This window comes from Bufo bufo, chromosome 1 (genome assembly GCF_905171765.1).
Source record: "Bufo bufo chromosome 1, aBufBuf1.1, whole genome shotgun sequence".
Classification (NCBI taxonomy): Eukaryota; Metazoa; Chordata; class Amphibia; order Anura; family Bufonidae; genus Bufo; species Bufo bufo.
Genome location: NC_053389.1, coordinates 738,777,926 through 738,831,303, shown reverse-complemented (window position 1 = coordinate 738,831,303; position 53,378 = coordinate 738,777,926). Strand labels below are relative to the sequence as shown.

Sequence of the window (53,378 nt, the reverse complement as noted above, 5' to 3'; positions counted from 1 at the left end):
TTATGGCTGACATGAGGGGCTAATGGGGGTTTATGGCTGACATGAGGGGCTAATGGGGGGCTTATGGCTGACATGAGGGGCTAATGGGGGGCTTATGGCTGACATGAGGGGCTAATGGGGGGCTTATGGCTGACATGAGGGGCTAATGGGGGGCTTATGGCTAACATGAGGGGCTTATGGCTGACATTGGGAGGGTTTATGGCTGACATTGGGGGGGTTTATGGCTGACATTGAGGGGGGTTTATGGCTGACATTGAGGGGGGTTTATGGCTGACATTGAGGGGGGTTTATGGCTGACATTGAGGGGGGTTTATGGCTGACATTGAGGGGGGTTTATGGCTGACATTGAGGGGGGTTTATGGCTGACATTGAGGGGGGTTTATGGCTGACATTGAGGGGGGTTTATGGCTGACATTGGGGGGGGGTTATGGTTGACATTGGAGGGGTTATGGCTGACATTGGGGGCTGATAGATGGCTAAAGGTTTGGGGGTTGATCTGAGGTCTGATTAACATTGCTGGTCTGATTGCTGGTCTGACCTGAAGTGTAATTAAAAATATTTTTTTCTTATTGTTCTCCTCTAAAACTAGGTGCATCTTATAGGGCGAAAAATACGGTACAGTGCAGCAGAGACCATAGTCAGTTTATATAGTCATTATATAGTGTTATATATTTTAATATGCACCTTGTGTTTTGTTATGCGTGTGAATCAGTCAACCCCGCCCCCCCCCCCCCCCCCCCCACCCGGTCCCTGGGAAAATTGTCTTGCATGAAACCGGTCCTTGGTGCAAAAAAGGTTGGGGACCACTGTGGTAGAGGACGTCCCCACTACAGTAATGCCTGACACTAGGTTTCTTGACTAGGCCCATATGCAGCACGAGGCCCCAAAACGTCCTCATCTTGGCTGCACAGACCGGAGTCCAGCCACCGGACCTAGCCAAAAAGGAGCCCGTGTGTTGAGCGACGAACTGTTGGGCGTACAGGTTCGTCTGCTCCAACATCAGATTCACAAAGTGGTCACTGAAAAAAAGACAAAAGTAGTCGTATTCAGTGAAGCCCACTGTGGAAATCTGGATTCCTGGTTGGCCTACGAAATCAGGAATCATGGGCTCAAAACGCTCTGGGGTATACCAGACAAGTTCACTGGTAGGGGGCTCCGGTGGACTTAACTGGTGGGCCAGAAAACTAGTACGAGCCCCAGAGCTTCTCGTACTAGTGTGGGCCACAGGGTCCCTAGAATGGCGGTCCCCTTGCTCCGCCTGGCGGTGTCTCCGCCGCCATGGGGTTTCATCATCATCGCTAAATGATGAGGAGGACGCGGATGACAAAAGGAAAGTGGGGTCATCCTCGTCCTCACTGGGGTTCTCGGACTCTGAGGCAAGCTGGGCGTATGCCTCCTCAGCCGAGAACATCCGGCGGGCCATAGGGGAGTGTGTGCGTGATAAACTTTATTTGGTGTGCGTGTGTGTGAGGGGACGGGTGTTCGCAAACCTATCCTAAACCTAACAGACAAAAAAAAAGCCCAAAAATTTGAATTTTTTTTTCAAACAAATTCGAACTCACTGATCAACCGTCCGAAGTTGATCAGCGGTGGGGTGTGCGATGCGCTAACAGACGCTAAGAGTCCCGGCCACAGTCAGTGGACGCAGAAAAAAAAAATAATAATATGCTTGTGCCCCAAAAAAAGTTGTGGGAGGGGGGCAAGCTGCAGCACACCTGGGGGGTCTAGGGTCAGGGTTAAAAACATGGGGTGGAAAGTGGGCGGGGTTTCAGAAAATCAAGCATGCAATATCTCGGAAACCAAAGCGGCGCAAACGTTAATTTTTGCAGCACAAACGCAGCACAAACAAATGGTGTATTTCCTTTTGAAATTTAAGAACATGGGGTGGAAAGTGGGTGGGGTTTCAGCAAATCAAGCGCGCAATATCTCGGAAACCAAAGCGGCGCAAAAGTTCATTTTTGCGGCACAAACCAGCACAAACGAATGGTGTATTTCCTTTTGAAATTTAACCACCTCAGCCCCCATAGCTTAAACACCCTTAAAGACCAGGCCACTTTTTACACTTCTGACCTACCCTACTTTCATCGTTTATTGCTCGGTCATGCAACTTACCACCCAAATGAATTTTACCTCCTTTTCTTCTCACTAATAGAGCTTTCATTTGGTGGTATTTCATTGCTGCTGACATTTTTACTTTTTTTGTTATTAATCTAAATTTAACGATTTTTTTGCAAAAAAAATGACATTTTTCACTTTCAGTTGTAAAATTTTGCAAAAAAAAACGACATCCATATATAAATTTTGCTCTAAATTTATTGTTCTACATGTCTTTGATAAAAAAAAATGTTTGGTTAAAAAAAAAAATGGTTTGGGTAAAAGTTATAGCGTTTACAAACTATGGTACAAAAATGTGAATTTCCGCTTTTTGAAGCAGCTCTGACTTTCTGAGCACCTGTCATGTTTCCTGAGGTTCTACAATGGCCAGACAGTACAAACACCCCACAAATGACCCCATTTCGGAAAGTAGACACCCTAAGGTATTCGCTGATGGGCATAGTGAGTTCATAGAACTTTTTATTTTTTGTCACAAGTTAACGGAAAATGATGATATATTTTTTTGATTTTTTTTTCTTACAAAGTCTCATATTCCACTAACTTGTGACAAAAAATAAAAAGTTCTATGAACTCACTATGCCCATCAGCGAATACCTTTGGGTGTCTTCTTTCCAAAATGGGGTCACTTGTGGGGTAGTTATACTGCCCTGGCATTCTAGGGGCCCAAATGTGTGGTAAGGAGTTTGAAATCAAATTCTGTAAAAAACTGGCCTGTGAAATCCGAAAGGTGCTCTTTGGAATGTGGGCCCCTTTGCCCACCTAGGCTGTAAAAAAGTGTCACACATGTGGTATCTCCGTACTCAGGAGAAGTTGGGGAATGTGTTTTGGGGTGTCATTTTACATATACCCATGCTGGGTGAGATAAATATCTTGGTCAAATGCCAACTTTGTATAAAAAAAATGGGAAAAGTTGTCTTTTGCCAAGATATTTCTCTCACCCAGCATGGGTATATGTAAAATGACACCCCAAAACACATTCCCCCAACTTCTCCTGAATACGGAGATACCACATGTGTGACATATTTTTGCAGCCTAGGTGGGCAAAGGGGCCCACATTCCAAAGAGCACCTTTTTGATTTCACCGGCCATTTTTTACAGAATTTGATTTCAAACTCCTTACCACACATTTGGGCCCCTAGAATGCCAGGGCAGTATAACTACCCCACAAGTGACCCCATTTTGGAAAGAAGACACCCCAAGGTATTTTGTGATGGGCATAGTGAGTTCATGGAAGTTTTTATTTTTTGTCACAAGTTAGTGGAATATGAGACTTTGTAAGAAAAAAAAAATCATCATTTTCCACTAACTTGTGACAAAAAATAAAAAAATTCTAGGAACTCGCAATGCCCCTCACGGAATACCTTGGGGTGTCTTCTTTCCAAAATGGGGTCACTTGTGGGGTAGTTATACTGCCCTGGCATTCTAGGGGCCCAAATGTGTGGTAAGGAGTTTGAAATCAAATTCTGTAAAAAATGGCCGGTGAAAGCCGAAAGGTGCTCTTTGGAATGTGGGCCCCTTTGCCCACCTAGGCTGCAAAAAAGTGTCACACATGTGGTATCTCCGTATTCAGGAGAAGTTGGGGAATGTGTTTTGGGGTGTCATTTTACATATACCCATGCTGGGTGAGAGAAATATCTTGGCAAAAGACAACTTTTCCCATTTTTTTATACAAAGTTGGCATTTGACCAAGATATTTCTCTCACCCAGCATGGGTATATGTAAAATGACACCCCAAAACACATTCCCCAACTTCTCCTGAGTACGGCGATACCACATGTGTGACACTTTTTTGCAGCCTAGATGCGCAAAGGTGCCCAAATTCCTTTTAGGAGGGCATTTTTAGACATTTGGATACCAGACTTCTTCTCACGCTTTGGGGCCCCTAAAATGCCAGGGCAGTATAAATACCCCACATGTGACCCCATTTTGGAAAGAAGACACCCCAAGGTATTCAATGAGGAGCATGGCGAGTTCATAGAAAAAAAAATTTTTTGGCACAAGTTAGCGGAAATTGATTTTTTTCTCACAAAGTCTCCCTTTCCGCTAACTTGGGACAAAAATTTCAATCTTTCATGGACTCAATATGCCCCTCAGCGAATACCTTGGGGTGTCTTCTTTCCAAAATGGGGTCATTTGTGGGGTGTTTGTACTGCCCTGGCATTTAAGGGGCTCCGCAATCATTACATGTATGGCCAGCATTAGGAGTTTCTGCTATTCTCCTTATATTATGCATACGGGTAATGAGATTTTTTTTTTTTCCCGTTCAGCCTCTGGGCTGAAAGAAAAAAAATGAACGGCACAGATTTCTTCATTCGCATCGATCAATGTGGATGAAAAAAATCTCTGCCAAAAAAAGAAAATGAGGGGAAAGGCGTCTGCCAGGACATAGGAGCTCCGCCCAACATCCATACCCACTTAGCTCGTATGCCCTGGCAAACCAGATTTCTCCATTCACATCAATCGATGTGGATGAATAAATCATTGCCGGGATTTTTTTTTTTATATATACAAAGTGTTTGCCAAAGTATATGAACACCGCCACCTCCTCAGCTCATATGCCTCGGCAAACGTATCTTTTACTGCAGAGGAGAAATCTCGTCTTGCAGAGCCGCATACACCGACTTGCGTGTAATCTGACAGCAGCGCAATGCTTCTGTCAGAATGCACATCAGTGCTGCAGCTAGTCGATCGGTTGGTCCACCTGGAAGGTAAAAAAAACAAAAGAAAAAACCAGGCCGCAACGCAATAAATTTATTAACTTTTGAACAGAACATATAAACTTTTTTTTAACTTTTTTAACTGAACGTTAACTTTTTTACTTACCGGTAATTTTTTTTTTGTTTAGTTTTTTTTATCTTTATAGAACAAACCACACCTTCCCCATGGGACAATGTGCAAAGCGCAAATCGCCCAAAGATGTGGCGAAGTACATTATGCACTTTATCCCAGGTGAAAGGAGAGGTTTGCAGCAGCTGTGAGTAAAAGGGCCCTAATAGCCCTGTGTGCCTGTCCTGTGAGATGCAATCCCTATGCTAAGTGTACCTGTGTGTGGTACTTCCGGAAACACTCACCAAAGCATAGGGCAGGGTGGTCAGGACAGTCAGGACAGAAATAGCGGGTGTCACGCCTTATTCCACTCCTGCTACAGACACAACATCTTTTTCGGGGTGACGGTTGGGTTGAGGTACCAGGAACGACACTGGGGAAATGTCGCTCGTGTAGACGGCCAACTACACTGGTGGTTGGGGCCACGGAACCTTCTGGATACAGGAGGTTCTCGATGATCTCTTCCTGGAATTTGAGGAAGGATTGTGTTCTCCCAGCCTTACTGTAGAGAACAAAACTATTGTACAGCGCCAATTAAATTAAATATACAGACACCTTCTTATACCAGCGTCTGGTGCGTCGGGAAACTAGATACGGAGACAACATCTGGTCATTGAAGTCCACCCCTCCCATGAGCAAATTATAGTCGTGGACTGAGAGGGGCTTTTCAATGACACGGGTTGCTCGCTCAATTTGTATTGTCGTGTCTGTGTGAATGGAGGAGAGCATGTAAACGTCACGCTTGTCTCTCCATTTCACTGCGAGCAGTTCTTCGTTACACAAGGCAGCCCTCTCCCCCCTTGCAAGACGGGTTGTAACGAGCCGTTGGGGGAAGCCCACGCGACTAGTTCGCGTGGTGCCCCAGGCGCAAATCTGTTCTAGAAACAAATGCCTAAAGAGGGCCACACTTGTGTAGAAATTGTCCACATAAAGATGGTACCCCTTGCCAAATAAGGGTGACACCAAGTCCCAGACTGTCTTCCCACTGCTCCCCAGGTAGTCAGGGCAACCGACCGGCTCCAGGGTCTGATCTTTTCCCTCATAGATCCGAAATTTGTGGGTATAGCCTGTGGCCCTTTCACAGAGCTTATACAATTTGACCCCATACCGGGCACGCTTGCTTGGGATGTATTGTTTGAAGCCAAGGCGCCCGATAAAATGTATTAGGGACTCGTCTAGGCAGATGTTTTGCTCTGGGGTATACAAATCTGCAAATTTCTGGTTGAAGTGGTCTATGAGGGGCCGAATTTTGTGGAGCCGGTCAAAAGCTGGGTGGCCTCTGGGACGGGAGGTGGTGTTGTCGCTAAAATGCAGGAAACGGAGGATGGCCTCAAATCGTGCCCTGGACATAGCAGCAGAGAACATGGGCATGTGATGAATCGGGTTCGTGGACTAATATGACCGCAATTCATGCTTTTTAGTTAGACCCATGTTGAGGAGAAGGCCCAGAAAAATTTTAAATTCGGAAACTTGGACTGGTTTCCACCGGAAAGGCTGGGCATAAAAGCTTCCCGGGTTGGCGGATATAAATTGTGTGGCATACCGGTTTGTCTCTGCCACGACTAAGTCCAAGAGCTCCGCAGTCAAGAACAGCTCAAAAAATCCCAGGGCCGAACCGATCTGAGCCGTCTCAACCCGAACTCCAGACTGGGCGGTGAAAGGGGGAACTAATGGTGCGGCTGAAGTTGGTGACTGCCAATCAGGGTTTGCCAGCACCTCAGGGATTCTAGGGGCTCTACGGGCCTGTCTGTGCGGTGGCTGCGACGGGGTAACTACTGCACGTGCCACCGTACCAGCTTCAACTGCCCTTCTGGTGCTCGCCACGTCACCATGTTGTACGGCAGTGCTGGTACTAGGTCCAGGGAGGGCTGCGCTGCTGGTGTATGCCTCACCACGTGATCCGACAGCGCCAGCCCCACTCTGCTGCTCTTGAAGCGGATCCTGCGCAACCTGTGGTCTAGCGACACGGGGCCGGGTACGCCTGGTTCTATCAGGGACCTCCACCTCCTCGTCCGAACTTTGGGTCAGAGAGCCACTGCTTTCTACAGGTTCATATTCTGACCCGCTAGATTCGTCAGATGAGGGTTCCCACTCCTCATCCGACTGGGTCAGAATCCTGTAGGCCTCTTCAGAAGAATACCCCCTGTTTGACATTTGGACTACTAAATTTAGGGGTATTCCCTGAGACTAAGAAAAAAAGCAAACCTGTCTTACAAAGGGGAGGCTAGCGAAGTACCGGAGGCCGCTGCGGTTGATAAAAAATATCAAAACTGATTTTTTTTTTATCGCCGCAGAGCTTGTAAAGTGATTGTGCAGTGATCAAAAAAATATATATTTTTTGTCACTGCGGCGGGGCGGGCGTGGGTGAACGCACGTGTGGGCGACCGATCAGGCCTGATCGGGCAAACACTGCGTTTTGGGTGGAGGGCGAGCTAAGGTGACACTAATACAATTATAGATCTGACCATGATCAGTTTTGATCACTTACAGATACTATAAAAGTACAAATGCTGATTAGCGATACGCTAATCAGCGAATCAGTGACTGCGGTGCGGTGGGCTGGGCGCTAACCGATCGCTAACTACCTAACCAAGGGGCCTAAACTATCCTAAAAACCTATCAGCCAATACTAGTGGGAAAAAAAGTGTCAGTTTACACTGATCACTTTTTGTCTTTCACTAAGTGATTGACAGGGGGCGATCAAGGGGTTAATTTGGATGATGGGGGTGATGGAAGGTGATCTGGGGCTAAGGGTAGTGTTTGGTGCTACTCACTGTGATGTCTGCTCCTCTGCTGGATCCAACCGACGAAAAGGACCAGCACAGGAGCAGACAAGCCACATAACACATCATATTTACTAATATGATCTGTTATATGGCTTGTGATTCGTTTTTTTGAAAATCGCCAGCCTGCCAGCCAATGATCGTTGCTGGCAGGCTGGTGACGAACTTGTCCTGTAACTTTTGCCGGCCCCCGATGCGCATGCGTGGGCCGGCTTTGAGCGAAATCTCGCATCTCGCGAGATGACGCGTGTATGCGTGACTGTGCGCAGCGCTGCCGCCTCCGGAACGCGATCCTGCGTTAGGCGGTCCGGAGGCGGTTAAAAACATGGGGTGGAAAGTGGGCGGGGTTTCACATATCAAGCGCGCAATATCTCGGAAACCAAAGCGGCGCAAACGTTCATTTTTGCAGCACAAACGCAGCACAAACGAATGCTGTATTTATTTTTGAAATTTAAAAACATGGGGTGGAAAGTGGGCGGGGTTTCAGCAAATCAAGTGCGCAATATCTCGGAAACCAAAGCGGCGCAAACGTTCATTTTTGCAGCACAAACCAGCACAAACGCAGCACAAACGAATGGTGTATTTCTTTTTGAAATTTAAAAACATGGGGTGGAAAATGGGCGGGGCTTCATAAAAATCTAACGCGCAATATCTCAGGAACCGAACCGGCACAAACGTTCATTCTTGCGGCACAAACCAGCACAAACGCAGCACAAACGAATGGTGTATTTCTTTTTGAAATTTAAAAACATGGGGTGGAAAGTGGGCGGGGTTTCAGCATATCAACCGTGCAATATCTCGGAAACTAAAGCGGCGCAAACGTTCATTTTTGCGGCACAAACCAGCACAAACGAATGTTGTATTTCTTTTTGAAATTTAAAAACATGGGGTGCCAACTTCACACAGGTATAAACATGTGTCTTTGTGCATAAAGCAGTGTGCTGCTACTTGTAGTACTTGATTTTGCTTTGCAGCCATGGTAGCATGCACTTGAACTTCCTTCTTATATAGTTTGGAGGTGCTATATTTGGGGGAGCATTCCCATATTATATTATGCACTCTTGCCCATCTGCCTGGTGCTTTTAATCAGAGTATGAGCTCATTAATGCACACAAACATATTTATTTTGTCTGTGTCCGTTCCTTTTTTGTCCAGCCCCTATGCAGAACCATTTACTTCAACGGGGCCACAAAAAAAATAAAAATAAATTCACTCCATGTGCATTCTGTGTCTGTATGTCTACATGTCCCTTCCGCAGAAAAAAATTGAACATGTCCTGTTATTGTCCGCATTACACACAAGGATAGGACTGTTCTATTAGGGGCCGGCCATTCCATTGCGCAAAATGCACACTACTGGTATGTGTTTTTTGAGGATCCACAAATTGCTAACCACAAAACAACCACAGCCGTGTACAGCCCTATCACATAGCTGGATTCTACTTTTCCCTAAATTTTCTAGACCAAAAGCCCAAGAGATGTAAGACTCTTAGGCCTCTTTCACACGGGCGTCACGTGTGATGGCTGGACAAGATGCGGGTGCGTTGTGGGAAAATGCACGATTTTTCCGCGTTTTTTCCGCTAGACCAAAATGCATTTTGCACGCGCGTGAGAAAAATCGGCAAGTTTGCTACCCAGACCCGAACCCGGACTTCTTCACAGAAGTTTGGGTTAGGTGTTGTGTAGATTTTATTATTTTCCCTTATAACATGGTTATAATAATAATAGCATTCTTAATACAGAAAGTAAATTAGGGATGGAGGGGTTAAAAAATAATAATTAAACTCACCTCATCCACTTGTTCGCGCAGCCTGGCTTGTCTTCTTTCTTCTTCTTTGAGGACCTGGGAAGAAAAGGACCTTTGGTGACATCACTGCGCTCATCACATGGTCCATCACCATGGTGATGGACCATGTGATGAGCGCAGTGATATCACCAAAGGTCCTTTTCCTCCCACGTCTTCAAAGAAGAAAGAAGACAAGCCGGGCTGTGCAAACAAGTGGATGAGGTGAGTTTAAATTCTTTTTTTTTTTTTTAACCCCTCCATCCCAAAACCATGTTATAAGGGAAAATAATAAAGATTAGGTCCCTATCCCGATCGTCTCCTAGCAACCATGCATGAAAATCGAACCGCATCCGCACTTGCTTGTGATTTTCACGCAGCCCCATTCACTTCTATGGGGCTTGCGTTGCTTGAAAAATGCACAACATAGAGCTTGCTGCGATTTTCACGCAACGCACAAGTAATGCGTGAAAATCACTACTCATGTGCACAGCCCTATTGGAGTAAATGGGTCTGGATTCAGTGCGGGTACAATGCGTTCACCTCACGCATTGCACCCGCACTGAATTCTCGCCCGTGTGAAAGGGGCCTTAGTGTTGGTCCCATTTGATAGAAGCCACCTTGTCGCTGGTAGATGGGCCTGACCTATTCTCCTAGGAGCTTCTAATTTTCATGTAGTAAGTATAGCAGTAACACAGGTTACAGTTATTCATATTTTAATGTATCTTTGTGCATAAAGCAGTGTGCTGCTACTTGTAGTTCTTGTCAAATATCATAGTCATCCCAGAAAACCCCTTTAAAAGGGGTTGTCTGTGGTGTCAGCTGAAGCCTTGAAAAAGGACCCGTTGCTTCTCCTGACATGCCTGTTTTAACTACTAGAAGCTATAACTGAATTACCAGCAGTCTACAGTAAGGGTACAGAGGGGTGGTAACCAACTGGGGGGGGGGTCCTGCACAATCTAACTCAGTGGTGTTGCTAAAAGATCAACGGCCCTGGTGCAAGAGTTCAGCTTGGGCCTCCCTTTCCTCAGTGCTTTGTGGCCAGGGAAGCACATTGCCTTCGTGCTGCATGAGGCAAAAACTGAAACGGCGAAATTCTTGACCTAACCTCTTCCCTCCAGACAGAAGTGTAACTTGACCAGCATGCACTTTCTATAATACCAGTGTCTTGTTATGTGGCACAAGGGTCTTTGGGCCCCCTCAGGCTCCTGGGCCCAATAGTGACTGCTACCTCAGCACCCCCTATAGCTACGCCCCTAGTCTAACTCTCCCCAGTCAGTAATGCCATTGTCAGACTGTGCAGGGACACAACCCCAACTGGTTAACATCTAGTAGAAATAATAAAGGAACGGCACAACATACAGACCTAAGAATAGATGCTCCAGAATTGTTATTACATGGGGGATGCATATAGCTATTAACACAGGCCTGTCAGGAGTGGCGAGAGGTCCTCCTTACGTCCGACAAAGCAAAAGATACACCTCTATGATGTTCATGAGCCCGGATAGGACATAGGAACAGAGATTGTATTGATGTAAAGAGTCATTCAAGTGCTCCTTTAATGCGCAGAGATTACATTTATGCCGTAAAAACAACTCTAATCAGTCACACAAAAACTTAGAGTACAACATTTATTAGTCACCTGAATACATGACAGGCTGTTGATGGATCCTGGCATTCTAAAACAAAAACTGTATTTCACAAATTAGTTCCAAGTTGTTTAAAGGCATTGGTTTAAACAGCAGAATTTTACTGTATTTTCCCCTAAAATAAAAACTATACCCGGCAAACTCTGACTTATAACGGGATGCGCAGAAATTTCTGTCACCCGACAGCAAAAACAGCTCAGCATGCTGCAATATTCTTGGGACTGCCAACATAAACCCAAATGGTGGTGTGAACGTAGTGTTACCACTAGTGTTGAGCGAACTTGCATTTCAAGTCCGGCGTACAAGGTTCGGGTTATCTAAGAATTCCGTTATGGATTCCACTACCACGGACTATAAGTTATGGTCTGTGGTAGCGGAATCCATAATGGAATTCTTAGATAACCCGAACCTTGTCCTCCAAACTTGAAAACACAAGTTCGCTCACCACTAGTTATTACTCCAGGACTTGCGTGTCGTATTGCATATTAGCCCCATTCAAGCAAATAGAGCTAAGCTGCAGAAGTAGATACAGCCTTACTAGCCTCACCTAACTCGCCCTAAAGTCACGTGCAATAGCTTCATAGTGTTAAATCGGTCTTATACCTTTTTCCCACCAAAATGATGGATGCTGAGATAGAACCCGACAGACCCTAGTGTCAATCGATGGGATCCAGTCATACATTAGATCCAGCACTATGGCTTGGTTTCTAGAGGACCATTTACATGGCCTGATGTAACAAGCGTTCCTTCGTGACAATCGTGTGCTCGTCAGTGGAGGGAACCACAGCATTTACATGCAGCGATCTCCACCACAGTATGGGGAGGAGAGATCACTAATGCCATCACTCATCACCATACAGAATAATTGCTTACTGGCAATGGAGTTGCTGTTTAGACATCACAATCTTCTGCTGCCAGCAAATGATTTAGGTCAGGCATGCTCATCCTGCGGCCCTCCAGCTGTTGCAAAACTACAGCTATCATCCTACAGAAGGGCATCGTGGGAGTTGTAGTTTTACAACCGCTAGAGGGCCGCAGGTTGAGCATCCCTGATTTAGGTGACCGCACCAATGATCTATTACCCGATGATGCAGCGTTTCGCTTGTTCATTGGGTAATCAAGGGCACTTTTTGCACAGGCGATCATTGCTAATGAGCATCTGTAAAAAACGCTCATTAGCAATAATCTGCATGAACATCAGACAGTGCGGCCTTTGCGGTAGAAAGAGCTCATAGAGTACCAGCTAGACCACCGCCGCCTGGAGCTCCACCTCGACCCATGCTTGCAAGATTTCTTAATTGCAAAGATAGAGATAAATTATTGTCACTAGCCAGAAGACGACAAGAGATCAAATATGACAACACCAGAGTCTCCATATTTCCGCACTTTTCCATGGAGCTACAGAAACAATGCGCCACCTTCATGGATGTCAAGAAGCGGCTGAGAGAAGCCAACATACCCCATTCCATGGGTTATCCAGCGAAACTAAGAATAGTGGATGGGGATCGGGCAGTCTTCTATACCTCTCCTAGTGAAGTCAATGAGTGGCTAGCCCTACGAAGAAGGTCACCAAGATGATGAAACCCCTGTAAACACCAGCATTTAGAACACCAGATGGCGCCAACGGACTGGCTAGATAAGTTGATATACGTAACACATTCTTGTGTATGACTCTCGGGCTATGCAAGAGTCACTTAATTATTCAGGGCCACATTCACCATACTTATGTGCTTAGATAGAAATATCATAGCACTTGCTGTAGTCGGCATGCCTCTGTCAGAATAACATCAAAGACAGAGGCATCCCGGTTTACTGGCCTGGAGTCTGATGTAAGAGAAGTGACATCAGACATAACACCTCTCTTACAAATACTAGAATATTAAGGTTTATAGTTTATATATTGAGTTTCTACTGTTAGTATGTTTATAGCTAAATCAAACACACAAACTCCGTTCACCCGTAGCCATTGCGATAAGTCTAGCTCCTGATGACATACCTAAGTTTAGGACTCCATGGCTGAGTTGAAAATCCTCTCATGGAATGTAAGGGGGATTAGGCACTCCCCAAAAATGGTCAATAGTGCATTCTTATATCAGGAATTCCAGCCCACATATATTGCGTCTTCAAGAGACTCACTCCTAATACATCTCTGGTTCTGAAGAAGCCTTGGCTGCAGTGGTACGCACACTCTTACCATTCCTCTTCCTCAAGGGGCGCGTCGTTATTAATACATGAACAGCCAAGATGGGAGGCAAAGGAACTAGCTATTGCTACGGAAGGCAAAAATATCTTTGTACACGCTTTTATTGACAATGTACATTATGTTTTACTAAGTGTTTATAACCCTCCCCCTGGCTCCATGCAGACTTTACATCTAGCGGCCACATTCGCTGCAGCATATCCACACGCCAAAGTAATCTGCATGGGAGACTTAAACATGATGTTAGACCACTCATTGGATCGCCATAACGATGTAGTAGGCCCTCTTAGTATAGGGAACCCTTCGCAGCACAGTAGATTCTTAACAGAAATTAGATGGCACGATCTATGGAGGTATAGATATCCGAGGTCTAGAGTATACTCATGTCACAGTAGCAGCAACAATTCCCTAACCAGGATAGACTATATACTAGGCAATGACTCAACATTATAAAATTTGAGATCTATTACATACCTGATCATTCACCAGTATGCATATTGATACGAAGTGTCCCCTGAATAATGTATAGAAGAATGAACATTCACCTATTCTGGTTGAACCCCATGGGCGCAACAGATGGGATATCATATCAATTACAAGAATTCATTAAAACGCATGAAAACGAGTCCAATATTGGGCTGGTGTGGGATACATTAAAAGCTTTTCTATGTGGGGCGCTACACTCTAACATATCCTATATTAAAAAAGACACCAAAAAAAAAAAAAAATCGGAACTGGAAATGGAGTCTCTTTGCACCATGCTAGAGCAGCAATATATCAAGTCACCCGACTGATGCCAACAGAATTGAGTGGCTCCAAGCGGGAAGACAATATTTAGCAATTCTTAAAAATAAAGCTGACAGGAAGTTGTTCTTTATGAAACAAATTGCCTTTGAACTGGGAAACCAATCAGGTAAGCTACTGGCCCAACTGATCCGACATGACTCGCTCTCTACGGCGATCCTAGCAATCAGAGATCACATGGGACATGGGACAGGTACTTAGTACTCAAGAAACCATTCTCAGCGCTTTCATACACTTTTATCATGATTTATATACAGGGTGGGCCATTTATATGGATACACCTTAATAAAATGGGAATGGTTGGTGATATCAACTTCCTGTTTGTGGCACATTAGTATATGTGAGGGGGGAAACTTTTCAAGATGGGTGGTGACCATGGCGGCCATTTTGAAGTTGGCCATTTTGAATCCAACTTTAGTTTTTTCAATAGGAAGAGGGTCATGTGACACATCAAACTTATTGGGAATTTCACAAGAAAAACAATGGTGTGCTTGGTTTTAACGTAACTTTATTCTTTCATGAGTTATTTACAAGTTTTGGACCACTTATAAAATGTGTTCAATGTGCTGCCCATTGTGTTGGATTGTCAATGCAACCCTCTTCTCCCACTCTTCACACACTGATAGCAACACCGCAGGAGAAATGCTAGCACAGGCTTCCAGTATCCGTAGTTTCAGATGCTGCACATCTCGTATCATCTGAAGGCAATCGTCTATGCTGTGAAGATACAAGATGTGCAGCACCTGAAACTACGGATACTGGAAGCCTGTGCTAGCATTTCTCCTGCGGTGTTGCTATCAGTGTGTGAAGAGTGGGAGAAGAGGGTTGCATTGACAATCCAACACAATGGGCAGCACATTGAACACATTTTATAAGTGGTCAGAAACTTGTAAATAACTCATGAAAGAATAAAGTTATGTTAAAACCAAGCACACCATTGTTTTTCTAGTGAAATTCCCAATAAGTTTGATGTGTCACATGACCCTCTTCCTATTGAAAAAACTAAAGTTGGATTCAAAATGGCCGACTTCAAAATGGCCGCCATAGTCACCACCCATCTGGAAAAGTTTCCCCCCCTCACATATACTATTGTAGATCCAATATAACAGTATCCGAAACAGAGATAGCCACCTACGTAGAAGACATTTCTTTCCCCAAACTCACCACAGCACAAAGCACCCAATTGGATCAACCTATTTGCTTGGAGGAGGTACTACAAGAAATAGCAGATCTAAAAAATGGGAAATCAACAGGCCCAGATGGGCTTCCCAAAGAAGTATACGCTAGATATGCAGAGGTACTAGCCCCCCAACTATTGGTCACCTTTCACTCAGCCCTTGAAACAGGACGCTTACCGGAGTCATTTAGGGAAGCCACCATAGTACTCCTACTCAAACCTGACAACGATCCTCTTGACTGCGGATCGTATAGACCCATAGCACTACTAAATGTGGACTATAAAATCCTAACTAGAATATTAGCCTCTCGCCTCAACCGAGTAATACTATCATTAATCCATGAGGACCAAACAGGATTCATGCCAGGGAAATCCACCACAGAGAACATAAGAAGGGTACAGGTGGCTACACAGCTAGGGTATTCCATGAATGCAAATTGGGCACTAGCATCACTAGACGCAGCCAAAGCATTCGATTCCATAGAATGGTTATACCTAACTGGCTCTCCGAGGCTTTGGGTTTGGGCCTCAGTTCCTTAAATGGATCAGTATTCTGTATAGTAATCCGATAAGTAGGCTTCTGGTCAATGGAGAATTATCGGACAGTTTCCCCCTTCATAGGAGGGACGAGGCAGGGATGCCCCTTATCACTTTTATTTGCTCTGGCAATTGAAACCTTGGCCATTAAGGTGAGAAATAGCAATAACATATCCGGAGTAACCATGCGGGAGAAGAAGGTTCGAATAGGATTATATGCTGATGACATGATTTTTATATCTGTCATCACCTGACTCATCTCTCCGTGGTGCGGTGAACCTGATAGACGAATTTGGAGAATACTCGGGCCTGAGAATTAATTGGGGAAAATCGATGTACATGCCACTAGGCAGGGCGGAATGGAATGGACCCTCACATGTCTCCCAGTTGAAAGTGGTAGATAATTTTAAATATCTAGGGGTCAAAATTACCAAGCGATATTCCCAAGCTCTATCACTTAACATGTGTCCGCTAATTGAACATATGCGGAATAAATTTAACAACTAGAAACTATTGCCTATCTCGGTGGTGGGGCGGATAAATTTAGCCAAAATGATTTCTCTCTCAAAAGTGCTGTATACCGCTCAACACGCAGAGACGCATATACCCAAATCTCTGTTCAAAGGATTAGATTCCATGACCAGGGTGTTTATATGGGGCAGATACCAAGCCAAAGTTAGCCTAGATACGCTAAGGCCTCTTTCACACGGGCGTGTCCGGATTAGGTCCGGATGCGTCCCGATGCATTGTGGCAAACCCGCGCGAGTAGGATTGCAATCAGTTTTGACTGCGATTGCGTTCCGATGTTTTTATCGCGCGGGTGCAATGTGTTTTGCACGCGCGTGATAGAAAACCGACTCTGGTACCCAGACCCGAACTTCTTTACAGAAGTTCAGGTTTGGGTTAGTTGTAGTGTAGATTGTATTATTTCCCCTTATAACATGGTTATAAGGGAAAATAATAGCATTCTGAATACAGAATGCATAGTAAAACAGCGCTGGAGGGGTTAAAAAAAAATTCGAAATAAATTTAATTCCCCTTAATCCACTTGTTCGCGCAGCCCGCATCTCTTCTGTCTTCATCTGTGAGCAATAGGACCTTTGATGACGTCACTGCGTTCATCACATTGTCCATCACCATGGTGATGGATCATGTGATGAGCGTAGTGACGTCATCAAAAGGTCCTATTGTTCACAGATTAAGACAGAAGAGATGCCAGCTGCGCAAACAAGTGGATTAAGGCGAGTTAAATTATTATTATTATTTTTTTTAACCCCTCCAGCCCTATTGTACTATGCATTCTGTATTCAGAATGCTATTATTTTCCCTTATAACCATTTTATAAGGGGAAATAATAATGATCGGGTCCCCATCCCGATCGTCACCTAGCAACCGTGCGTGAAAAATCGCACCGCATCCGCACTTGCTTGCGACTTTCACGCAACCCCATTAATTTCTATGGGGCCTGCGTTACGTGAAAAACTCACAAAGAGGAGCATGCTGCGATTTTCACGCAACGGACAAGTGATGCGTGAAAATCACCGCTTATGTGCATAGCCCCAAAGAAATGAATGGGTCGGGATTCAGTGCGGGTGCAATGTGTTCACCTCCCGCATCGCATCCGCGCGGAATACTCGCCCGTGTGAAAGGGGCCTAAGACGTCCTAAACTAGAGGGAGGCATGGCCCTACCAGATTATTTTCTATATTATTTAGCTGGCCAATTAAGGCAACTTAACACATGGTTCACAACAGAGGATTTACCTACCTCAGAGGACTTCCTAAAAACCCTATCTTGAATGTAATATTTTATGGTCGGTTTTGGAAGGGCCGCCAAAATTCCAAAGGCCAATGCTACCACTACACAAATTAGCCCAAACGATCTGGAAAGAAGCTAAACTATTAGCTAAATTTACAGAGGTGGTCTCAGACATACCTCTATGGGGAAACCAGTCTATACCAAATATACAGGTAGTGATTGGGAGCGGATAAATGGAAATTGGTAGGAGCCAAAACCCTAGGGGATATATATGATCAAGGAATTATTATGACATTTGAGGCTTTGAGACAAAAGTACGATATACCGCGCACCCACTTCTTCTCATACCGAGTGTCTAAATACCCACTCATAGGAGTAGTCAGAACCCAGGGTCCCAGAGGATTAGTTTCGGCAATTTACTCACACCTAGTACGAGCAAAGATTAGCGCAGAGCCCCTCCCGGTAATAGACAAATGGAAAAGGATGATACCCACACTCAGATGAATTAATACCGGATTTATTGGAGTCACATCTACAAGTATCACCAGCAATAAACAATAAAATAATCCAACTCTCCATCATTCATCAGTCATATCTAACACCAGTTAGGATGTATAGAATGGGCAGAGCGTCATCTACTGCATGTCTGAGGTGTGGGGAACAAGAGGCGGACTTCTGGCACATGATCCGGAGAGCTATATTCTGGAAGGAGGCGACTGATCTTCTTGCCTCATTACTACTGGTTCGGGTGCCGTGTATTCCTGAGGTCTGCCTGTTAGGAATAATAAACGATGATAACTGGGACCATTATACGACGACATTCCTAAGGGAATCCCTATTTATGGCACGTAAATGTAAAGCACTCAGATGGTACAGCCCCAATACACCGAACCTGACCATGTAATAAAACGCAAACAAATCAGATTCTACCCTACATAGTATTGGTATATAAACACCGCAATAAACCACAGAAAGTTTGGGGCTTGTGTGGGGCAGCACAAACCATGTATTCAACCTCGAGACTGCGACAAGCAATAACAGCGGCTCGAGGAGACGTGGCTCAGTGGGTGTGCTGGGAATTCTGTGCACATTAAAAATTGCTATATTTTCAATGATGCAACATGGGGCGGATAGAATTGCAAGAGCGGTTCGGAGATAAGAATATGTTACTTTTCTGCTGTTTATATTGTTTTCTGTATTAGGAGAATTGGATCATACAAGTCTGAAACGTTCATGTCTACACTGTATTCGGCAGCTAATGTGTATAATGCGGTTGTACTTTTATTTCCGTTAATAAAACAGTTTAAAAAAATAAATTAAAAAAGGATCATGTCATTTCACTTGTTTATGGAGGAAAAAAGAAAAAGAAAAAAAGTAGTGTGTCGGTGGCCCTTCCAGCATCATTCGTGGCAGGCTTCAAGGTGAGAATTATAGTAGTGCAGAAAAAAAAAAAACTATAACTCAGACTTGAGACGTTCTGATAAATCTTCCTGGTCGATCTGTCCATCTTTTCCATACCATCGATGGTAAGACAAAAGGGCAATATTCTTTGCAGAGATGGCACTCATCTCCATGGCACTGGCTGCCTTCTCTATGCTGTTCACGTAATAAATGCCACGGTGCAGTATGATAGGGGGTAGCTTCTCCGGCGGGGTGTACTTGGGGTAAGCCAACCATTTCTTTACAATGACTGCGTGATACGACTCAAACAAGAAACGCAGCTGTTCATCTGTGAGGGGCTCCGGAGAGAAGATCTTATAGACTTTGATATCAGAGGCTTTGGAAATTTCTGATTTAGTCACTGGTTTTACTGGAGACACTGGGCTAATGCTATAGATGAAAAAATTGGGTTTATCAGTGGTTAGTATTTCTGAGACGGGGAAGTGGCATGGCTTTGGGCAACCAAAGAAAGACGTGTTGATCCGTCCATGGACAAAGGTGGCCACACACTGCTGGAAAGGCTTCGAGAGAGGCTCTATTGGTGGGTCAAAACCGAGGAATTTAATATTGCCAAGTTCCTTATTGAGTGGAGTGGCAATGACTACTATATCATACAAGTGTAGTGCGGACCCGCTGCCAGTCTCAGAATTCACTTCGTACAGTCTCACTGTATCTCCTGAAAAAATAATTAACAAAAGATTGATTTAGAAAGACTAACATAGGAAACTATGAATTATTCAGGACTCATACGTATGGGATGGAGCTACAGGTGGAAGCCTAACCAAACCTTCTGTCCTGCGCACACCAAAATACACCTTGAAATGAATGCCTAGCCTTTTAGAGGATTTTCTTCAAAAGATATCAATTTATCCCTTATCCACAAGATAGAGGATAAGCATCCAATGGGTGGAACATGGGCGCCATGCCCTGTATGAATGGAGATATAGGTTGTGTTCATTCTCTAGGTGACCGCTGGGGATTGCAAAACGCTGTACCCAGCGATAACCTTTTAAAGACTATGAACACCTTGGGGGGGCAATTTTGTACTTGAGCTAAAAGTATTTTTTTTCAATTGGTCTTTATTAACAATATAGAATCCTTTTGTGTGCATAGCTGAGATGCTCTACTAGCTGTCTGTGGAAAAAGCACTGGCATGTAATTTTTCCCTACCCTAACCACTGGTGAGGCTCCCAGCGCATGCGCAGTGTCGGCCGGTGTCCAGCTAAGGGCTCATGCACACGACAGTATTTTGCGTTATGCGGTACATATACTGAACCATTCATTTCAATGGTTCAGCAAAAAAAAACTGAAGTGTCTCAGTGTGCATTCCATTTCAGTATTTTAGTATTTCCGTACCGTGAAAAGATGTCCTATTCTTGTCCGCAAATCACGGTGCTTGGCTCCATTCAAGTCAATGGGTCCGCAAAAAAAACGAATCACATATGGAAATGCATCCGTATGTCTTCCGTATCCATTCCGTTTTTGCTGAACCATCTATTGAAAATGTTATACCCAGCCCAATTTTTTCTATGTAATTATTGTATACTGTACATGGCATACGGAAAAACTGAGCAACGGAAAGGAAACAAAAAACTGAACGGATCCGTAAAAAACGGACAGCAAAACACTGAAAAAACTAGATTTTTGTGAAACTCACCTGTAAAATCTCTTTCTCGCGTAGTTCATTGGGGGACACAGGACCGTGGGTATAGCTTGCTGCTGCCACTAGGAGGCGACACTAGGCTGAAAAGTGATAACTCCTCCCCTGCAGGCTATACCCCCTGCAGCCTGGAGAGAGCATATCAGTTTGTGCCCAAGCAATAGGAGTAGGAGAAAAAAACCAAACCAACCAACAACTGGTCAACGCCAGTCGGATCAAACCAGAACTGGGGCCATACTGGCTCCACAACCGCCAACAATCACGGCAAACAGAAATTACTGGGTGGGAGCTGTGTCCCCCAATGAACTACGCGAGAAAGAGATTTTACAGGTGAGTTTCACAAAAATCTCGTTTTCTCGCTGGTATCATTGGGGGACACAGGACCGTGGGACGTCCTAAAGCAGTCCACGGGGAGGGAACAAATCACATGCCCATGGAGTAAAACGCCCGAGGATGCGCAACTCGCTGCCGCCTGCAGACTTTGCTGCCTGGAACGGTATCCGCCGGTGCCTAGGAAGGCACCCGGTAACACTTGACGAACGTGTGCCCAGAAGATCAAGACATTGCCTTCCACACTGGGAAGCTACTGCATGAAGGAGATGGACCCGAGAAGCACCGACCGCTGGTCGGGTGGGCCAAGACTCAGCTGGGCGTTGCCTTACCCGGAGGGCGGAATGCCTGAGCAACTGTATAACAGATCTATCTGGAAAACATCCTTTGGAGGCCGTCAGCCTTGACAACGACCCCAGGATAAAAATTGGTAGAAGTCCGTACGGCTGTAAGCGCTAGTCAAGGACAAGCAAGCTAAGAGGCCAAATCACATGGCTGATGGAGAGCTCGGTCTGTGTAATGCGAGGGAGAAAGAAGAGAAGCCCATGTCTGTGAGGGCGTGGAAAGACAACCACCTTCTGCGAAAAAAAGAGGATCCTGGACGGAACACTGCCCTATGTTCATACTTAAAGAAAAAAAGTACGTACCAGAAGGGGTACCAACTCTGAGAAAAAAATAAAAATAAAAAATTAACGCCACAAAATAGCTGGCTCCTGGCCGCAGCTGTGGAAGTAGAACTAAAAGGCCAAGTCCGCAGGATTCACCTCTGGTCAAGAGAACGCCCCCTAGGGAGCAGAATATTGGTAGACCAACGCCCTTATAGCCGTAGAGGCTTGTGGAGAGATTTCTAGTGAGAGAGGCTGCCCGAGAATCACTAAGAAACAAACGCCTGAGCCAGGCGTGCCCCACTGCCGGCCAAAGCATCAACACCACGCGAGAAAGGTAAAGTAAAGCCAATGTGAGCACCGCTAGTGAGGGGAAGCCCCGTCAGTGACCATATTTTAACCAAGAGGCAACGCTGTCTGGAAGGGCAGATGAGTGGAACAAAGATGAGAGAAATACTCTTGCCGGGTGAAGTTTGATTACAACGTCCGACGCATCCAAAATAGCGTTGGGCTTCCAGAGCCGTACAACCCATGGCTACTGGTCAGCTAGACAGAAGGATAAGGAGATCAGTTATCCAACTCGAGGAGAGATCGGAAAGGAAAAGTGTGATCCATTCCAGGGACAAAACCCCTACTAGCGGGGGACGTCGTAACAGGCACCCGCTCTACCCGTCTTGGGAAGGCTCTCAGTCCACCCCTGGAATGAGCAGTGAAAGAACAACCACCATTGGCTTGCGGTGACGTAGACATTGATATCTGAAGAGAGGTAGCACCAATGGCGTTACAGTATGACTACTAGAATCCAAGTCCCGCTTCGAACGGCAATCTAGTGTTGACGAGTGCCGTAGGGACTGAGCTACCCAGTAGAACGCACTCAAAAGGTAGATGCTGATCAGCCATGGTAACTACACCATCGCCACGCCCGAGCCGACGACAGAAGGACAACCGTTGTCAGAGCCACGGACCCTTATAGGTAGTAAACCAGAAAGAGGCCAGAACTAAAGCCCATTCCCATGTGAGACTGGCGCTCTACAGAATCTAGTGGTAATGCGATACTCCGCCTGAAGGGAGGCCATACAAGCCCCAAGAGTAATGCTCACGCCATACTCCAGCTGAGGAGTAGGCCACACCGTAGAGGTCACTGAATTCTCGTGTTAGAGGAATCCGTTGCCTGACGAAAGAACTATGCAGTAGGAACCTTAGCATGTAATGGTGACTCAAACATCCCTCGTGCGGTAGGGGCTACCGCATGCTCCGCCAGCGTGGACATGAGGGGAAGGTCTGAGGACATCCGGTAGAAGTCCTGGTATCAAGCTGGCCCAGTTAGTAGAGCTAACCTTAAACCCTCCACCTGAAAAAGGCGCTGAACAGGAGCAACTGCCAAATTAGTACCAGGGTAGAACCCCTACCTGAGGGGGGCTGTCCCGCTACAGCGATTAGGAGCATCTAGCCCTAGCGTGAAGACTACCCTGCGAAGGAGAAGACTTGTAGTAGTCACTGCGGAGTGCCAGCATAACACCCTCACCTAGATAAGGATGAGTGGTGGATGAAGCATCCGGAGTCAGTGGAATATTCTGCTTGCTGGATCTTGATCACAGCACTCTGTGCAGTGTGACTGACCTGAACGGTGGAGGCTCATGGGGATGGGGAGTCTCTAGGACACATAAGGCTGGATGACTCCCCAGAGAGCACAAAGGCCGACATTTTTGTGTCTCCAATAAGTGCATGAAGAAAAGAGGGATACAATATGGGAGTATCCCTAGTATCCAGTGTCAGTATCCATATGCCACTAGATGAAGAATATCAGGCACCAGCGGTACCGACTGTTGCCAAGGACCACCTGTGAAGGCAGCCAAGTCATCTAGAGACATGGCGTAGTTGAAATACCGCATGCAAAGATGCATAGCGATTCCCCCGTTAATCGATCGTTTGTAGCGGGTAATGCCATAGGAAGTATGTGATGGCAAATGAGAGATGGAATAGCAACCAATGGTAGCGCAAACCCCCGGTTAGGGAAGGGGGTAGCACGATAGTCAGAACCGCAATCTACGGAAGTGTAATTACCCACTCAATGCAGTGGGAAAAACCTACGGTAAGCACTGCGCCCAGTGGCAGTGCAAACACTTTACCTATGGACGGGAGTAACATATCCAGTAAGTACTGTAACCCGAGGCAGTGCAAATACATCACACCTCGAAGGGGGTAACGCACCTAGCAGGAACTTGCATATGACGAGTTCTGTACTCTGTGGGAAGTGCCATTATCCCAGCCCAGTAAGGGGGTAATGCGTACGTAAAACTGCGACAGCAGTGAGAATGCCATAATGCCACCTATACAAAAGGTTAATGTATGCTGACGATACTGAGCCCAGTGGAACTTCAATTCCGCCACTCACAGAACGAGGGGCACCTATGGCTGGCATTGAGACCAATGCTAGTGCGGTCAGTCCACCTCAGGAAGGAGGTAATACCCAATTAAGCACTTAATGCATACACCAAAACCGGCTAGCACGGACGTAATCTTGGAAAAATGATCCGGATTCATGTCAGAGTCCGAATAACTGTCCTGCTTCGGCCCGCTCGTGCGCAGTTCCACCTCTCAGCCTCTAGCCCATGGCTGTTGCAGGCTGTGGCGGTGTTGACATAAGAACCAAACTACCCGTAGGTGGAATGGAACTAAAGGTCTGCTGACCGGATTGGACAGACGGTGCTCTATTAACCAAACGACCCAGGAGGGTGGATTGGGAACTTCCAGAGGTCCTCCGCTGTGTTGCGCAGGAGGAGAAACATCAAACAGATGCCCCCGAAGGGTGGATGGGAAGTTTCAGTTGTCCTCAACTGGATTTGCGCAGTTGGATATTTGTGCAGTTGTAGTATTATCAACCAACCGGCCTCAGAGGGCAGATTGGGATCCTTCAGATGAACCCCACTGGATTTACGCAAATGGAGCATTATCAACCAAACGGTTTCAGCAGGTGGAATGGGGACCCTTCGGATGTACTCCACTGGATTTACGCAGTTGGAGCATTATCAACCAAACAACCCAGAGGGCAGAATGGGAATCCTCAGATGTACTCCACTGGATTTGCACAGTTGGAGCCATGTCAACCAAACTGCCCGTAGGGTGGATTGGGAATCCTTCAGATGTACTCCCCTGGATTTTTCTCACCCAAACGGCCCCGGAGGGCCAATTGGGAACCCTTCAGATGTACTCCACTGGCTTTGCCCAGGTGGAGCACCATCAATCAAACTGCCCGTAAGGAGGATTGGGAATCCTTCAGATGTACTCCACTGGATTTTGCGCAGTTGGAGCATTATCAACCAAACGGCCCCGGAAGGCGGATTCGGAACTGTGAGAAACCCTCCACTATCCGGGACGGACACAGGCCCTGGGCATAGAGAGCTCGGTCTGTGAGGAGGGCAGGCCTGTATGGGCGCACTTATATATATATATATATATATATAATTATTATTTAACCGGGTGAGGACCTAACCTCAAATGGACAAGGGGCAGGAAAGGCTGCATACTGCAATATTAAGGCACATCGTGCCTGCAGATAGAGACCCAGGGTAAGGGTAATCTGGTCACTGGATTAGGAAGGGTTAAACTGTCCAAGGACCGGGGCGGAGCCAGCTGGCTCCAGAGGAGAATTCGCGCCAGAAAATGGACCCGCCCCTCCATACTTGAGGGTGAAAGTTGCGGCCTAGAAGGCCGCAAAGCCGGGAACTAAAGTTTTATGCAGGTCGACCGAAACGCACCGCCAGCCGAACACAACGGTACCTGGATCGGTGCAAGAATGAGGCCGCCTATGCCCACTGGCCGCGGAAGCCCGCCCCGTGGGCCGGGAGAAGAAAACAGCATGGCCGGAAGAAACCGGAAGGCCTGAATGAAGCCGGGGCCTAGATTTGTGGTGCCCGGCCGACTGGGATCTCCGCCCACCGCAAACCAGGTCCGCCGGATCCGGAACGGCACTAACAGGCGCCAAGATTATACCTGCCAAAAAGGTATGGTGTTTGACCGGCCGGGGAGCCCGCCCGGTCGGTCTGAGAACAAGGGGCACGAATGGAGCGCAGCGGCGCCAGATTCTGAGTGTCCCCTGCCCGATATGAGCCACGTTAGATCGGAGGGGGTGTAGAGGGAGAATCTAAAATGCCGCCGCCGGGTTTGGGATTAACCCCTTCATTACCTCAATGAGGTGATATGCGGCGACTGGTGGAGGATTCGCAGCCTTCTTAATAAAGGGCCATGGTGTGAGGGGGACAGTAATACTCACCTGTCTTCATCTGTGGTCTTCACCCTTAGTCTTGTACCAGCAGGGCCACCCCACGACCGCTGGCACCAGGCGTCAGGGGTCCGGGCAGAGAAGGGCTGGAGAGGAGGTGGCCCTCTTGCTGGCGGGAAGCAGGGGAGCGAGGCTGCCCTGGTCCGCTTTGTCTTCTTGGGGGAGGCAGGGCGGTGGAACAAGCAACACCAAGCGTGCCTGTGCCCCATCCATGAAATCTGTGAAAAATAACAAAATGATGAAAATCAAAAAAAGGCCACCCTGCTAAGCAGGGAGGTCTGCCTCCTACGACACTAAGCTAAAAACTGATATGCTCTCTCCAGGCTGGAGGGGGTATAGCCTGCAGGGGAGGAGTTATCACTTTTCAGCCTAGTGTCGCCTCCTAGTGGCAGCAGCAAGCTATACCCACGGTCCTGTGTCCCCCAATGATACCAGCGAGAAAGCCATACGGTCGTGTGCATGAGCCCTAACTCTGCTGTGAAATCTAACGGAACACCGGTCACAGAAAAAGTTCCTGCGGCAGTGGATTGGTAAGGAGAGTACTCACTGTATGCCATTTTTTTGCTCTATCCAACCCATTTCCATTTAATATTCCTTCACTGAATTACCCTGGATAAGAAGAAAAAATAAGCTCCAAAAACTATAGATATATTGACAATTAATCAGGAGCTAAAAAAAAATTACTATTGTGAATGTTTTATCAGGTGGAGATTCACTGCAAACCTAATGGACCTTATGACTGATAATTAGGGAGGGCTATACAGAACACTAATTTACCTGACTAGGCAATTAATACAGACACTTACCTGACTTTGCAGGACGAACCTTCTCTTGCACAGAGGTAACAGTGCCTTGAACAAGCTGGGCCTTTGAAGCGTAAAGAAGCCCAGTGCAGACTAGCTTGTTACCCCCTTCCACTGCCCAAAGGCCGGAATCTGTGCCAGCTAGAGACACTGCCCCTAGAAGATAAGATGTACAGATAAAATACAACAAAAATAGCAAAAATACAGCTAGAAGGTTGGACCAGCACCTATCAGACATTGGGGGCATGCCCTAGCAATATGCCCCCAATCTATGAGATGGCCCAACCTCTGCTCCTCTGACATGATGGCACAGGATTATACTGATTTATAATGCCATGCGTCCCCGAGGGTCCTGAAAACTATTGAACTGCTCTGACATAATGCTGCAGGACTCTTAGGCCTCTTTCACACGGGCGTTGCGGGAAAATGTGCGGGTGCGTTGCGGGAACACCCTCCGCGAGAGTGCAAAACATTGTAATGCGTTTTGCACTCGCGTGAGAAAAATCGCGCATGTTTGGTACCCAAACCCGAACTTCTTCACAGAAGTTCGGGCTTGGGTTAGGTGTTCTGTAGATTGTATTATTTTCCCTTATAACATGGTTATAAGGGAAAATAATAGCATTCTGAATACAGAATGCATAGTAAAATAGCGCTGGACGGGTTAAAAAAAATATAAAAAATTATTTAACTCGCCTTAGTCCACTTGATCGCGTAGCCCGGCATCTCCTTCTGTCTTCATCTTAGCTCTGTGGAGCAACAGGACCTGTGGTGACGTCACTCCGGTCATCACATGATCCATCACCATGGTAAAAGATCATGTGATGGACCATGTGATGACCGGAGTGACGTCACCACAGGTCCTGTTCCTGCACACAGCTAAGATGAAGACAGAAGGAGATGCCGGCTACGCGATCAAGTGGACTAAGGCGAGTTAAAAAAATATATATTTAACCCCTCCAGCGCTGTTTTACTATGCATTCTGTATTCAGAATGCTATTATTTTCCCTTATAACCATGTTATAAGGGAAAATAATAATGATCGGGTCTCCATCCCGATCGTCTCCTAGCAACCGTGCATGAAAAGTCGCACCGCATCCGCACTTGCTTGCGGATGGTTGCAATTTTCACGCAACCCCATTCATTTCTACGGGGCCTGTGTTACGTGAAAAACGCACAAAGAGGAGCATGCTGCAATTTTCACGCAATGCACAAGTGATGCGTGAAAATCACCGCTCATGTGAACAGCCCCATAGAAATGAATGGGTCGGTATTCAGTGCGGGTGCAGCGCGTTCAACTCACCCATCGCATCCGCGCGGAATACTCGCCCGTGTGAAAGGGGCCTTAGTGTTACACAGCATTATAAATCAGCATAATCCTGTGCGATCCTGTCAGAGGAGAAGATCGTAACTAGAGTTGAGCGAAGGGAGCTTCAGATGCTTTATCCAAAGTCACTTCGTTCAAAACTTCGGAATAATACTGTACGGAGATCCGTCTCTGTACAGTTTTAGAATGTATGGGCTCCGGTGAGCCGAAGTAAGTTATTTGCGAAGTCGCGCGTGACTTCATTGAATAACTTTGGTAGTGGATTTTTAAACGGAAAACCACCTTAAAACAGAATTCGGCTTTGGGTCCGACTAGTACCTCATCAGCAGGACAGACACTAACCACACCCCTTGTTGTTACCTATGAAAATTACAAATATGGGGTGAAATATGGGAGTGTCTGTTATTTTATTACAAATGCTGCCTTCCCTGACTTTTTCATAACTCAGACATGCCATTTCATTACATCTGATAATACAGGACAATAAAAAATAAAAAAAAAAAGGTCTTGGAGTGGGGGGGGGGGGGGGGGGTTTACTTGGCAAGAAGGGGGTTGCGTACTGCTATGAGCCATACAACTTATGCCTCGTGTTCAAACTTTTACCAACAAAGCCGTTGATGTCAGCTGCTTGTCCGTAGTTGACTCTCATAGCTGGAACCACTATGTCATCAATGAACTTCTGAGAGAAGCCAGATTTCTGCAGAGCTTCATCGATGGTCACATTGAGCTTTGTGAGGAAATCATCTCCACCCATAGCATGAAGCAAAGACTCTGTGCTGGAGAACGAATAGTCAAAAGTCTGGTACCGGTAAATCCTGCCAAAAATAAAAATAGATCTACTTATCTCCAAGACGCATGGACATCTTCAATCTGGGCAAAGAACGCCCAACCCCCAGATGTAAGTAATGTGAAGCTTCAGGCTCAACGTGAAAAGTAATATTCCCTCTACATCCCACGCAGAAAGCCAACTGGGACAAGGACGAGCTGGGCTATGGAAGGCCAGTTTACACAATAAGCTCATTTGCTCTGCTTGTTCCAGCCGTCCAGGTTTGTAAAAATATTAGCAATATTAACAAAAATGAGGTCATCTTCATGATCGGCCATAGGAGACGCACCTGTGGCCGTTTATGAAGGCAGAGAGCACTGCAGCCGCACCATGTAAAAAAAACTTGGTTTTACAATTGCAATCACTATAAGGTGATGCACACGACAGTTGTTTTTAATCGGTCTGCAAAACGGGGTTCCGTTGTTCCGTTTCCGTGTGTCTTCCTTTATTTTTGGAGGACCACCAGACATAAAGGAAAGTAAAAAAAAAGTTTAAAGACAGGTTTGCCATGCAAATGATAGAGAAAAAAAAAAACTGATGCGGACGACAATCTTGTGTGCCTCCGCGTTTAGCGGTCCCATTGACTTGAATGGGTCCGCGAACCGTTTTCCGCGAAAATAATAGGACAGGTTATATTTTTTTGATGGACTGGAACCACGGATCACGGATGGCAAACGGTGCATTAAATCAATGGGTGGCAAACGGTGCATGAAAATCAATGGGTCCGCAGAAAATCACGAAAAACGGCACAACGGACACGGAATAAAACAATGGTCGTGTGCATGAGGCCTAAAACTGCAGCAAAAACGCACAGCTTTAGGGCTCAAGCACATGACCGTATGTATTTTGCAGTCCGCAAAAAACAGATTCACAAAAAATACAGATGACGTCCGCGTGCATTCGGTATTTTGTGGAATGGAACAGCTGGCCCCTAATAGAACAGTACTATCCTTGTCCGACATGTTTCATTCCATACGGACATACGGAAACGGGATGCACACAGAGTAACTTCAGTTTTTATTGCGGACACATTAAAATGAATGGTTCTGCAGTTTTGCTGCAATTGTACAGCTCATGCCGCACCAGTCCACACCATTTAAAATACAATTTTAAAATTGCTGTGCTTCGCCACATTCTGACACTGAGTTGCAATTTTTATTGGTATTATTTTGGGGAACAGGCAGCTTCTGAAATTTTTTTATAAGAAATGATCAAAAGGTATTGATACCATGTGGATGAATTGCGAGGGGGGGGGGGGATTTGAATTTTTAATATTTATGGGATTTTCACATTTTTTTTTTTTTAAACATGTTTACACATTTTTTTTGTCCCCTTAGAGGAGCTGAAAATGCAATTGCTTCATTGTTCGTACCATACACTGCAACACTATTGTACTGCAGTCTATGGGGAATTTAAAGAGGACCTTTCACCAGTTTTTACTTTATAAAAGCAATACCTCACACTGTAGCCCATGTTCCCTAGATGTCTTATCGCTAATTTTTTTTCATGATATGCTCCTCCACTGCGCCGCTGTGCCTCTCGTTCTGTTTAGGCTCCCTGTATGCTAATTAATAGCATCGGAACAGGGAGGAGGAGACATCAGCTTTTCTCAGTGGGCGTCTCTTCTATCTGGCTGTGGCGCTGTCCATCACAGACAGGGAGAAGGTGAGCTGTTCGTTCTCAATGGCTGTGAACAGAACGAGGGGCACAGCGGTGCAACGGAGGAGCAGATCATGAAAAAAAATGAGCGATATGACATCTAGGGAACATGGGCTACAGTGTGAGGTATCACTTTTATAATGTAAAAACTGGTAAAAGGTCCTCTTTGAAAAAAAAAAAAAAAAACACATTTTGTTCCAGCGCTCACTGAGTAGCTATTAAGAGTCACAATTTACTGAAACATCATTAACACATAGGTGCATAACCCATAGAACAGCTTACACATTTCGAAAACTAAAGGTTTCTTAATCATAGCTTTATCAGAGGAAATGTGGAAACTGGAAATGTGGAAATGGTTTCCGTGCACCACTTCAAATAAGAAAAGAGGGGAATAAGGAATCAACACAAACAGATGAGCTGATCTCCGACGTTGTGAATGTGTTGGTTCCCCTTGGTGAATTTTCTGGCCCCGAGGCAGGGTGTAATAGAAGCCTTAGGCCCCTTTCACACGGGCGAGTATTCCGCGCGGATGCGATGAGTGACGTGAACGCATTGCACCCGCACTGAATACCGACCCATTCATTTCTATGGGGCTGTTCACATGAGCGGTGATTTTCACGCATCACTTATGCGTTGCGTGAAAATCGCAGCATGCTCTATATTCTGCGTTTTTCACGCAACGCAGGCCCCATAGAAGTGAATGGGGTTGCGTGAAAATCGCAAGCATCCGCAAGCAAGTGCGGATGCAGTGCGATTTTCACGCACTGTTGCTAGGAGCCGATCATTATTATTTTCCCTTATAACATGGTTATAAGGGAAAATAATAGCATTCTGAATACATAGTAAAATAGCGCTAGAGGGGTTAAAAAAAAATTAAAAAGCTTATTTAACTCACCTTAGTCCACTTGATCGCGAAGCCCGGCTTCTCGTCCGTCTCCTTTGCTGAACAGGACCTGTGGTGAGCATTAATTACAGGAACAGGACCTGTGGTGACGTCACTCGGTCATCACATGATCCATCACCATGGTGAAAGATCATGTGATGACCGGAGTGACGTCACCACAGGTCCTGTTCCTGTAATTAATGCTCACCACAGGTCCTGTTCAGCAAAGGAGACGGACGAGAAGCCGGGCTTCGCGATCAAGTGGACTAAGGTGAGTTAAATAATTTTTTTTTTTTTTTTTTTTAACCCCTCCAGCGCTATATTACTATGCATTCTGTATTCAGAATGCTATTATTTTCCCTTATAACCATGTTATAAGGGAAAATAATACAAGCTACAGAACACCGATCCCAAGCCCGAACTTCTGTGAAGAAGTTCGGGTTTGGGTACCAAACATGCGCGATTTTTCTCACGCGAGTGCAAAACGCATTACAATGTTTTGCACTCGCGCGGAAAAATCACGGGTGTTCCCGTAACGCACCCGCACATTTTCCCGCAACGCCCGTGTTACAATCTTTACAAGGCCCGGACTGCCATGCCATCTGCTCAGAAACCTGTGTTTGCATCATGGAGGGGTGATCGGGAACATAGGGCATGCTCTCTAAACATCTAGATCAGAGGTGGCCACATGCGGCCCTTGATACCATTCTGTGCGGCCCCCAACCATCTGGTAACAGACATGTATACCTATGTCTTGTGGCTGCTCACATGTATTTTTCATGTATTTCTCCCATTAGATGGGAGTCCTGGAAGTGTAACCAGACATTAATGGTATATAATGTGTGTTCAATATGCCATAAGTACAATATTTCAGTTGTTAATACACATTTAAATTTTAATTTCGGCCCTCGTCATTGGTTAAGTCTGGCAATGTGGCCCCCAACCAAGAAACGTTGTGCACCCCTGATCTAGATGCTGCAGTCGCTATTGCTCCCTGCATCTGAGGGGTTGAACATCAGGGATCAGAATTATCTTCCATTTCAGCCGCCGCAGCAGGTTTCAGCTGTGGCAGGTCCCGAGCTCGCTCCATACATTCCTCATTCACCTGTGACATCAAGGTGCATGGAGGGATGAAAGAGAAACCCCATCACATTACAGAATGGATACCACTATAGAGAAATACAATAATGCGGTACTAGAACTGCTTCATTTAGCTAAACTAGAGGGAATTAGAAATTCCCCAAAATGTTCAACGAGATTCTCACAAGAACACAAGGGAACATAATTCTAAAATATATGAGAACGGCTATTTAAATTGGTATTCCAGTAAGGCTCAATTCACATGTCCGTATAATGGGACCGCATCTGTTCCGCAAAATTGCGGAACGGGTGCGGACCCATTCATTCTCTATGGGGACGGAATGGATGCGGAGAGCACACTATGTGCTCACCGCATCCGCATTTCCGGAGCGCGCCCCCGATCTTCTGGTCCGTGGCTCCAGAAAAAAATAGAACATGTCCTATTCTTGTAAGCAATTGCAGACAAGAATAGGTAGATCTATGGGGGTGCCGGCCGGATGTATTGCAGATCCGCAATACACTACGGACGTGTGAATGGACCCTAACAAGAAGTTATCTGTTATCAACCGCAAAGGAAATAATTGTAAGATCAGTGGGGGTCTGACTGCCTGGACCTCACCAGTCATGACAACATAGGTCTTATGATCCCTGTTTCAATGAAGTAATGGTCGAGTATGTACACTGGCACTCAGTTTAAAGTGTGTGGGACCTCTCAACATAAGTGCTCAGCCCTCTACGGCAGCCCACAGAGAAGAAATGTAGTCACGTGCTCTACCACTGTTTAATTGAAATGAGGACATAGGACCCCTGTACTCATGATAGGTGGGAGTTTCAGCAATTTGACCCCCCACCGATCTGATAGTTGTCTTCTATCCAGTGCATAGGGTACAACTTCTTGTTACCGGCATACACTATTTTCTGATATATTTGGTGTACCTGAACAAGGGCAGGAGACAGAACCAGGCAAACTCTGGGCAGGTGCAAGTGGGTAAATATCCTCAATGCGTTTTAAGCTAGGGGTGGAGTAGACAGAGGCTCACCAAGACTGAGAGTGACCACCGACTATAAAGACCATCCATGCACCCATTTGGAAAAAACGAGAAGCGTCAGGAGACAAGTTGCACAGAGCTTTCTTAGCACATCTACCACTTGGTTCTAGCAACTCGAAGGTGATCATAACCATCAATTTCTGACCAGTCATTGGTGGCACATCCTAGCAAGATGCCACCAATGTTTAGGACAACCCCAATAAATTAGATATGATTTGCCACAAAGTGGAATTTTACATTTCTATCCACCTAAAGGACTATTACAGGCCAGGTTCATACCGCACAGTTCAGGCAGAATGCAACTTGCTGTGCCTTCAAGCAATGACATACAATGCATGGCATCACGTACAGATGTACAGATACAATTCACCTACCTCATGAACCTGTCCAAAACGTCTTCCACCCACATGTACAGCCGCAGGAAATTGAGACCATAGTTCCAGATCATTTTGATCACATTTATCAAAAACCATTCACTTTCTTGAAAAACAAACTCTTCTCCATTATAAATTCCAACCAGGTTTCCCCTCAGTGAGACAGCATTGAGACCTAGGAGCAAAAAACCATTCACAGGTTACATTTCTGTGCTCCAGATACAGTAGGTCTTCTGAGGATGCATTACATGGTATTTTTGGGTTGTAAGCCTGCACAAAAAATAATCTGCCAAGACCCATTACCTGATATCCAAATTTCCAAGTGCACCTGGACAAAATGCAGTATGAGTGTCCAGGTATAATCAAGCATTCATGCATGGGTGGAAAGTGGATGGTTACTGACCATCTAAGTGAGACGCACACAGGAAGACGTCCAAATTACCTGCAGAGCGGGACCCGTAAGGTTCAAGCTGCTGTTCATGGACTCAGAGGACTGCCGATACATAACCCAGCCGCCCAGCAGTCCCACCCTTACCCGGGATAATCTTTTCTACCAGGTGTAGATGAAACTCTGCTTGTCCTCATTTTAGAGTCTACTCACCCAGCTCCTTCACAAATGTCTTCATGTGCAGATTCAGAGGGTGTATAACTGACCCCCCAGCTTCATAATGGTTCCCTTCCATCTCTATGGTTGACAGACGCCCTCCTACATCTCCCTTTTCATATATGTCAATCTGGACATCCTTCCCAAACTTCTGGCGCAGGAAGTAAGCTGCTGATGTTCCTCCAATGCCAGCTCCTACCACAGCTACGAAGAGAAGAAAATGATTAGACCCTTCAGCACATCAACTAATAAGCCTTTACGTCAACCATTTTTGGGATTGGTGTTGGTCCTAGCGGTTGGACCCACAGCAATCATTTAGTTATCCCCTATCCTGTGGGTAGGGTTAACTTCTAAACTTGGTACAAACTACAATCCCTTTAAGGCTGGGTTTACACGGGTGTTGCGGGAAAATGTGCGGGTGCGTTGCGGGAACACCCGCGATTTTTCTGCGAAAGTGCAAAACATTGTAATGCGTTTTGCACTCGCGTGAGAAAAATCGCGCATGTTTGGTAATTTAACTCACCTTAGTCCACTTGATCGCGTAGCCCGGCATCTCCTTCTGTCTCCTTCGCTGAACAGGACCTGTGGTGAGCATTAATTACAGGTAAAGGACCTTTGGTGACGTCACTCCGGTCATCACATGATCCATCACCATGGTAAAAGATCATGTGATGGATCATGTGATGACCGGAGTGACGTCACCAAAGGTCCTTTACCTGTAATTAATGCTCACCACAGGTCCTGTTCAGCAAAGGAGACAGAAGGAGATGCCGAGCTACGCAATCAAGTGGACTAAGGGGAGTTAAATTTTTATTTATATTTTTTTTAACCCCTCCAGCGCTAGTTTGCTATGCATTCTGTATTCAGAATGCTATTATTTTCCCTTATAACCATGTTATAAGGGAAAATAATAATGATCGGGTCTCCATCCCGATCGTCTCCTAGCAACCGTGCGTGAAAATCGCACCGCATCCGCACTTGCTTGCGGATGCTTGCGATTTTCACGCAACCCCATTCACTTCTATGGGGACTGCGTTGCGTGAAAAACGCAGAATATAGAGCATGCTGCGATTTTCACGCAACGCACAAGTGATGCGTGAAAATCACCGCTCATCTGAACAGCCCCATTGAAATGAATGGGTCGGGATTCAGTGCGGGTGCAATACGTTCACCTCACGCATTGCACCCGCGCGGAAATCTCGCCCGTGTGAACGCAGCCTAAGACAGTACAGAACTGAGTCAGAATTTGTCAATTCCCATAACTATTAGCTCAGCTCACTCAGGTCCAGACATGCAGCATCACAGTACATGTATAATGAAAGGCCAATTTCAACTAAAATGCAGCACAACTTTCAAGAACCAACTTATTTTATTTTTCTTACATACATGGTATTTCATTCCCCCCCCCCAAATTTTTTTTTTCAAGATGCAGTGAATGTACAGTAGACCCATGGTCGGGCAGAGTTCGGTCCAGGAAACCCAACCACCATAGACATTTGTGTGATGTTAGCCCTAAGGGATGTTTATACAGGGTTTATGCCAGCAGAATTTTGGCGCAGTGTCTAATGCAAAATTTCAGCAGGGGGCGAGTGGTGTCTGCCTCCCACTGAGGCAGCGCTGCAGTTTGCATGGCCAGCAGTCTAAAGACATGACAAGAAGGGACAGATAGATAAGACCTTGACTGTCATTGTACTTTCATACAACACAGGAATAATGGCTGGCAGCATAAAAATCTAATTACAAAATCACGTGCAATACATAGGATAAAGTGCATAATACGGTTACGGCCGGCACACATTTGTGTACATGAGCCCTTAGGATAGTTTCAAACTATCAGAGATACGTCAGGAAATGGCACCGCCGGAAGGTACATGAATGCCCACCGGATCCATTTACCATAGTGGGGACTGGCAGAGATCCGGTCGCAAACTGGAAAGTATGCCGAAAATTGGCTGGACTAAAAACACTGTGTGCAGCAATTTTAGTGCCGCCAATACTCAGGATATTTGCAGAGTTGCAGCCGGATCTCTGCCAGTGCCTATCATAGTTAATGGGGCCAGCGGGCATTCAGGCAGCGTCCGGCAATGCCGGATCCAGAGAACTCCAGCAGGCTGTTCCCTGCCAGATCTCTGAACATTAGTGTGAAACCACCCATAAAGTGGATTTACACGGCCTGATATTCCGGCAGATTATTGGGAATTAAAGTTCTTGCAAACACTCAATCCCAACAATCTGCCCGTGTAAATCGGGCGATCCTGTCGTTCATGCAGGCACCTCAGTCATCGTTTCTGGGCAGCAGATCATCCTGTCTAAACAGCGATCCCAGAAACAATGCAGCTGTATGAGGAGCGATCCCTCCTTCTCATACCGTGGAGGTGATCGCTGCATGTAAATGTAGCTCTTCACCCCCACTGAACGAGCACTTCCTTCCCGACAATCGGCTGCTCCTCGGCCTGTGTAAACCCGCCTTTAGTCATAGCCACCTGACTGATCTCTGAGCACCCTCCCTGTAATGTAGTGCCGTCCGCAGACTTCACCTCACGTTACGTGGACAGGTAGCTTTACAGTCACGGGTAAACAATGTGAAAAGAGCAGGGCGCAGGACACATCTTGTGGAGTACCAGTAGATGGGACAGGTCCTGTCCTGGTGCGTTGTGTAGACAAACGCAGTTTGAAGCCTTGGCGAGTGTCCGCTTACGGTTTAGTCCCACTCAAGGGAGCAAAACCACGACCTGATGCCAAAGTGAACAACTGTGGAAGAAACTGGAATACGTGGTAGATTCTGACAGCATCAAATTCCGCCACATGAACATGCCCTTCCACAGAGTTTTCAGATTCTCGAAAAACCCTTTTAGGTCCATTCAAGTGAACAGAGCTTAGCCGCGCCCAGGCCATTGATACCAGTTGTGACGTCACTGGGCCTGCGGTAAACAGCGACAAGGCCGCGGCGCTACTGCCAGCTCCAGCGCCTTCTCAAACAGCTGATCGGCAGGGGGTCCCGGGTGTTTGACCCCTGCCAATCAGATGCTGATGATCTATATATACACGCATACAAAAAAAAAAAGTATACATCAGCCTACATGTTTTTTTGCTGGACTTTGCAAGATGGAAAAACGTGGTACACTACGCTTTCCCATCCTGCAGAGTCCTGAAAAAAAAGTATACAGTAAAACTCTACTGTGATGAAGGCCACAGTACGGCATCTGACTGAGGCATCCGTTATTGTATATGTTTTATGTGTATGTTTAACGTATGACAAAAACCCAGCCTTACGTGCCCGATCCAGCACTTCTGTATTTTTGTTGCTCTGCTCATCTAACAGAGCAGAATAACAGAAATAAATAGTGGTGGTGTGAACAGGGCCTAAGAGGTGGGTATTTATGCAGGGCAACCATTACTGGTCTAAATAACAGCAGGCAATTATAGAAAAGTACAGTCCAATATGGCGGATCCTCCCTGTACTTTACCAGTTGGCTATAATAGCCTGCCTGCATTCACTACGCTACATCCATCAATGTGAGATGTGTGAGGCGCGTGCGCGCGGTGCAGTGCGTGAGGCGCGTGCGCGCGGTGCAGTGCGCGAGGCGCGTGCGCGCGGTGCAGTGCGCGAGGCGCGCGCGCGGTGCAGGGCGCGAGGCGCGCGCGGTGCAGGGCGCGAGGCACGCGCGGTGCAGTGCGCGAGGCGCGGGGTGCAGTGCGCGAGGTGCAGTGCGCGAGGCGCGCGGGGTGCAGTGCGCGAGGCGCGCGGGGTGCAGTGCGCGAGGCGCGCGCGGTGCAGTGCGCGAGGCGCGCGCGCGGTGCAGTGCGCGAGGCGCGCGCGCGGTGCAGTGCGCGAGGCGCGCGCGCGGTGCAGTGCGTGAGGCGCGCGCGCGGTGCAGTGCGTGAGGCACGTGTGTGTGGTGCAGTGCGTGATGCGCGTGTGTGTGGCGCAGTGCGTGATGATCACACACTGCATTACACACTGCTGTCACCTTGATGTCCGGGGCTGTTTTTCACCACTGAGGAGTCCTCTCCAGCCCTCCGCCACCATGATTGCCGGGGTCTTTGTGCAGCACGCCCGCTCTCCTTACTATAGAAACCCCCGGAGCCGGCCCCTCCTCCTTCCAGCTCCCGCCAGCTTCCCCTGCTACAGGAGCCTTTATCGCTCCCGCCAAAACCAACCAATAACAAAGCTCCTTGCTGTACGAAGCTTTGCTATTGGTTATTTCAGGCACAGGCAGCATCACTGCGCTGATGAGTGTCAGGTAAAAGTCTAAGGCGTATTGGTATGCCTTAGACCTTTTTCCAGGGAGTAAAATGGCCTGAACAAGCATCTATCATGTTTGTAGAAGGATTCCAACTTCTCCCACTCTCCCATTACGGCAGCTCACTTAGGGGGTCATTTATCAAACTGGTGTAAAGCTCCTTTGAAATATTAAAGGTGGAATCTGATTGGTTGCTATGGGCAACTAAGCCAGTTCTACTTTACACCAGTTTGATAAATGTCCCCCATAGATAGTGTCTACAAGTCTAGGCCGGACACTGTGCCACCATATGTTGCCTCCCTAAAGCACCATATTCTTCACTAGATGCAGGAAGAATATCTCCATGTATGGGAAGAACAACACAGATCCACAAATCAGGTGGGACATTAAAGGACATCTGTCAGAAGACTTGTCCCTATGACACTGGCTGACCTGTTACATGTGCACTTGGCAGCTGAAGGCATCTGTGTTGGTCCCATGTACATATGTGTCTGCATTATATGCAAATGAGCCTCTAGGAGCAACGGGGGCGTTGTCATTACACCTAGAGCCTCTGCTCTCTCTGAAATTGCTGTGTCCTCTGCACTTTGATTGACAGGGCCAGGCAGTGACAAGTAATCACACCTGACCGGTCAAGCAAAGTACAGAGGGCGCGGCAGTTGCAGAAAGAGCTGAGCCTCTAGGAGTAAGGCCTCTTTCACACGGGCGTTGCGGGAACATGCGCGATTTTTCCGCGCGAGTGCAAAACATTGTAATACGTTTTGCACGCGCGTGAGAAAAATCGGCATGTTTGGTACTCAAACCCGAACTTCTTCACAGAAGTTCGGGCTTGGGATCGGTGTTCTGTAGATTGTATTATTTTCCATTATAACATGGTTATAAGGGAAAATAATAGCATTCTGAATACAGAATGCATAGTAAAACAGCGCTGGAGGGGTTAAAAAAATAATAATTTAACTCACCTTAATCCACTTGATCGCGCAGCCCAACTTCTCTTCTGTCTTCTTTGCTGTGTGCAGGAACAGGACCTGTGGTGACGTCACTCCGTTCATCACATGGTCCGTCACATGATCTTTTACCATGGTGATGGATCATGTGATGACTGGAGTGACGTCACCACAGGTCCTGTTCCTGCACACAGCAAAGACGACAGAAGCAGATGCCGGGCTGCGCGAACAAGTGGATTAAGGCGAGTTAAATTTTTTATTATTTTTTTTTTAACCCCTCCAGCGCGGTTTTACTATGCATTCTGTATTCAGAATGCTATTATTTTCCCTTATAACCTTGTTAAAAGGGAAAATAATAATGATCGGGTCTCCATCCAGATCGTCTCCTAGCAACCGTGCGTGAAAATCGCACCGCATCCGCACTTGCTTGCGGATGCTTGCGATTTTCACGCAACCCCATTCATTTCTATGGGGCCTGCGTTACGTGAAAAACGCACAAAGAGGAGCATGCTGCGATTTTCACGCAACGCACAAGCGATGCGTGAAAACCACCGCTCATGTGAACAGCCCCATAGAAATGATTGGGTCAGGATTCAGTGCGGGTGCAATGCGTTCAACTCACACATCGCATCCGCGCGGAATACTCGCCCGTGTGAAAGGGGCCTAAGGCCTCTTGCACACAAACATATTTTCTTTCTGTGTCCGTTCCGTTGTTTTTTTTGCGCACCATATACGGAAACATTCATTTCAATGGGTCCGAAAGGTACTCCATGTGCATTCCGTTTCCGTATTTCCGTTCTGCAAAAAAAATAGAACATGTCCTATTATTGTCTGCATTACGGACAAGGATAGGACTGTTCTATTGGGGCCAGCTGTTCCGTTCCGCAAAATAAGGAATGCACACATCCGTATTTTCTGCGGATCCGTTTTTTTGCGGACCGCAAAATACATACGGTTGTGTGCAAGGCTAGGGCTACACGACATGTGTCGGGCGACAATTTTTATAATGATAGTCCATGGTGTCGCGGTGCGACATGCTGCGACTGCGAAACAACAGTAGCAAAAAATCCATCCAAGATGGATTTTTCTGCAACTGTCACGTCGCAGTCGCAGCATATCGCAGTGCGACACCATGGACTATCATTATAAAAATTTTGAGCGACATTGGTGCGACTTCTTGTCACGTGACATGTTGTCGTGTGGCCCTAGCCTAATGGTAACGCCCCCGTTGCTCCTAGAGGCTCATTTGTATATAATAAAACATCATTTTCCTCAGCAATGTGGGCACATATGGACATGGGACCAACACAGATGCCAAGCGCACATGTAACAGGTCAGACAGTGTCCTAGGGACAAACCTGCTGACAGATGCCCTTTAAGCAGTTGTCTCACCACAAGAATTTTTCTCCTATCCACATGATAGAAATAAGGAGAAGTCCCGACCGATCACAAGACTAAGGTGCCACAGTCCGTGGAGGGAATACAGTCAGACGTGCGTGCTATTCAGTGGCATAGAGCATGCGTGCCCACCCCGCCATCCACTGGACCCTTACCGATCAGATATTTAGTCCCTATCCTGTGGATAAAGGATATACATTCTTACAGTGGGACAATCATACTTCCTTGTACCTGATCGGCTCGTGGCCTAGGAGGCAGGATCATCAGCAATAACCTGATGTCATGAATGCAGGGAGTCTGGTGTCTCCACGGCCTCAATCACTCCACATATTAGGCTACTTTCACACTTGCGTTCAGAGCGGGTCCGTCTGGGGTCTGCACAGACGGATCCGCTCCTATAATGCAGACGTTTGGATCCGTTCAGAAAAAATTCTAAGTGTGAAAGTAGCCTGAACGGATCCGTCCAGACTTTACATTGAAAGTCAATGGGGGACGGATCCGTTTGAAGATTGAGCCATACTGTGTCATCTTCAAGCGGATCCGTCCCCATTGACTTACATTGTAAGTCTGGACGGATCCGTTTGCCTCCGCACGGCCAGGCGGACACCTGAACGCTGCAAGCTGCGGAGCGGAGGCTGAACGCTGCCAGACAGATGCATTCTGAGCGGATCCGCGTCCACTCAGAATGCATTAGGGCTGGACGGATGCGTTTGGGGCCGCTTGTGAGACCCATCAAACGGAGCTCGCAAGCGGAGCCCCGAACGCAGGTGTGAAAGTAGCTTAAGAAACATACAAGTCATTGCCAGTAATAAAAGGTGCGGCCTCGCGTTAACCCTTCCACTCCTGTACTACTTGGCACACTGAGGATTTTCTCAGTGGCATGAGAATTAGTTCTAGGTCTGTTCAATCCCAGGACGCAGGTATGGGGCGGATTTCCTAAGCTTATGCGGTCCTAGACCTGCGGCGGACGTATCACAGACTGGACACCAACTGCTGTTGTGCAACAGAATTTTACACCGACGGCACAATGTTGGTGCAAAGTGTACGGTGGAATTACAGCTCCTTCAATAGGACGGGGGAGCTGTAGTTACACTCCATCCCACTGAATAGGACGGGGGAGCTGTACGGCCGCTGCCATGTCAATGGCGAGCAGGTAAACAGCGAAGAGAAGTCAGCGCTTGTACGAGCGTCGCAGTCTCTTCAAACAGCTGATCAGCGGGGGGCCGGGGGTCAGACCACTGCCAATCTGATCCTGAGGATAGGGCAACCCCTTTAACAAGTGCCCGCTGTCTCCTGACGGTGGGCACTGCGGGTCCTCAGACAAGGGGGGGGGGGGGGGGTTAAATGACTGCAGGAACACGCGAGCACCAAGAACCAGCTGTAACCAGCAGTCTGTGGTCTTAGCGCCGGCGTCAGACAAAGCTCCATACCATGGCATGATCAAACGGGATGCCCCCTCTGGGTTTCTCAGTGACCCAATCTTAGCCAGCCCCGAGGACCTACGAAGGACCCCGAAGCTGTCTGCGGTTAGGGCCTAGAGCTGAGGCCCTCCAGCTGTTGCAAAACTACAACTCCCAGCATGCCCGAACAGTCTACAGCTATCAGCCTACAGCAGGGCATGGTGGGAGTTGTAGTTTTACAACAGCTGGAGAGCCGCAGGTTGGCCATGCCTGGCCTAGAGCATACGCTAACACATTGTAGGTGTGAATAAAGTCAGAAAATAGTAAGCCCTCTTTCACACGACCGTTTTTTTTTCCTTTTACAGGCCGTTTTTTTTGCGTTCAGTATACGGTACCATTCATTTCAATGGGTCCGCAAAAAAAAAACTGAATGTACTCCGTATGCATTCCGTTTCCGTATTTCCGTTCCGTTGAAAGATAGAACATGTCCTATTATAGCCCGCAAATCACGCGCCGTGGCTCCATTCAAGTCAATGGGTCCGCAATAAAAAAAACGGAACACATACGGAAATGCATCCGTATGTCTTCTGTATACGTTCCGTTTTTGCGGAACAATCTATTGAAAATGTTATGCCCAGCCCAATTTTTTTCTATGTAATTACTGTATATGCCATACGGAAAAACGGAACAGAAACAAAAAAAAAACTAAAACAACGGATCCGTGAAAAACAGACCGCAAAACACTGAAAAAGCCATACGGTCTGTGAAAGAGGCCTAAAAAAGTGTTAGAAATAATGTTATAGGATAGGTCACCAGTGTCTGATCGGTGGGGGTCCGACTCCAGGCACCCCCACAGCGCCGTACATTGCATACTGGCTGTGATTGGTATTGCAGCCCTGACCCACAAGTTCTGTGATGTATGTACATGTATGACCCGATGTGTGGCTGGATGTCAGTGGGACACAAACACACCTGCAGGACCGCTGCGGTCCACACTCCCCTCCCCCCGCCGCACGGCCTCCATGCTCACCTATCCTGTTGGGCGGATGCCGCAGGTCCTGGAAGGCTGCAGCCCGCAGGCTGCACAGGATGAGGCCGGTCAGCATGCACGGGACGGCGGCTGAGAGCTGCATGGCGTCCCCTGAACGCTTCGCAGCCTAAAATCGAAGCGCGCATGCTCGACCCTCCTCCTCCTCCTCCTCTCAGCTGCTGTCACCTGGTGGCCTCCTCTGCACTTTGACCGACTGCACCGATACACAGGGAGCAGTAAGGGCCCCATCACACAGCTGGGCTCAGGGCTGGACGCCCTCTTATGAGTTACCCTGCTGCTGCCCCTGTGATTGGGATGCTAGGACTAGCCGAAAAGCTGTCCTCAACAGTAATAGTCCAGTGTGAAATATGGTTGTGGGTCCTACCACTGGAGAGCGGGTACCATACCTCTTCTGAACGGTGTATGCCCGCCGCTGTGCCATACACAGCAATCTCCAAGATAAGCTGATTTGTTTTAAGGGGGTTGTCTCCCTTCAGTGAAAGGCATTTACCATGTAGAGAAAGTTATTACAAGCCACTTACTAATGTATTGTGAGTGTCCATATTGCCTCCTTTACTGGCTGGATTCATTTTTCCATCACATTATACACTTGCTCGTATCCAGGGGTTAGGACCACCACTACAGCGCAGATACAGCGCCGGACAACGATTCTTATGACCACCACTACAGCGCAGATACGGGGTATGCGTGCCTGTGTGCGCGCCCATGGTGCCGGACAACGATTCTTCCTATAGTGTGTAAGCACGACCACTGCTGCTGGATTACGGGGTGGTCGTAACCGTGGAAACGAGAAGTGTATAATGTGATGGAAAATGGACAATCACAATACATTAGTAAGAGCCTTGTATTCACTTTATCTACCTGATAAATGCTATTTGCAGAAGGGAGACAATCCCTTTAAGGGCGTGGCCTATCATGGACTTTGGACTTTTTTTTCTTCATCTCCGCATTTCAAAAGCCATATCTGTTATACTTTTCACTCAGATGAGCTCAATGGTAACATTATGGGGTACATATCGCTTTATATTCCTTTTTTTTTTTTTTTTAACAAAAACTAGTTCTGGCAATTATTTTTAGGATTCACCATAATGTGATGATGTAGAAGCTGCAGTTTTCTATCATTTTTACCAGCGCTGAAAACCGCCTAGGAGTCACAGGAGGCCTCCAGCGCACATCCATTTTGCACAAATTTTCCACAAATTGCAGATCCGCAGAATACACATAATGTATTTTTCTCACTTGCATCACCAGGAATGCACTTTGTTGCATTTTTTATTTTTTTTGCAAAATGGACAAGAATAGGGCATGTTCTGTCATTTGCGTTACAGCCACACAGATGTAGACCGTATTCTGGTGACAGACGTGTGATGTCCCCATTTTTTGTGGACCCAAATGAATGGGTCTGCGTGTGAGCCACAAAAAATGCAGATCCATATAAGAAAAATGTACCCTAAGGGCTCTTGCATACGACCGTATGTATTTTGCGGTCCGCAAAAAATACGGATGACGTCCGTGTGCATTCTGTATTTTGCGGAACAGAACAGCTGGCCCCTGATAGAACAGTCCTATCCTTGTCCGTTATGCGGACAATAATAGGACAAGTTCTATCTTTTAGCGGAACGGAAACGGAATGCACACGGAGTACTTTCTGGGTTTTTTGCGGACCCATTGAAAAGAATGGTTCCGTATACGGTCCGCAGAAAAAACAGAACAGACACGGAAAGAAAATACATTTGTATGCAAGAGGCCTAAGGCCACCCATTCGGGACCGCAAATGCTGAGGCACCTTCCGTTTGGCCGGCACAGACTTGAATGGGTCCGCAATCTGTCCGCACCGCAAAGATAATAGAGCATGTTCTATTTTTTTGCGGTGCGAAGGCCACGGACTGAAATGCCACGGATGCATTCCATAGTGCTTCTGTGGCCTTCCACTCTGTATGTTCTGGATTGCGGACCCATTCATGTGAACGGGTCTGCATCCGTGATACAGTGTGCACACGGCCGGTGCCCGCATATATGTTTGTGGGCCGGGCACAGCCAGCATACATTCGTGTGCACGAGTCCTAACATTGTTTTCACACATAGGTTTTTCTAGCGTTTTTTCTGCACTTTTGTGTCTTCATTTTTGCCTTTTTTTTTGCACCTATTTTTTTTCATATTTTTCTTTTTACTGTAAAACACCAGCTGCAGATTTTAACGGAAAGCCTGTTAGCGTTTTTTGTCTTTCTGGCTTCTTTTAAAAAAAACTCAGCCCACTAGAGCCCTTGGCACTTTTTCAGGCGATGACTCCGCTCACACAACTCTCCCCACGCTACTCCCCCTGTTTAGAAAGTGTCGTGGGCGATGTAGAAACACCATTTGTGCCTGGATTTAGGCACAGTGGCATTTAACCACCTCCCGTCCGCCCATAGACTATAAACGTCCGGGAGGTGGTTCTCTATTTCTGAATGGACGTTCCAGAACGTCCGTTTAGAAACTGCAGCTGCACCGTCAGTGACAGCAGGGCAACCCCGAGAGAAGGCAGGGACAGTGCCCAGGTGTCCCTGCCTTCTGGATCGCTGCATACACAGCGCTATGCGCTTCCTGTTCCATCCCGCGGTCATGTGATCGCCAAGACTGGAGAGTGCAGAAGCTGTGAGGTCTTTCAGAGACCTCGATCAGCCCTGCACTGAGGCTGCACAGCGCAGTATTATGCTGTACAGCCTCTCTAGGGGTGCATTTCTCCTGTAACTGGGGCTACTATTTCAGCCCCAGTTACAGGAGAAATCAACTGTGAAAAAAATAAAGTAAAGTAAATGTCCCCCAGAGGTCTTGTATGACCTTATGGGGGACAAAAAGTGTAAAATTAAAAATAAAGTGTTAAAAAAAAAAAAAAAAAAAGGTTTCACCTGTAAAAAAAGAAATTCCCCAAGTAAGGAATAAAAAAGAAATGTTAAAAATAGAAAAAATAGACATATTTGGTATTGCCGCGTCCGTGACGGTCGGCTCTATAAATATAACACATGATCCACCCAGTCCGATAAACACCATTAAAAAAAAAAATAAATAACTGTCAAAAAAAGCTATTTTTGTCACCTTACATCACAAAAAGTGCAACACCAAGTGATCAAAAAGGCGAATGTCCCACAAAATGGTACCAATAAAACCGTCACCTCATCCCGCAAAAAATGAGCCCCTACATAAGAAAATCTCTCAAAAAATAAAAAAACTATAGCTCTCAGAACATGAACATACCGTATTTTTCGCCCCATAAGATGCACTTTCTCCCCCCAAAAAGTGGGGGTAAAATGCCCCTGCGTCTTATGGGGCGAATGCTTCCATTTTACATCGCAGACTGCGATGTATGAGCCGGGAGAGAGGAGGGGCTGGAGTCCGTAACTAGGGACGGGGCCCGGTGCAGTCACTGTACTCTTACACCGGGCCCCGCCGCTCACCGAAGTATTTATAAACATGAATCCTTATCCTGTTATTAAGTTTAACTAACGCTGCGCTCTCCCATGTTCCCCTGTATCCCCTGTATCCCCACAGCACTTACGAACAAGCTTCCATAGCAGGCAGAGCGGACGGCAGCAGTAACGTCACTCACTGACGTCGAGCGCCTGCTCCGCCTGCTTCATTCATAAAGTGGGCGGAGCAGGCGCTCGACGTCAGTGAGTGACGTTACTGGTGCCGTCCTCTCTGCCTGCTATGGAAGCGTGTTCGTAAGTGCTGTGGAGATACAGGGGAACAGGGGAACATGGGAGAGGGCAGCGTTAGTTCAACTTAATAACAGGATAAGGATTCATGTTTATAAATACTTCGGTGAGCGGCGGGCAGTATTGGGGGACACTGTTATGAGGGGGATCTGTGGATGACATATAGCAGTGTCATCCACAGCTATCCCCCATAACAGTTCCATCCACAGATCCCCCACCCCATAACAATGCCATCCACAGATCTCCCACCCCATAGCAGTACCATCCACAGATCCCCCTTAACAGTGCCATCCACAGATCCCCCATAACAGTGCCATCCACAGATCCCCCATAACAGCGCCATCCACAGATCCCCCATAACAGCGCCATCCACAGATCCCCCATAACAGTGCCATCCACAGATCCCCCATAACAGTGCCATCCACAGATCCCCCATAACAGTGCCATCCACAGATCCCCCATAACAGTGCCATCCACAGATCCCCCATAACAGTGCCATCCACAGATCCCCCATAACAGCGCCATCCACAGATCCCCCATAACAGTGCCATCCACAGATCCCCCATAACAGTGCCATCCACAGATCCCCTATAACAGTGCCATCCACAGATCCCCTATAACAGTGCCATCCACAGATCCCCCATAACAGTGCCATCCACAGATCCCCCATAACAGTGCCATCCACAGATCCCCCACATGTCATGCACAGACCACCATTAATTCAAAACCCACCAAAAGCACACCTTTTGGTTAAAAATATATATTTTCTTATTTTCCTCCTCAAAAAGCTAGGTGCGTCTTATAGGGCGAAAAATACGGTAATTTTTTTGGCTTTAAAAATGCTATTATTGTGTTAAAGTGAAATAAATAAAAACAAGTATACATATTAGGTATTGCCGCGTCCGTAACAACCAGCTCTATAAAAATATCACATGACCTAACCCCTCGGGTGAACACCGTAAAAAAAAAAAAAAAAACTGTGTCAAAACAAGCAATTTTTGTCACCTTACATCACAAAAAGTGCAACACCAAGTGATCAAAAAGGCGAATGTCCCACAAAATGGTACCAATAAAACCGTCACCTCATCCCGCAAAAAATGAGCCCCTACATAAGAAAATCTCTCAAAAAATAAAAAAACTATAGCTCTCAGAACATGAACATACCGTATTTTTCGCCCCATAAGATGCACTTTCTCCCCCCAAAAAGTGGGGGTAAAATGCCCCTGCGTCTTATGGGGCGAATGCTTCCATTTTACATCGCAGACTGCGATGTATGAGCCGGGAGAGAGGAGGGGCTGGAGTCCGTAACTAGGGACGGGGCCCGGTGCAGTCACTGTACTCTTACACCGGGCCCCGCCGCTCACCGAAGTATTTATAAACATGAATCCTTATCCTGTTATTAAGTTTAACTAACGCTGCCCTCTCCCATGTTCCCCTGTATCCCCTGTATCCCCACAGCACTTACGAACAAGCTTCCATAGCAGGCAGAGCGGACGGCAGCAGTAACGTCACTCACTGACGTCGAGCGCCTGCTCCGCCTGCTTCATTCATAAAGTGGGCGGAGCAGGCGCTCGACGTCAGTGAGTGACGTTACTGGTGCCGTCCTCTCTGCCTGCTATGGAAGCTTGTTCGTAAGTGCTGTGGGGATACAGGGGAACAGGGGAACATGGGAGAGCGCAGCGTTAGTTAAACTTAATAACAGGATAAGGAATCATGTTTATAAATACTTCGGTGAGCGGCGGGCAGTATTGGGGGACACTGTTATGAGGGGGATCTGTGGATGACATATAGCAGTGTCATCCACAGCTATCCCCCATAACAGTTCCATCCACAGATCCCCCACCCCATAACAATGCCATCCACAGATCCCCCCACCCCATAACAATGCCATCCACAGATCTCCCACCCCATAGCAGTACCATCCACAGATCCCCCTTAACAGTGCCATCCACAGATCCCCCATAACAGTGCCATCCACAGATCCCCCATAACAGCGCCATCCACAGATCCCCCATAACAGCGCCATCCACAGATCCCCCATAACAGTGCCATCCACAGATCCCCCATAACAGTGCCATCCACAGATCCCCCATAACAGTGCCATCCACAGATCCCCCATAACAGTGCCATCCACAGATCCCCCATAACAGTGCCATCCACAGATCCCCCATAACAGCGCCATCCACAGATCCCCCATAACAGTGCCATCCACAGATCCCCCATAACAGTGCCATCCACAGATCCCCTATAACAGTGCCATCCACAGATCCCCCATAACAGTGCCATCCACAGATCCCCCATAACAGTGCCATCCACAGATCCCCCACATGTCATGCACAGACCACCATTAATTCAAAACCCACCAAAAGCACACCTTTTGGTTAAAAATATATATTTTCTTATTTTCCTCCTCAAAAAGCTAGGTGCGTCTTATAGGGCGAAAAATACGGTAATTTTTTTGGCTTTAAAAATGCTATTATTGTGTTAAAGTGAAATAAATAAAAACAAGTATACATATTAGGTATTGCCGCGTCCGTAACAACCAGCTCTATAAAAATATCACATGACCTAACCCCTCGGGTGAACACCGTAAAAAAAAAAAAAAAACTGTGTCAAAACAAGCAATTTTTGTCACCTTACATCACAAAAAGTGCAACACCAAGTGATCAAAAAGGCGAATGTCCCACAAAATGGTACCAATAAAACCGTCACCTCATCCCGCAAAAAATGAGGCCCTACATAAGAAAATCTCTTAAAAAATAAAAAAAACTATAGCTCTCAGAACATGGACATAATTTTTTTGTTTCAAAAATGCTATTATTGTGTAACTATATATAAATATTATATATATTAAATAAATAAGAAAAAGTATACATATTAGGTATCACCACATCCGTAACGATCTGCTCTATTAAAATGTCACTTGACCGAACCCCTCAGGTGAACGCTGTAAAAATAAATAAATAAAAACTGTGCTAAAACAACCAATTTTTTGGTCACCTTGCCCCATAAAGTGTAATAATGAATGATCAAAAAATCATATGTACCCAAAAATAGTACCAATAAAACTGGCACCTTATCCCCTAGTTTCCAAAATGGGGTCACTTCTTGGGAGTTTCTACTGTAAGGGTGCATCATCAGGGGGGCTTCAAATGGGATATGGCATCTAAAAACCATTCCTTTTCTTCTGCGCCCTGCCGTGTGCCCATACAGCAGTTTATGACCACATGTGGGGTGTTTCTGTAAACCGCTGAATCTGGTTAATAAATATTGAGTTTTGTTTAGCTGTTAGGCCTCTTTCACACGGGCGTTGCGGGAAAATGTGCGGGTGCGTTACGGGAACAACCGCGATTTTTCCACGCGAGTGCAAAACATTGTAATGCGTTTTGCACTCGCGTGAGAAAAATCGCGCATGTTTGGTACCCAAACCCCAACTTCTTCACAGAAGTTCGGGCTTGGGATCGGTGTTCTGTAGATTGTATTATTTGGTGAGCATTCATTCCAGGACCTGTGGTGACGTCACTCCGGTCATCACATGATCCATCACATGACCCATCACCATGGTAAAAGATCATGTGATGGATCATGTGATGACCGTAGTGACATCACCACAGGTCCTGTTCCTGGAATGAATGCTCACCACAGGTCCTGTTCAGCAAAGAAGGAGACAGACGAGATGCCGGCAGCGCCAGCAAGGGGATTAAGGTGAGTTAAATTATTATTATTATTTTTTTAACCCCTCCAGCGCTATTTTACTAGGCATTCTGTATTCAGAATGCTATTATCCCGATCGTCTCCTAGCAACCATGCGTGAAAATCGCACCGCATCCGCACTTGCTTGCGGATGCTTGCGATTTTCACGCAATACCATTCACTTCTATGGGGCATGCGTTGCGTGAAAAACGCTGAATATAGAGCATGCTGCGATTTTCACGCAACGCACAAGTGATGCGTGAAAATCACCGCTCATGTGAACAGCCCCATAGAAATGAATAGGTCGGTATTCGGTGCGGGTGCAATGCGTTCAACTCACGCATCGCATCCGCGCGGAATACTCGCCCGTGTGAAAGGGGCCTTAACCATTGATGTGTTAAAGAAAAAATTGGACTAAAATGAAAAATCTGCCAAAAAAGTAAAATTTGATCTCCATTTTCCTTTAATTCTTGTGGAACGCCTAAAGGGTTAACAAAGTTTGTAAAATCGGTTTTAAGTAACTTGAGGGGTGTAGTTTCTACAATGGGGTCATTTATGGGGGTATCCATTATGTAAGCCCCATAAAGTGACTTCAGACCTGAACTGGTCCTTAAAAAGTGGGTTTTGGCAATTTTCTTATAAATTTGAAGAATTGCTTCTAAACTTCTAAGCCTTCTAACGTCCTAAAAAAATAAAATGACATTTCCAAAATGATGCCAACATAAAGTAGACATATGGGGAATGTTGAGTAATAAATATTTGATGAGGTATCACTTTCTGTTTTAATAGCAGAGAAATAGAAATTTAGAAAATTGCGAATTTTTCAAAATTTTTGGTAAATTTGGGATTTTTTTTATAAATAAAGGTGAAATATATTGACTCAAATTTATGACTATCATGAAGTACATGTGTCACGAGAAAACAATCTCTGAATGACTTGGATAAGTAAAGGCGTTCCAAAGTTATTACCACATACAGTGAGATATGTCAGTTTTGCAAAATTAGGCCTGGTCAGGAAGGGGGCAAATGGCCCAGATGGGAAGTGGTTAAAAAGTCACAATGTCACAGTTTGAAACTTTTTTTATTCCAGTTTCTGGTTTGCACAAAAAAAAAAAGTCACAACCACAAAAAAAATGCAGGTACCCTAAAAAAAAGCGTGTGGTTATTCTTGCATTTTTACAGGCCAAAAAAAACCAAATGGCAGACAAAATTCCTGGGTGTAAGTCCTGTACGCAAGACTCGGACCTCTAGAACCACAGAACTGGCTGGTGATATCATTTGGATCAGTGTTGTCGCAGTGTGAACAAAGTTTTGCCTCACTCACACGTGTCACATCTGGATGATATGAATTTTTTTGTGTTTAGCGAAATTTGAAAAATGCAGGAAATCGTAGGGTTTGATTTTATTCTGTTGATAAAGCAAATTTTAATTTTTCTTGGTGCCCTTTTGGGGTGAATACTACTGTTTCATCTCCTTTGTTTGGGGGGCTGAGTAAACAAAAAAGGCAATTTAGGCATTTTTTCTAATAGTTATTTTATACAACGTTCACTGATCATCTTACTGTATGGGATGTTACCATTTATGTGCAGTTTTTTTCTTGTTATTTTTGTACATAAAATGAATGACACTTGTAAGTGAAAAGAATGTGATTTTTTTCTGACCACGTCCCAATAGAGGGGTCACCTGTAATACTTCTATATCCTGATGTATTACGTCAGTTGCAGTAAGCAGGGGTGGATTGGCCATTAGACCTTACAGGGAAATCTCCCGGTGGGCCGATGCCCAGAGGGCCGTCTGAGCCCCCCTCACGGTCGGCCAGTGGAAGTTTTTGGGGATGTATTTTGTGATGGACTGTGTTATTTGGCTCTGTTGGGGTGCTATAATGTGCCACAATATGGTATTGCTGGACCTGCCTTCCATCAATTTGGACAGACTACAAAATGGGGCCACTTTTAGCATTTTTTCCAGGGCCACTCTCTTAGTTCCCAGTCCGCCCCTGGCAGTAAGGCTGGGACTACACGGAGACTTTGGCTGGGACCAGAACCGTGCGACCACAGATCTCAGAACATAAAGGATGTGAATGGAGTCGCAGCGCTCCATTTTTTGACACTTGTGTTTCTTACTGCAAATGAATTGACTTCCATTATGCAGCAACAGTTGCCGTGTAGTCCCAGCCTAAGGACTGACCTAATGCCTATTCACCTCTATTCCAGGAGTGAATAGGTATCGGCACATGGCAACCCCTCAGCGATTGCCTCACTCTCAGCCACGGGATGAGAGATGGAGCCTCTGTAACCACTTACACACTGCGGTCAGCATTGACTGCAGCATCAGTGTCTCCGATCCTGGCATCGACAGCCTACGTCATCACAGCGCCCTAACAGTACGTTAACCACCTTAC

The 53,378-nt window shown here is 46.3% G+C and overlaps 1 protein-coding gene across 1 annotated transcript; it reads right to left on the bottom strand.

The window, feature by feature from the left end:
* Nucleotides 1–18,131: 18,131 nt before the first annotated feature.
* Nucleotides 18,132–43,704, bottom strand: PCYOX1 (prenylcysteine oxidase 1). Its single transcript, XM_040414429.1, has 6 exons — nt 43,569–43,704; nt 34,547–34,753; nt 33,946–34,120; nt 28,678–28,889; nt 26,754–26,906; nt 18,132–19,746 (listed from the first exon to the last, which is right to left on the bottom strand). Exons 1-6 carry the CDS (start codon nt 43,669–43,671, stop codon nt 19,085–19,087), a joined length of 1,512 nt encoding a protein of 503 aa, XP_040270363.1. The 5' UTR covers nt 43,672–43,704; the 3' UTR covers nt 18,132–19,084.
* Between the last annotated feature and the right edge of the window lie 9,674 nt (nt 43,705–53,378).

Excerpts from the sequence above, each read along its gene's own strand:
- PCYOX1 (XM_040414429.1), bottom strand. The coding sequence starts at position 43,671 with ATGCAGCTCTCAGCCGCCGTCCCGTGCATGCTGACCGGCCTCATCCTG. Across the intron at positions 28,890-33,945 it reads GTTTTGGACAGGTTCATGAG|GATTTACCGGTACCAGACTT; the intron begins GTAGGTGAATTG and ends TATTTTTGGCAG. Across the intron at positions 26,907-28,677 it reads TGACATCAACGGCTTTGTTG|GGGCAGTGTCTCTAGCTGGC; the intron begins GTAAAAGTTTGA and ends CTTATCTTCTAG.